The sequence below is a fragment of the Oncorhynchus clarkii genome, unplaced genomic scaffold (genome assembly GCF_045791955.1).
Source record: "Oncorhynchus clarkii lewisi isolate Uvic-CL-2024 unplaced genomic scaffold, UVic_Ocla_1.0 unplaced_contig_13587_pilon_pilon, whole genome shotgun sequence".
NCBI lineage: Eukaryota > Metazoa > Chordata > Actinopteri > Salmoniformes > Salmonidae > Oncorhynchus > Oncorhynchus clarkii.
In genome coordinates this window covers 507-72,595 of record NW_027258359.1, presented here as the reverse complement: position 1 = coordinate 72,595, position 72,089 = coordinate 507, and the positions used below count along the sequence as shown (strand labels likewise).

At 41.8% G+C, this 72,089-nt stretch overlaps 3 protein-coding genes across 3 annotated transcripts in view; 2 read left to right on the top strand and 1 right to left on the bottom strand.

Annotated features, from left to right (window-relative positions):
- Positions 1–3,690, top strand: part of LOC139396800 (transcription factor MafG-like) — a 7,785-nt gene extending 4,095 nt beyond the window's left edge. Inside the window, exon 2 of the mRNA XM_071143718.1 lies at positions 1–3,690. This exon is cut by the window's left edge and continues 3,407 nt beyond it. The gene's annotated coding sequence lies outside the window, so the exon portion shown is untranslated.
- Positions 3,691–14,908: 11,218 nt separating this feature from the next.
- LOC139396798 (ethanolamine-phosphate cytidylyltransferase-like) lies at positions 14,909–49,181 on the top strand. Its single transcript, XM_071143715.1, has 13 exons — positions 14,909–15,213; positions 25,673–25,761; positions 29,797–29,958; positions 33,448–33,514; positions 34,757–34,841; positions 35,762–35,803; positions 36,785–36,923; positions 39,364–39,446; positions 40,655–40,732; positions 40,934–40,999; positions 44,191–44,256; positions 45,084–45,172; positions 46,666–49,181. Exons 1-13 carry the CDS (start codon positions 15,092–15,094, stop codon positions 46,778–46,780), a joined length of 1,203 nt encoding a protein of 400 aa, XP_070999816.1. The 5' UTR covers positions 14,909–15,091; the 3' UTR covers positions 46,781–49,181.
- A 15,920-nt stretch (positions 49,182–65,101) lies between these two features.
- LOC139396799 (heat shock 70 kDa protein 12A-like) lies at positions 65,102–69,162 on the bottom strand. The gene is made up of 4 exons (XM_071143717.1): positions 68,881–69,162; positions 67,277–67,501; positions 66,934–67,105; positions 65,102–66,156 (listed from the first exon to the last, which is right to left on the bottom strand). The coding sequence occupies exons 1-4, from the start codon at positions 69,160–69,162 to the stop codon at positions 65,102–65,104; spliced, it is 1,734 nt and encodes a 577-aa protein (XP_070999818.1).
- Positions 69,163–72,089: the final 2,927 nt, after the last annotated feature.

The window sequence follows — 72,089 nt, the reverse complement described above, 5'->3', positions numbered from 1 at the left end:
TTAGCCTGTAGCTAGAATAGTCCAGGAAGGCAGAAGGAACCCACAGCACTTGAAGTTGTATGGTAGGTAGACCTGAACAGGAGGAACCCACAACACTTGAAGTTGTATGGTAGGTAGACCTGAACAGGAGGAACCCACAGCACTTGAAGTTGTATGGTAGGTAGACCTGAACAGGAGGAACCCACAGCACTTGAAGTTGTATGGTAGGTAGACCTGAACAGGAGAGAATAGGTCTACACTCCAGTGTCTAATATGCTATTCCCCACACCTCTGAGCTCACATCTGATCAGGGGGCATCTGAAATTGACACTTCCCTGCATTACCAAAAGCAGTGCACTATATATGGAATAGGGTGCCATCAGACACAGCCCTAGTATATAGTGTATGTACGCTAAAACATCCTCACTATGTCTTCTGAACACACTTAGATATTTCCATTGACTAGAAGATAATCCATGGATATATATGACTCTTGACATTCCCCAGTTTGGGTGTTGTCGTTCTTGTTGCTGTGGCAGTCTTGTGGAGTGAACCTTATTGTGTCTTCACAATGTTAAAAAGGCATCCTGACCTATGACCTTTCTTGCATATGTACAGTGAGCACCATAATTCATTGGACAGTGACATTTTTTGTTTGTTATTTTGGTTCTGTACTCAAGCACTTTGAGTTTGAAAGGATACAATGACAATGAGGGTGAAGTGCAGACTGTCAGCTTTAATTTGTGGGTATTTTCATATATATTGGATGAACTGTTTAGAAATTATAGAAGCTTTGTACATAGTCAACCCCATTTTCGGGCATCAAAAAACATTGGGCAGTTTAACATGATGTAGAATAAAGTAATCATTGTTAATATTTCATCACATATCCTTTGCATGCAATGACTGCTTGAAGTCTGCGATGCATCGACATCCCCAGACGCTGGGTATCTTCCCTGGTGATGCTCGGCCAGGCCTGTACTGCAGCCATCTTCAGTTCCTGCTTGTTTCGGGGACTTATTGCCGTCAGTCTCCTCTTCTGCATGTTCAATGTGATTCAGATCCGGTGATTGACTCGGCCAGTCAAGGATTTTCCACTTTTTGGCCATCAATACCCCTTCTTTGCTCTAGCAATATGTTTAGGGTGATTGTCTTGTTGCATGATGAAGTGCCGTCCAATGAGTTTGGAGGCATTGGGATTTATCTGAGCAGATAAAATATTTCTGTAGACTTCAGAACTCATTGTTCTAATTCTGTCTGCAGTCACATTGTCGATGAAGCCTGTTCCACTGGCAGCCATACAGGCCCAAGCCATAACGCCCCCTCCACCATGTTTCACGGATGAGGTGGTATGCTTTGGATCATGGGCATGTCTTTTCTCTTCACTTTCCTCTTTCCATCACTCTGGTACATGTTCATCTTTGTCTCATCTGTCCACAATACTTTTTTTCCCCAGAACTCTTGGGGCTCTTTTAGATGCTTTTATTTAGCAAACTGTAATCTGGCCTTTGTGTTCTTCAGACTCATCAGTGGTTTGCATCTTGTAGTCTCTCTGTAGTCCTGCTGGTGTAGTCTTCTACGTATGGTAGACTGACTCATCTACACCTGCATCCAGGAGAATGTTTTTGATCTGTTGGGCTTTTGTCAGGGGGGTTTTCTTCACCATAGAGAGTATTCTCCGGTCATCCACTACAGTGGTCATCCTCAGACAACCGGGTCTTTTGACATAATTTAGTTCACCGGTTAATTTTTTTCTTGTTAATGATGAACCAAACGGTTGACTTGGGCATGCCCAGGGTTTTTGCAATGTTCCTGATTGTTTGATTTTCATTTCTGAGCCTTATGACGGCCAGCCTCATTTGCATGGACACTGCCCTCTTCCTCATGATGTCACACCCCAACAACAACCTCCAAAGGCAATAGCAAAGTCTACAATCAATACTATTCATCAACAGCTCTCCTGCATTCACTAACGACACCAATGAATACACCTGCCTAACGACACATCTGTGAAGCCAATTCAACAAACACTTGTACTACCTTAAAATGGGGGGACCATGTACAAAAGATGCTGTCATTTCTAAACGGTTTATCCGATATGTATGAAAATACCCTCAAATTAAAGCTGACAGTCTGCACTTCACCCTCATTCTATCCTTCCAAACTCAAAGTGCTAGAGTACAGAACCAAAATAACAAAAAAATGGTCACTGTCCAATGTGGTGCTCACTGTACATGTATCTCTTCTGGAGAGGGAGTCTCACACACACACACACACACACACACACACACACACACACACAGGTGTATAGTAGGTAGCTACTGTAGGTAGTGTTGACCGTCGTGAAAAAGTGACCCTTATACATATGCAAACTCAGTGGACAGGCGTGAGAGTAAAGCTAGAAGAGTAGTCTATATTGTTGTAATAGTGACTGTGGTCTAATGATTTTTATACCAACAGCTCTTGTGTTTTGGATTGGAATTCTTGTGGCGTTGTTCTTTTACCCCACACACACACCAAACTGCAGTTGGCCCTTAGTTTATGTTGGTTAAGGAGAATGAAAACCATGGGAACTGCTAGAGGGTACAACTGTTCAGATATAAATACATTGTGTAGAACAGATATGATTACCTGTCATGATAGAATTGGGAATTGTGTCAGATCCATTCGTTTATATTTGTATCTGCAACGTTGTTGAGCGTTCCACCCTCACTGGACACACCCCAGATGTTCACTCACTGTGATGCCCGTCTAAAGGGATTCTAGTCTAGGGGAAGTAGCCCAATGCCTGACTAACCCTTCTCTAACAGTAGACTTCCCCTGACAGAAACCCCTAAACCCGAACACTATGGAGTGATATTAGAACCAGCAGAAACTGAATGTGTTCACAAATTGAATTTCTGTTGTCACAAATATCACTCCATAGATTAGAAGACTGGTATTACCTGTCCTAAAGACTAAACCTACAGATATTATACAGTCTATAGATGTGTGATTATACAATCTGTAAAACAGGGCGGATGTTATGTCCTGAAGTAGAAGAAGTGACCAGGAACACAATCCTGAGTAACATAAGGGCCACTTGCAATTTCTGTTGTCATTTGTGGTTTGATTAGTTTGGTTCCTACCATGCTGCTAATTCAATCATTACTGCTCATTGTCTCCTGAAACTCTATTTGTTTGTCTTTGTTCGTTGAATGTGTATCTGATATTGATCTTAAAAACACTGGAATTAATTTGTTCTGCAGCGGATCTCGTTTTTACTTAGTTATGGCTTTTTGTTTAAAAGCCAGTTGTATTGGAGAGGATGAATAACTTATCAGCACTTGTGTGACGGTTTGCTAGCTCTAGTAGAGATATGTAGGCTTTTTTGAATCAAATTATGCTTGGTGAACATTTGACTGTGCAGGTATTTCTCACTCGAGTATAGGTCTATGTTTCAAAGGTATTTAGTCTGAAAATAAAGCTGTTGGAAGTGTCTGAATGGTATATCAAGTTATTATGAACTGTTTTTGTTATTTTTCTGTATGGGTTGTAATAAGATATTGCAGTACTTTGTATGGAAAACAGAGAATAGTTACAATTAACTATTTGTAAATTATTGTACTTTTTTGCAATCTGTAGATAAGTAATATGATGTATTCATATATAATGACTGTGGTTTTAACCGTGGTTCTCTGAAATGTCTAAGTTATTGATGTGTGTGTGTATATATAGTATGTTTGTTGATACAGCTTACTTTATTTTCTATATGACCAATAAAAAGGTTTTGAAAAGGACTATTAGATGTGACCCTCTCTTCCTGTGGTGGCCCATTCAGACACTGTTGAAATGTTGAAATGAGGTTTCGTCATATTTTTCTGTGGCGTCATTGACCCACTTTGATGCTAGTAAAAATAAACTGACGGGGAAGGCTTTTTGCTGTCCAGGGTGGCTTTTCAGGAGGCGGAGATCATTTAGATGGCACAATTTACTTCTTTTTTTTTGTGATCCAAAAAAAGCCGTCGGGCGGGCGACCCAGTTTGACTAACCTCGGCGGACATATTTTTGGCCCAACACGACTAAAACATGAGAGTCATGAAGGATGTGCGGTGTGCCTAGCTGTCCTAGATTAGGAAGAGTAGTGAGTTAGTCATCCCCTGTCCCTCGGGGCCTCCTGGGTCCCTCAGTGTTAACACATGGTTCATCACATCAGACATCACCCATCACATGAATGTCTATACCTTGACTCACATTCAGAACATATTTTATGTGGGGAACCTGGTTAGCAAAGAACTAATGGTTCTGTCTAGAGTCTAGACTAATACATTTTCCCCACTAGGCTACTGAGCTGAACCAAACTGAGCAGAGCTGTTGGTATTGCGCTGGCCTGGTTACACATCCATCCACTGTAGTTGTGGGAACTGTGATGTAAAGCACAGTGAAAGGTACATATCCACACCAGCACAGTGTGGTTGGGGTCAGGAAGATGGTGCCAACAGGGTGTAACTGTCATGTGTAACCCTGCATTGCTTCTTTGTACAACCATTCCCTCCTATCAGCTCATACAGGTCTCTCTGTCCTCATCAGATGCTTCTCTCCCCCCCTCCCCTGATGGCTGCCCAGACGGTCTCTCTGTCCTCATCAGATGCTTCACCCCCCCCCCCCTCCCCCCTCCCCTGATGGCTGCCCCAGGCGGTCTCTCTGTCCTCATCACCCCCACCCTCCCCCCCTCCCCTGATGGCTGCCCAGACGGTCTCTCTGTCCTCATCACCCCCCCTCCCCTGATGGCTGCCCCAGGCGGTCTCTCTGTCCTCATCACCCCCACCCTCCCCCCCTCCCCTGATGGCTGCCCAGACGGTCTCTCTGTCCTCATCACCCCCCCTCCCCTGATGGCTGCCCCAGACGGTCTCTCTGTCCTCATCACCCCCCCCCCCCCCCCTCCCCTGATGGCTGCCCCAAACGGGCTCTATGGCCTCTGAAGACTTGATTAATTTGACGGGTTGGGTTAAAGTGATCTGGTGGGCAATCTAGGACACTTGTGTAGCAGGTGCACTGTCCTAGATCCTAAACCCGCCTGATGCCCGCTGCCACCAACCACACAATTAATGTTACCATCATCCCCATGAGCCGTGGTGTTAATTTACCACCATGCCCGACTCTGCCAAAGCTTATCATGCCGCTTCCTCCAAATGTCATCGTTTTAGAGGACAAATCTATAAAAAATAGTTATTATCAGAGTTGCCCATAAACAGCAAACTACACGGAACAAAAATATAAACGTAACATGTAACGTGTTGGTCCCATGTTTCATGAGCTGAAATAAAAGATCCCAGAAATGTTCCATGCACACAAAAAGCTTATTTCTCTGAAAAGTTGTGCACACATTTGTTTATATCCCTGTTAGTGAGAATTTATCCTTTGCCAAGATAATTCATCCACTTGATAGGTGTGGCATATCAAGAAACTGATTAAAAAGCATGATCATTACACAGGTGCACCTTGTGCTGGGAACAATAAAAAGCCACAGATGTCTCCAGTCTTGAGGGAGCGTGCAATTGGCACGCTGACAGCAGGAAGGTCCACCAGAGCTGTTGTCAGAGAATTCAAAGTTTATTTCTTTACCATAAGCTGCCTCCAAAGTCATTTTAGAGAATTTGGCAGTATGTCCAACCGGCCTCACAACCTCAGACCACGTGTAACCACGCTAGCCCAGGACCTCCACATCCAGCTGCTTCACCTGTGGCATCGTCCGAGGGGGTGGGGGGTAATAAAGCCCTTTTGTGGGGAAAAACTCATTTGGATTGGCTGGGCCTGGCTCCCCAGTGGGTGAGCCTATGCCCTGCCAGGCCCACCCATGGCTGCACCTCTGCCCAGTCATATGAAATCCATAGATTAGGGCCTAACGCATTTATTTAAATTGACTGATTTCCTTATGTGAACTGTTACTCAGTAAAATGTTTGAAATTGTTGCATGTTGCGTTTATATTTTAGGTTAATATACATTGAATAATACAAGCTCTTTGAATGTTCTTTCACTGGTATCCACTCACTTATTTTGGTAATGTGCTGCATGACTGATAGCTGCACAAAACATCAGCAGTCCAGGCAGTAGACAGTACTTCAAGCCCCATGGTGTCTGGTTCTGCTCTTGGGGGTGGTGGTAGCCTTGAGGTTCGAGTGGGTTGCCGGTGCAAACCGAATGCCAGTGCAATCCAGATTTTTTTTTTAGGGAGGGCTGTGGCTGGAGCTGTGCTACTCCCTAGCTTGTCGTGTTCGGTGTGTAATGTGTTGTGTATTGTGTCAGCAATACCTTTATCATTGCAAATGGATATCATGGAAAATATATAGTCTAATCTATATGCAGCAGTCAAAAACTATGGACAATTTAGGTTTTCATAATGTGTTGTGTTAATAAAGGCAAGGACAAATCGATGTATTATTTAATGTGCTTACTGAACACAATATGTTCAAGTAATCTACATTCTACTCTGAGTACCTACATAGTGTGATAGCATGTGTACAATATACGGTGGAGCTTTGCTCCCTCTGCTGGACATGGATAGGTAGTGCAGAGAGGGAGAGGGAAATTATTGCATGTTGAAGCAGTACCCACTGAGTGGACAACATATTTGGCGCTCTTTCCATGACATAGACTGACCAGGTTAAAGCCTTATTGATGTCACTTGTTAAATCCACTTCAACCAGTGTAGATGGAAGGGAGGAGACAGGTTAAAGGAGTATTTTTAAGCCTTGAGACAATTGAGACATGGATTGTGTATGTGTGCCATTCAGAGGGTGAATGAGCAAGACAAAATATTTAAGTGCCTTTGAACTGGCTATGGTAGTAGGTGCCAGGCACACCAGTTTGTGTCAAGAACTGCAATGCTGCTGCTGTTTTTCACGCTCAACAGTTTCCCATGCGTACCAAGAATTGTTAACTACCCAAAGGACATCCAGTCAACTTGACACAACTGTGAGAGACAGTGGAGTCAACATGGGCCCCGTGGAACGCTTTTAACACCTTGTAGAGTGCTCCGATGAATTGAGGCTGTTCTGAGGGCAAAAGGAGGGGGTTGCAACTCAACATTAGGAAGGTGTTCCCCATGGATTACAGGCAACATTCGCACTGAGCTAAAGGGTGGAGCTGCCACTTTCAAGGTGCGGGACTCTATCCCGGAAACTTACAAGAATTCCTGCTATGCCCTGCGACGAACCATCAAACAGGCAAAGTGTCAATACAGGGCTAAGATTGAACCATACTACACTGGCTCCGATGCTCGTCTTATGTGGCAGGGCTTGCAAACTATTATAGACTACAAAGGGAAACACAGCCTCGAGCTGCCCAGTGACACAAGCCTACCAGACGAGCTAAATCACTTCTATGCTCGCTTCGAGGCAAGCAACACTGAGGCATGCACGAGCGCATCAGCTGTTCCGGACAACTGTGTGATCACACTCACCGTAGCCGACATGAGTAAGAACTTTAAACAGGTCAACATACACAAGGCTGCGGGGCCAGATGGATTACCAGGACGTGTGCTCCGGGCATGGGCTGACCAACTGGCAGGTGTCTTCACTGACATTTTCAACATGTCCCTGATTGAGTCTGTAATACCAACATGTTTCAAGCAGACCACCATAGTCCCTGTGCCCAAGAACACAAAGGCAACCTGCCTAAATGACTACAGACCCATATCACTCATATCATCACCATTATCCCAGAAACCCTAGACCCACTCCAATTTGCATACCACCCCAACAGATCCACAGATGATGCAATCTCTATTGCACTCTACACTGCCCTTTACCACCTGGACAAAAGGAACACTTATGTGAGAATGTTATTCATTGACTACAGCTCAGCGTTCAACACCATAGTACCCTGAAAGCTCATCACTAAGCTAAGGATCATGGGACTAAACACCTCCCTCTGCAACTGGATCCTGGACTTCCTGACGGGCCGCCCCCAGGTGGTGAGGGTAGGTAGCAACACATCTGCCAGGCTGATCCTCAACACTGGGGCTCCCCAGGGGTGCGTGCTCTGTCCCCTCCTGTACTCCCTGTTCACCCACGACTGCATGGCCAGGCACGACTCCAACACCATCATTAAGTTTGCAGACGACACAACAGTGATCAATTTTCATTTGGAAGAGTCAGCTTTTTAAACCAACATGGCTCAGTTTAAAGTGTTTTTACATTGTAGTAAAACAAAATCTCATTGGATATGCGTTTTGACACTGATCACCGACAACGACGAGACAGCCTATAGGGAGGAGGTCAGAGACCTGGCCAGGTGGTGCCAGAATAACAACCTATCCCTCAACGTAACCAAGACTAAGGGGTGGCTTGGGGGTAAGATGATTGTGGACTACAGGAAAAGGAGGACCGAGCACGCCCCCATTCTCATCGACGGGGCTATAGTAGAGCAGGTTGAGAACTTCAAGTTCCTTGGTGTCCACATCAACAACAAACTAGAATGGTCCAAACACACCAAGACAGTCGGGAAGAGGGCACGACAAAGCCTATTCCCCCTCAGGAAACTAAAAAGATTTGGCATGGGTCCTAAGATCCTCAAAAGCTTCTACAGCTGCAACATCGAGAGCATCCTGACTGGTTGCATCACTGCCTGGTACGGCAATTGCTCGGCCTCCGACCGCAAGGCACTACAGAGGGTAGTGTGAACGGCCCAGTACATAATTGGGGCTAAGCTGCCTGCCATCCAGGACCTCTACACCAGGCGGTGTCAGAGGAAGGCCCTAAAAATTGTCAAAGACCCCAGTCACCCCAGTCATAGACTATTCTCTCTACTAATGCATGGCAAGTGGTACCGGAGTGCCAAGTCTAGGACAAAAAGGCTTCTCAACAGTTTTTACCCTCAAGCCATAAGACTCCTGAACAGGTAATCAAATGGCTACCCGGACTATTTGCATTGTGTGCCGCCCCCCACGCTTCTGCTACTCTCTGTTTATAGTATATGCAAAGTCACTTTAACTATACATTTATTTACATACTACCTCAATTGGGCCGACCAACTAGTGCTCCCCCACATTGGCTAACCGGGCTATCTGCATTGTGTCCCGCCACCCACCACCCGCCAACCCCTCTTTTACACTACTGCTACTCTCTGTTCATTATATATGCATAGTTACTTTAACCATATCTACATGTACATACTACCTCAATCAGCCTGACTAACCGGTGTCTGTATATAGCCTCGCTACTTCTATAGCCTCGCTACTGTATATAGCCTGTCTTTTTACTGTTGTTTTATTTCTTTACCTACCTATTGTTCACCTAATACCTTATTTTGCACTATTGGTTAGAGCCTGCAAGTAAGCATTTCACTGTAAGGTTGTATTCGGCGCACGTGACAAATAAACTTTGATTTGATTTAACAGGTTTTTACCCACATGACCCAGCAGGAGGTATGATAGAGGAATCCCCTGCTTGTGACCACATCACCCAGAATGGACTGGGGTGTATTAACTAGAAACACGGTGGTCTGGGCCCTGGGGTGTATTAACTAGAAACACGGTGGGCTGGGCCCTGGGGTGAATTAACTAGAAACACGGTGGGCTGGGCCCTGGGGTGTATTAACTAGAAACACAGTGGGCTGGGCCCTGGGGTGTATTAACTAGAAACACAGTGGGCTGGGCCCTGGGGTGTATTAACTAGAAACACAGTGGGCTGGGCCCTGGGGTGTATTAACTAGAAACACGGTGGGCTGGGCCCTGGGGTGTATTAACTAGAAACACAGTGGGCTGGGCCCTGGGGTGTATTAACTAGAAACACAGTGGGCTGGGCCCTGGGGTGTATTAACTAGAAACACGGTGGGCTGGGCCCTGGGGTGTTTTGGGCTGGGCCCTGGGGTGTATTCACTAGAAACACGGTGGTCTGGGCCCTGGGGTGTTTTAACTAGAAACACAGTGGGCTGGGCCCTGGGGTGTTTTAACTAGAAACACGGTGGTCTGGGCCCTGGGGTGTATTAACTAGAAACACAGTGGGCTGGGCCCTGGGGTGTATTAACTAGAAACACAGTGGGCTGGGCCCTGGGGTGTATTAACTAGAAACACGGTGGGCTGGGCCCTGGGGTGTATTAACTAGAAACACGGTGGGCTGGGCCCTGGGGTGTATTCACTAGAAACATGGTGGGCTGGGCCCTGGGGTGTATTAACTAGAAACACGGTGGGCTGGGCCCTGGGGTGTATTCACTAGAAACACGGTGGGCTGGGCCCTGGGGTGTATTAACTAGAAACACGGTGGGCTGGGCCCTCGTGTGTATTTACTAGAAACACGGTTATAAGGGTTCTCGTCCTCCTCTTCTGAGGAGGAGTAGCGAGAAGGATCGGAGCGTGGTAAGTGTCCATGATGTTTTTTTAATAAAGACAATAGAACACTTGAACAAAACAACAAACGGTGACGTGAATATACAAAACCGACAACAGTACCGTGTGGACCAAACACTCACACGGAAAACAAACACCCACAAACCAGAAGTGAAACCCAGGCTACCTAAGTATGATTCTCAATCAGAGACAACTAACGACACCTGCCTCTGACTGAGAACCATACTAGGCCGAACACAAAAACCAACATAGAAAAACAAACATAGACTGCCCACCCCAACTCACGCCCTGACCATACTAAAACAAAGAATAAAATAACAAAACTATGGTCAGAACGTGACAACGGTGGGCTGGGCCCTGGGGTGTATTCACTAGGTACCAACATTTTTTTTTTTTTGCGGAACAGGGAGGGACTATCTTTAATTTGTCCAATATGACAAGTTTTTACTTTGCAAAAACATTTTGCTACACACTGTAGCAAAATGATCACTTGTTTTGCTGCAAATCCTCACTTGTTTAGTTGTGAATACACCATGGATAAGAAAATGAAAAGCATCCCCATCCGGGCTTAGAAACTAATAGAGAGAAACAGGCTATTGAATCGCCTATTGACCTGTCGTTATGCCCTTGAGCAAGGCACTCACCACTAAACTGCTCTCCAGCCAGGGGCTCTGCTCATTGGCTGACCCTGTGCCTCTCAACATGTGTGTATTTCGAGGTTGTGTTGGGGACATTTAAGTATCCATTCTATATGTGTGTATTGTATTCTATTCTTTGTCTATTCTATTCTACAGGTATATGTGTATATTCTATTGTATATGTGTATATTCTATTGTATATGTGTATATTCTATTGTATATGTGTATATTCTATTGTATATGTGTATATTCTATTCTATATGTGTATATTCTATTCTATATGTGTATATTCTATTCTATATATGTATATTCTATAGGTGTATATTTTATTCTATTCTACAGGTATATGTGTATATTATATTGTATATGTGTATATTCTATTATATATATGTATATTCTATAGGTGTATATTATATTCTATTCTACAGGTATATGTGTATAGTCTATTCTATATGTGTATATTCTATTCTATATTTGTATATTCTATACGTGTATATTCTATTCTATACGTGTATACAATGTTTTATTCTATAAGTGTATATTTTATTCTATATGTGTATATTCTATATGTGTATATTTTGTTCTATACGTGTATATTCTATTCTATATGTGCATATTCTATACGTGTATATTCTATTCTATATGTGCATATTCTATACGTGTATATTCTATTCTATATGTGTATATTCTATACGTGTATATTCTTTTCTGTATGTTTATATTCTATTTCATTATATACGTGTATATTTTATTCTATTCTACAGGTATATGTGTATATTTGATTTGATTCTAAATGTGTATATTTTATATGTGTATATTCCATTCTATATGTGTATATTCTATATGTGTATATTCTTTTCTGTATGTTTATATTCTATTTCATTATATACGTGTATATTTTATTCTATTCTACAGGTATATGTGTATATTTGATTTGATTCTAAATGTGTATATTTTATTCTAAATGTGTATATTCTATTCTGTATGTGTATATTATATATGTGTATATTCTATTATAAATGTGTATATTCTATTCTGTATGTGTATATTCTATATGTGTATATTCTATTCTAAATGTGTATATTCTATTTTATTATATATGTGTATATTCTATTTTATTCTATATGTGCATATTCTATTTTATTCTATATGTGTAAATTGTATTCTATACGTGTACAGTTGAAGTTGGAAGTTTACATGCACCTTTGCCAAATACATTTAAACTCAGTTTTTCACCATTCCTGACATTTAATCCAAGTAAAAATTTCCTGTCTTAGGTCAGTTCGGATCACCACTTTATTTTAAGAATGTGAAATGTCAGAATAATAGTAGAGAGTGATTTATTTCAGCTTTATTTCTTTCATCACATTCCCAGTGGGTCAGAAGTTTACATACACTCAATTCGTATTTGGTAGCATTGCCTTTAAAATGTTTAACTTGGGTCAAATGTTTCGGGTAGCCTTCCACAAGCTTCCCATAATAAATTGGGTGGATTTTGGCCCTTCCTCCTGACAGAGCTGGTGTAACTGAGTCACGTTTGTAGGCCTCCTTGCTCGTACACACTTTTTCAATTCTACCCACAAATGTTCTATAGGATTGAGTTCAGGGCTTTGTGATGGCTGCTCCAATACCTTGACATTGTTGTCCTTAAGCCATTTTGCTTCAACTTTGGAAGTATGCTTGGGGTCATTGTCCATTTGCGGCCAAGCTTTAACTTCCTGACTGATGCCATCTATTTTGTGAAGTGCACCAGTCCCTCCTGCAGCAAATCAACCCCACAACATGATGCTGCCACTCCTGTGCTTCACGGTTGGGATGGTGTTCTTCGGCTTGCAAGCGTCCACCTTTTTTCTCCAAACATAACGATGGTCATTATGACCAAACAGTTCTATTTTTGTTTCATCAGACCAGAGGACATTTCTCCAAAAAGTACGATCTTTGTCCCCATGTGCAGTTGCAAACCGTAGTCTGGCTTTTTTATGGAGGTTTTGGAGCATTGGCTTCTTCTTCGCTGAGCGGCCTTTCAGGTTATGTCGATATAGGACTCGTTTTACTGTGGACATACATTCACCCGTTTCCTCCAGCATCTTCACAAGGTCCTTTGCTGTTGTTCTGGGATTGATTTGCACTTTTCGCACCAAAGTACGTTCATCTCTAGGAGACAGAACACGTCTTCTTCCTGAGCGGTATGATGGCTGCGTGGTCCCATGGTGTTTATACTTGCGTACTATTGTTTGTACAGATGAACATGGTACCTTCAGGCGTTTGACTTGTGGAGGTCTTGGCTGAATTCTTTTGATTTTCCCATGATGTCAAGCAAAAGGGCACTGAGTTTGAAGGTAGGCCTTGAAATACATCCACAGGTACATCTCCAATTGACTCTAATTATGTCAATTAGCCTATCAGAAGCTTCCAAAGCCATGACATAATTTTCTGTAATTTTCCAAGCTGTTTAAAGGCACAGTCAACTTAGTGTATGTAAACTTCTGACCCACTGGAATTGTTATACAGTGAACTACAGCTGTATATGTATATTCTATTTTATTCTAGATGTGTATATTTTATTCTATACGTGTATATTCTATTCTACACGTGTATATTCTATTTTATTCTACATATGTATATTCTATTCTATTTGTGTATATTCTATTCTATACGTGTATATTATATTCTATATGTGTATATTCTATTCTATACGTGTATATTCTATTTTATTCTACATATGTACATGCTATTCTATATGTTTATTCTATTCTATATGTGAATATTCTATTTTCAGCTATATATGTATATTCTATTTTATTCTATATGTGTATATTCTATTCTGAACGTGTATATTATATTCTGTATGTGTATATTCTATTTTATTTTATATCTGTATATTCTATTCTATATGTGTATATTCTATTCTACACGTGTATATTCTATTCTATACGTGTATATTATATTCTATATGTCTATATTCTATTCTATACATTCTATTTTATTATTTACGTATATATTTTCTTCTATTCTACAGGTATATGTGTAGATTCTAGTCTATTCTATATGTGTATATTCGATTCTATACTATACATGTATATTCTATTCTATTCTACAGGCATATGTGTACATTGTATTCTATTCTATAGGCGTATATTGTATTCTATTCTATACGTGTTTATTCTATTCTACAGGAATATGTGTATATTCTATTCTATAGGTGTATATTGTATTCTATTCTATACGTGTTTATTCTATTCTACAGGCATATGTGTACATTCTATTCTATAGGCGTATATTGTATTCTATTCTATACGTGTATATTCTATTCTACAGGCATATGTGTACATTGTATTCTATTCTATAGGCGTATATTGTATTCTATTCTATACGTGTATATTCTATTCTACAGGCATATGTGTACATTGTATTCTATTCTATAGGCGTATATTGTATTCTATTCTATACGTGTATATTCTATTCTACAGGCATATGTGTACATTGTATTCTATTCTATAGGCGTATATTGTATTCTATTCTATACATGTATATTCTGTTCTATTCTATAAGTGTTTATTATATTCTACACGTGTATATTATATTTTATACGTGACTTTTCTATTCGACATGTGTCTATTCTGTTGTATATATGTAGGTTATATTCTATTCTAAGGGACTTGCCGGCTCTGGGACCTGCTATTTGATGGATTATGGATGTAGCCTATTGTAGCCTTTATGTTAAACAATGAATGTGAAGAACAGGGCCTCTTCTATTTCATTTTAATTTCACACTGTAACTATATTCTTAATGTGGTTAGCCTTACATGTAAATCCAGATCTAATCACATGACAGTGGAGCATGCCTCTATTATGTAACAATATGTCGGCTATCCACTAGTAGTCATCGTACGATCCAATGCCATGTGACGCCACTTCCCCGGGATAGGAGGCGTTGTCCCACGGTTCTGCTGCTCAGCCGTCACTTCTATGCAGAAACCGGCTATCCTGCAAAGGGACATACACTAGACAAAGCCTATACATAAAATCGAACGGTGCAGGTATATTTGTGTCTTCGTTCGTGCTATTACTAGGGGTTGCTTGTCCAGGATATAGGCTACGTTGAAATATCATATATAATATCATCGTAGTCTTTTCGTGCACAAAATGATCAAGAACGGACATCACCCAATGAACACAACAGGGAAAGATGCAGGGACGAACCTCGGCGCCACAGCTTGCAGTCCGGAGAAGAGAAGACGAACCATCCGGGTGTGGTGTGACGGGTGGTGAGTGATACAGAATAACATTACAGTGACAGCTAGATATAAGGCCTGTGTGGCTACATTGTTGTCCTGTGCATGCATACAATTAAATGAGGCATGCCCACCTCTATGATACTTACACAAATATAGTATATTTCAAAGATTGTATATTTTAATGTGGGGAAAACGTAGCATTATTTCACCATGTATCTGATGTCCAGTGAACTGTCCATAGCCAATATGCACTTCTTAGAAATACTGCCATAAACATGCTTGTTCCATTCCGTCGGCATCCCGCCTGTCAAAACAGAAAGGTGCCGCATCACATGCCAGGTATGTTTACCTACCAGTCTTACTCTCAGTAATGGCGACATGCCACCAGGGTATTCACTTTGCATCTTATTCGAGCGATAGGGTAGGCTAAGCACGGCGACCGTAGCCTAGGCAAACTGCATTCACGCATAGTGTGCATACAAGTGGAGAAGGGTGCAATTGTGCCCGGCAATTCGGAGGTGTTCCTGCATGTGGACGTTCCTGCATCTGCAGGAACCCCTCTTTATACTTATATTGGTAAATGTTTACGTTTGGGAGAAGCAGGGGGTAGGGAGCTCCAGTACAGTTGGTGGCGTTAATGCACAATAACGTTGGATGCCAGCCACCGATAAACGCCACATAAGGGGTGGGGTGACAACGGTAGCTAGTGTACTTCATCCCTTGCCTGACAGGCACTGTTTTCCCGCAGTTCAGGTAACGACGGCGAGGGCAGGTGTTCAGCAGGTGGGAGAGAAGTACACCGTGTGCTAGCTTAGCCAGCTAGTCCTAAGGAGGACTCCCTTACACAGCAGGCGGACTCTGTTACACAATCAGAATGATGAAACTGAGTACTGAGTACTCCTTAGTTTCATCAGCTGTCTGGGTGGCTGGTCTCAGATGATCCCGCAGGTGAAGAAGCCGGATGTGGAGGTCCTGGGCTGGCATGGTTACACGTGGTCTGTGGTGGTGAGGCCGGTTGGACATACTTCCAAATTCTCTAAAACCCCATTGGAGGCGGCTTATGGTAGAGAAATTGACATTAATTTCTCTGGCAACAACTCTGGTGGACATTACAGCAGTTAGCATGCCAATTGCACGCTCCCTCAAACTTGATACATCTGTGGCATTGTGTTGTGTGACAAAGCTGCACATTTTAGAGTGGCCTTTTATTGTCCCCAGCATAAGGGGACTGTGTAATGATAGGGAACCAATAGGGTGCTCGAAGGGGGCCGTTCATGCAGGAATGAATGGGATGTTCGATGGGGGGATGTTCATGAAGGAACCAATGGGATGCTGTAGATTCATTTACACTGTGCAGGTAATACCACCTAAATACCACCAAAAGTCAGGTAATTCAAGACAGGAAGAGGGACCTCTGAGATAATACCCAGTATCAACAGTCCACATTCCTTCCAACACACTTCAGAGTAGAGTGTCAGCACTCTGAAGTCTTCTACATCTGTCCCTCTTTCCAGGAACAAGGGCGTTTGTTGCATGCTATATTTCTTTGCATGTTTGTATTTTGTTGCACGAAATTCATAGTTTTCACAAAATACAGCATGTTACAAACAGCACCCCATAGACCTGCACTATAACTCACTCCACCTCTCTGACACCCACTGTGTTGTGCTGTAGGCGTGTAAACCACAGCACCCTCTTCCTCAGTGTTGTAACCTGCTTATGAAGCAGCCGAGCGCACGGGCAGCAGAAACACTAACAAGCCTGCCATTGTTCCGTGGTCAGAGTTTGTTTCAAAACGGAGTGGTAGTGTGTGGAAACTAAACACTGACATTGTCGAGTGTTTCTGCCATGAGAAACACCGCCACACACAATCTCCCCCTGGGGCAGAGTCTGCAGCTACAGGACATGAACCTGACCCACGTCAGGAAAGTAGGAAAGAAAACACGCGTTGAATTCCTGCGTGTGAAGATCAGCATTACGGTGGCTTTCTCTGGGAGAATTCCCGTCATTTGGGTGCAGCCACCTAGCCGTGGTTAGATGGAATGTTGCAGAATGTTTCGGATGCCAGAATATTAATCGGTGGGGTGAGTTCCCAAAGCGTGCCTGTGTCAACAGAGCTCATTTCACTAACCCTTCTAACCCCTCGGCCCACACCTGCCATGTCCATGAAAGTTCATGCCCTGCGGACTCACTCGTCTGTCCTCACTAAATACAGTACATTGTTTGGCCATACATTGCAACAGCATCACCATGTTCTTGTTGACATCTAGCACCATCAGCTGTAGCAGGCCCTAGGAGCGGCACTGGGCAGATTGACTCAGGAAAGGAAATATATATTTGTTTGTCAGTGAGACTTTAGGCTAGATTCTGTCAGATCTGCGCTAGCCAAGACCCACATGGCAGTTGTTTTGGCAGTGTTGGAAGTGAGAGCTGTCAAATCCACAAGCGGACATTGCCATTGGCTGCATGGATTCGCATTAAGATAAATCCTAACTGGTTTAGAAGTTTGAGCACTGGAATGTGAGCTGTCATCTGCCCCTCTATTAGGCTGATAGAAATCCTCAATTTTGTTTTGTGATTTTCAATTTGAGTGTAATTTTTTTCAGAAATTGCCTACATTTACTCATTCTGAACTTGTAACGCGAGTGGGAGGGGTGTGGCTGTGTGACAATGACCACACGAGAAGACATTCTGCTCTGACGGCTCTAATGCAGTTACACCTCCGACACCACCAAAACATCAGCTGTGCCGTTAACTAGTTAACGCTTGATCTGATTGAATCCTGCCTTAAATCTGATAAACTATCAATTGTTGGAGTGTCACTTGTCAGTGTAAGTGAGACCTTGTCTGTTTGACTATCTATCCGGACTAGATATTGTAGGGTTGCAAAATTCTGTGAACTTTCAATAAATTCTCTGGTTTTCCCAGAATCCCTGTTGGAGGATTCATGGAATCAAGAGGGAATAAACAGGAAATCCAGAATTCAAACAGGGTTTCTGGAAAACCAGGGAGTTTATTTTGCAACCCTAATCTAGACACTGTCCTGCCTTTAGGGTTAAAGTTTGAGACATTCTGTTCTTAATTGGTTTCCAGTGACAGAAGGTAGCCAGGGTCCAAGTTAGCAACATCATCAACTGAGCTCTAAAGTCCACTGACACTCCTCACTCAGGCTTTCACATAGCTGCTGCCAGGCTGTGTTGTGTTCATTAGGCAACAATCAGAAGGAAAAAAACACATACTGAAACAGGAAGGGACTACCTGGATGCTCATTTTCATTTACCGTTGCAAATAGTGCTCTCTGTTGTCTGTCTACTTCCTCTGATAGTGCTCTCTGTTGTCTGTCTACTTCCTCTGATAGTGCTCTCTGTTGTCTGTCTACTTCCTCTGATAGCGCTCTCTGTTGTCTGTCTACTTCCTCTGATAGTGCTCTCTGTTGTCTGTCTACTTCCTCTGATAGTGCTCTCTGTTGTCTGTCTACTTCCTCTGATAGTGCTCTCTGTTGTCTGTCTACTTCCTCTGATAGCGCTCTCTGTTGTCTGTCTACTTCCTCTGATAGCTCTCTCTGTTGTCTGTCTACTTCCTCTGATAGTGCTCTCTGTTGTCTGTCTACTTCCTCTGATAGTGCTCTCTGTTGTCTGTCTACTTCCTCTGATAGTGCTCTCTGTTGTCTGTCTACTTCCTCTGATAGTGCTCTCTGTTGTCTGTCTACTTCCTCTGATAGTGCTCTCTGTTGTCTGTCTACTTCCTCTGATAGTGCTCTCTGTTGTCTGTCTACTTCCTCTGATAGTGCTCTCTGTCAAAAAACAGTTAAAGGATCCACATAACGACACGATTGCCCCAAAATGGAGTACATGATTGATTTTAGACATTGATGCTCAATCTATCAATTTAAATGTACAGTAAGTGCACAAACACTTAGAGATTGTATATTTGAAAATATGTCAGTTAAAAAAACACACAGTATGGTTACTTTGTAAACACATGTGACATGGTGTAGACTTAAAGATATCTTTACATTATTATAGTTATTCTATTTGACTGTTTTTACCACAGATTTGTTCCGTTTTATCCTGTTTACCTTATTATAGTGATTCTGTATATCTATCGTTTATCTCTTTAGTTGTGCACTCCTTGCTGTGCTATCTCAATACCACTGTGTCATTCTCTACTAGGACCTAGCTGGTGTTATTGTACCACTCTACCATTCTCTACTAGGACCTAGCTGGTGTTATTGTAGCTCTCTACCATTCTCTACTATAACCTAGCTGGTGTTATTGTACCACTCTACCATTCTCTACTAGGACCTAGCTGGTGTTATTGTACCACTCTACCATTCTCTACTAGAACCTAGCTGGTGTTATTGTAGCTCTCTACCATTCTCTACTATAACCTAGCTGGTGTTATTATACCACTCTACCATTCTCTACTAGAACCTAGCTGGTGTTATTGTACCACTCTGCCATTCTCTACTAGAACCTAGCTGGTGTTATTGTAGCTCTCTACCATTCTCTACTATAACCTAGCTGGTGTTATTATACCACTCTACCATTCTCTACTATAACCTAGCTGGTGTTATTGTACCACTCTACCATTCTCTACTATAACCTAGCTGGTGTTATTGTACCACTCTACCATTCTCTACTAGAACCTAGCTGGTGTTATTGTACCACTCTACCATTCTCTACTAGAACCTAGCTGGTGTTATTGTACCACTCTACCATTCTCTACTAGAACCTAGCTGGTGTTATTGTACCACTCTACCATTCTCTACTAGAACCTAGCTGGTGTTATTGTACCACTCTACCATTCTCTACTAGAACCTAGCTGGTGTTATTGTACCACTCTACCATTCTCTACTAGGACCTAGCTGCTGTTATTGTACCACTCTACCATTCTCTACTAGAACCTAGCTGGTGTTATTGTACCACTCTACCATTCTCTACTAGAACCTAGCTGGTGTTATTGTACCACTCTACCATTCTCTACTAGGACCTAGCTGCTGTTATTGTACCACTCTACCATTCTCTACTAGGACCTAGCTGCTGTTATTGTACCACTCTACCATTCTCTACTAGAACCTAGCTGGTGTTATTGTACCACTCTACCATTCTCTACTAGGACCTAGCTGCTGTTATTGTACCACTCTACCATTCTCTACTAGGACCTAGCTGCTGTTATTGTACCACTCTACCATTCTCTACTAGGACCTAGCTGGTGTTATTGTACCACTCTACCATTCTCTACTAGGACCTAGCTGGTGTTATTGTACCACTCTACCATTCTCTACTAGGACCTAGCTGGTGTTATTGTACCACTCTACCATTCTCTACTAGGACCTAGCTGCTGTTATTGTACCACTCTACCATTCTCTACTAGGACCTAGCTGCTGTTATTGTACCACTCTACCATTCTCTACTAGGACCTAGCTGCTGTTATTGTACCACTCTACCATTCTCTACTAGAACCTAGCTGGTGTTATTGTATCACTCTACCATTCTCTACTAGAACCTAGCTGGTGTTATTGTACCACTCTACCATTCTCTACTAGAACCTAGCTGGTGTTATTGTACCACTCTACCATTCTCTACTAGGACCTAGCTGGTGTTATTGTACCACTCTACCATTCTCTACTAGGACCTAGCTGCTGTTATTGTACCACTCTACCATTCTCTACTAGGACCTAGCTGGTGTTATTGTACCACTCTACCATTCTCTACTAGGACCTAGCTGCTGTTATTGTACCACTCTACCATTCTCTACTAGGACCTAGCTGGTGTTATTGTACCACTCTACCATTCTCTACTAGGACCTAGCTGGTGTTATTGTACCACTCTACCATTCTCTACTAGGACCTAGCTGCTGTTATTGTACCACTCTACCATTCTCTACTAGGACCTAGCTGGTGTTATTGTACCACTCTACCATTCTCTACTAGGACCTAGCTGGTGTTATTGTACCACTCTACCATTCTCTACTAGAACCTAGCTGGTGTTATTGTACCACTCTACCATTCTCTACTAGAACCTAGCTGGTGTTATTGTACCACTCTACCATTCTCTACTAGAACCTAGCTGGTGTTATTGTACCACTCTACCATTCTCTACTAGGACCTAGCTGGTGTTATTGTACCACTCTACCATTCTCTACTAGGACCTAGCTGCTGTTATTGTACCACTCTACCATTCTCTACTAGGACCTAGCTGGTGTTATTGTACCACTCTACCATTCTCTACTAGGACCTAGCTGCTGTTATTGTACCACTCTACCATTCTCTACTAGGACCTAGCTGGTGTTATTGTACCACTCTACCATTCTCTACTAGAACCTAGCTGCTGTTATTGTACCACTCTACCATTCTCTACTAGAACCTAGCTGGTGTTATTGTACCACTCTACCATTCTCTACTAGAACCTAGCTGGTGTTATTGTACCACTCTACCATTCTCTACTAGGACCTAGCTGGTGTTATTGTACCACTCTACCATTCTCTACTAGAACCTAGCTGCTGTTATTGTACCACTCTACCATTCTCTACTAGGACCTAGCTGGTGTTATTGTACCACTCTACCATTCTCTACTAGGACCTAGCTGGTGTTATTGTACCACTCTACCATTCTCTACTAGAACCTAGCTGGTGTTATTGTACCACTCTACCATTCTCTACTAGGACCTAGCTGGTGTTATTGTACCACTCTACCATTCTCTACTAGGACCTAGCTGGTGTTATTATACCACTCTACCATTCTCTACTAGGACCTAGCTGGTGTTATTATACCACTCTACCATTCTCTACTAGGACCTAGCTGGTGTTATTGTACCACTCTACCATTCTCTACTAGGACCTAGCTGCTGTTATTGTCAAACAGCTCTGGTGCTATTTGGGTGTCTGTCTGCTAGCTGACCTTGCCACACTACTTAATATTTCATCACGTCCTGTGATCCTCTGGTGATTCCTACCCTGCTAAAAAAAACAACAGGAGCAGCATCACCCCAGGCCAGGCCACCTTTCAAGCCACCTAGCGTTCCTGGGTTACACTGTCCAAGGGCAGACAGGCAGATATACAGGCAGGCAGAGAGACTTGGACACCAAGCCTAGGACTGCAGGGCCTCTCTCACAAGCATAGTCTCTTATGTAACCCTTAGTCCTTTGTCTCAGTCTCCTTACACACACACACACACACACACACACACACACACACACACACACACACACACACACACACACACACACACACACACACACACACACACACACACACACACACACACACACACACACACACACACACACACACACACACACACACACACACACACACACACACACACACACACACACACACACACACACACTTCACTTCTGGCCTGACCAGCCACACTCAGTAGTCACATTAAGCCCCCTATTTAGAACAAGCATGTGGATTCCATTCCTCTAACAGACAGTGTGACCGAAACGTCTGAACGGTCAGGACTGCTTATACTGTTCAGTCATCACACACAAAACAATGTCCTTTTGGTCGCGCCATACAACGTGTTCAGTTAACATTCAATACCGTTGGTAACTGACTTGCCTAGTTAAATAAAGGTTAAATAAATAAACAATAAAAAATGCCTTTAAGAACAGCCACGTGGGAAAGAAAGCTGATAAAAAAGTGATAACATTAAGTGTTCCATCTTGAAAGTTCACTTAAGGGCAGTAGGAAGTAGGAACAAGAGCAGTCTGCAGTGTATAGTGAGTGATATGACCACATCACACCATGGTTCAGGGGTTCACTGTGTCATCACTGCCCTACCCCTTAGACAGGCAGGCTACTTAGCAACATGAGATTCTCTTACTGCTCTGGGCTGGACATCTCTAAATCGTGACAGCTCTATTCCGATGACATTTTATAGCAGCGATAGCAATCAGGTCATGTACAGTAGTTGTAAATGGTTTATGACTGATTTGATCCATTTTTATGATCAGTCAAATTACTACAGTTGATGTACCATTAACACACGTTGTATTGACACAATACACTGGCGATAAGAAATCTCCAGGTTTCAACTTTCTCTCTAATACTTTACTGTAGGCAATGTGCCTTTATGTCAAGTGCCTCTATAACACAGGTTACATGACTACAAATGTGCTCTTCTAGTTTCGCTATAACATGCTACTGAAGAGACTATGATGTCATTTGCCACATAATGGAAGTTATAGCCCTGAAATTCAACTCAACTTGGAAGCCAGTTCCACTGCTTTTTTCCATTTCCCCCCTCTAGCCAGGGACTGATTTAGACCTGGGACACCAGGTGGGTGGAATAAGGATCAGGTAGAACAGAACCAGCAGGCTCCGGACCTCGTAGGGTCAGATGTAACCCTGGTGGGCCTGGGGAATGGAATGGGGAAAGTGATACATCCAAAAGAGGTCACAGGACTAGAGGTCGACCGATTAGTCGGCATGTGCGATTAATTAGGGCCGATTTCAAGTTTTCATAACAATCGGTAATCAGCCTTTTTGGACGCCGATTATGGCCGATTACATTACACTCCACGAGGAAACGGCTTAGCAGGCTGACCACCTGTTACGCGAGTGCAGCGTCAAAAGGACCTTGTGGCTGCAATGAGCCAAGGTAAGTTGCTAGCTAGCATTAAACTTATCTTGTAAAAAAACAATCAATCTTCACATAATCACTAGTTAACTACACATGGTTGATGATATTACTAGGTTAACTAGCTTGTCCTGCGTTGCATATAATCAATGCGGTGCCTGTTAATTTATCATCAAATCACAGCCTACCTTAACCTCGCCAAACGGCTGATGATTTAACAAAAGTGCATTGCCTAAAAAAGCACAATCTTTGCACAAATGTACCTAAACATAAACATCAACGCCTTTCTTAAAATCAATACACAGAATTATATATTTTTAAACCTGCATATTTAGTTAAAAGACATTCATGTTAGCAGGCAATATTAACTAGGGAAATTATGTTACTTCTCTTGCGTTCATTGCACGCAGAGTCAGGGTATGTGCAACAGTTTGGGCCGCCTGGCTCGTTGCGAACTAATTTGCCAGAATTTTACATAATTATGACAGCAATATTTAGACTGATGGATGCCACCTGTTCGATAAAATACGGAACGGTCCGTATTTCACTGAAAGAATAAACGTTTTGTTTTCGAGATGATAGTTTCCAGATTTGACCATATTAATGACCAAAGGCTCGTATTTCTGTGTTTATTATATTATAATTAAGTCTATGATTTGATATTTGATAGAGCAGTCTGACTGAGCCGTGGTAGGCAGCAGCAGGCTCGTAAGCATTCATTCAAACAGCACTTTACTGCGTTTGCCAGCAGCTCTTAGTAATGCTTGAAACACAGCGCTGTTTATAACTTCATTCCTATCTACTCCCGAGATTAGGCTGGCAATACTAAAGTGCCTATAAGAACATCCAATAGTCAAAGGTATATGAAATACAAATGGTATAGAGAGAAATAGTCAATGCTTCATAATTCCTAAAATAACTACAACCTAAAACTACTGGGAATATTGAAGAAGTGGGAATATTGAACCACCAGCTTTCATATGTTCTGAACAAGGAACTGAAACGTTAGCTTTTTTACATGGCACATATTGCACTTTTACTTTCTTCTCCAACACTTTGTTTTTGCATTATTTAAACCAAATTGAACGTGTCATTTTTTATTTGAGACTAAATAGATTTTATTTATGTATTATTTTAAGTTAAAAAAGAAGTGTTCAGTGTTAATTGTCATTATTACAAATATATATATATATATATATATATATATAAAAAATTGGACGAATAATCGGTATCAGCTTTTTTTGGTCCTCCATCAATCGGTATTGGTATCGGCGTTAAAAAAATCATAATTGGTCGACCTCTACACGGGACAACAGCGTCCTGTCATCTATAGTACCCATTATGACAAGCTTCATTGTATCTAATACCATGGTTCATCATGTTTATGACTGACTATGACAGATGGTATGTCTTATGTAGCTGTTATAAAGGCTTTATGAATCCATACATCAGGGGGCCTACAATATAACATTACCACTTGCTGTGCTAATTCTCACTGTACCTGTACCTCAACCACCACTGAGTGAGGAGCCGGAACAGACACCAAACCACTGCAGGGCCTGTCATGTCAGCAGTTTGAGTGATAGCAGGCTAATGCTAATGTCCACCTGTTAGTCATCACCGTGCTAGATTACTCTGTACCAACCTGAGTCCCAATCTGGGCTAATCATCTAATCAGCAACAGATGGAGTGCTCAGTGCTCGTCTCCATGGCTACTGTGGATGTAGTGACTCTGTTTCTCTGACTGTTAGTTTGGTGGTACTAGATGTACATTATAGACAGGTTTCCCAGAACCAGATTAAGCCTACTCCGCCTACTCAGTCCAGGAATAGGCTTAATCTGTGTCTGTGTATGAATGCTCCCTAGTATTAACTGTGGCTTTGTTATCCTTCCTCTAGCTATGACATGGTCCATTATGGTCACTCCAACCAGCTGCGGCAGGCCAAGGCCATGGGAGATTACCTCATCGTTGGAGTACACACAGACGGTAAGAGCTTCAGGGTTGGGGTTCCAGTCCCAGCATGCAACAGGGGAGCCTCCATCACACCAGGGCTGGGGTTCAAGTCCCAGCATGCAACAGAGGAGCCTCCATCACACCAGGGCTGGGGTTCAAGTCCCAGCATGCAACAGAGGAGCCTCCATCACACCAGGGCTGGGGTTCAAGTCCCAGCATGCAAAAGGAGAGCCTCCATCACACCAGGGTTGGGGTTCCAGTTCCAGCATGCAACAGGAGAGCCTCCATCACACCAGGGTTGGGGTTCAAGTCCCAGCATGCAACAGGAGAGCCTCCATCACACCAGGGTTGGGTTCCAGTCCCAACATGCAACAGGAGAGTCTCCATCATACCAGGGGTTGTATTCATTAAGCACAACGTAAGAAAATGGATGGAAACAGGGAAGAGTTACCTGGACCAATACCAGGCGTTACCTTGTCCAATAAGAATTGTTCATTTCCGTTGTGGGCCCTAATGAATGTGGCCCTGACCTCCATGGAATAACCACCACCTCCCAATCCCCTCAGATGCCCAGACCCAGCATAGTGACCTCATCTTTCAGCCCTCAACTGCCAATACCAGTCCCCCATTACATCTCCTACCCCAACCAAGACCCCAACCAGACCTGACCTGCATCACCTCAACGCAGAGCCAACACCCCATAAACACACACACACACCAAAGCATCTCCCACCAGACCCCATCTCTCTCCTCCTTCTCTCCCAAACCCTTCAGCCTGACATGGGGAGGTGTCGTGCGGCCAGCCTCCCACTGCTTTAATAACTCATCACCATCAGACACCAGAGTTGTGTCCATTAGGCACTAAATTAAATAAAAACAGATTGAAACAAGGATGGACTACCTGGATGGACTACCTGTTTTTCATTGCGTTTCCTAATGAACACGAGCCACTTGTGTGCTGTAAGATCTTGTGACAGTAGTAACACAGGGGCCCAAACAGTGGCTGGGACACAACAACATATCACAGACTCCCATGGCACACTAGGGCACTCTGACACTGGGACCGACAGACACACTGTGCGACGGGCGCCATGTAGGTGTTTACCATAACCCAGAACTACATGGCTTAACTCAAACAATAGAGCCTCACACACTGTGGTCTGTCAGGGACAAAGGAGCACATATATAGTAGGCTATAACCTCTCTATCACAGAGAGAGATAGGGGGGGGAGAGAGGCGAGAGGCGTGATAATGGATTATCTCTGCTATAGTGTGGATAATGTACTGTACAGTCAGTGTAAAACTATTATACAGCTGGTCATGTATTTCTCTCTACCCCCCTTAGGTTTATAACAGACAAGATCATTGTCACATCCAGTTTTGATGACTTTGCTAAAAGATATACACAGACTGTAAAGCCCTTGTCTTACCCACATTTATCATTTATAGCCTGGGCCTAGATCTATTTGTGCTGTCTTGCCAACTTCTATGGCAAGGCATGCCGATGAGCACAGGGGTTAATTTGGCAGACAACACAAACAGTTCTGGGACCTGGCTGGATTATTTCACTTTATTGAAATAAGTTCACAGTCAACCAAGTGTTGGCGGTCATTCAGTATATCCACCCCTATGTTGTTGTACACACTTTGTTATTGTTTGAGTCCATCACACTATCTACTGTAGCAGCCTGGTGGTCCAGTCTTTTCATGCTCTAGCCTACTATTTTCTTTCTTCGTTGTCATGCCAATGGTTGACAAAAACATGACAGTTGGCTACAGCTCATGCAGTATAGCAGGGTTTCCTAAACTCGGTCCTGGGTCCCCCCTGGGTGCACTTTTTTGCCCTAGCACTACACAGCTGATTCAGATAATAATGTGTGTGGGGGGGGGGGGGGGGGGGGCAGGACCATTGTGAAGCACACAAAGACTGTGTGAGAGCAAAGTCTAGCGTTGCGTTTGTCTTAATATCTGTGGTGCTGTTGGTTGCAACGTCTTGCTGAGTGTACCTTATCCTGTCAAGACGTTCAGGACACTATCTGTTTATGACTAGTCTATTTAAAAATATATATATTTCACCTTTATTTAACCAGGTAGGACAGTTGAGAACAAGTTCTCATTTACAACTGCGACCTGGCCAAGATAAAGCAAAGCAGTTCGACACAACCAACAACACATATGGAATAAACAAACATGCAGTCAATAATACAGTAGAAAAATAAGTCTATATACAATGTGAGCAAATGAGGTGAGATAAGGGAGGTAAAGGCAATAAATAGGCCATGGTGGCGAAGTAAATACAATATAGCAATTAAAACACTGGAAGGGTAGATTTCACAGTAGATGAGTGTGCAAAGTAGAAATACTGGGGTGCAAAGGAGCACAATAAAATAAAAAATACAGTAGGGGGAAGAGGTAGTTGTTTGGGCTATTTATAGATAGTCTATAGTAAACATGGTCATCATGACTCGTCTATAGTAAACATGGTCATCATGACTCGTCTATAGTAAACATGGTCATCATGACTCGTCTATAGTAAACATGGTCATTATGACTCGTCTATAGTAAACATGGTCATCATGACTCGTCTATAGTAAACATGGTCATCATGACTCGTCTATAGTAAACATGGTCATCATGACTCGTCTATAGTAAACATGGTCATCATGACTCGTCTATAGTAAACATGGTCATCATGACTCGTCTATAGTAAACATGGTCATCATGACTCGTCTATAGTAAACATGGTCATCATGACTCGTCTATAGTAAACATGGTCATCATGACTCGTCTATAGTAAACATGGTCATCATGACTCGTCTATAGTAAACATGGTCATCATGACTCGTCTATAGTAAACATGGTCATCATGACTCGTCTATAGTAAACATGGTCATCATGACTCGTCTATAGTAAACATGGCCATCATGACTCGTCTACAGTAAACATGGTCATTATGACTCGTCTATAGTAAACATGGTCATTATGACTCGTCTATAGTAAACATGGTCATTATGACTCGTCTATAGTAAACATGGTCATCATGACTCGTCTATAGTAAACATGGTCATCATGACTCGTCTATAGTAAACATGGTCATCATGACTCGTCTATAGTAAACATGGTCATCATGACTCGTCTATAGTAAACATGGTCATCATGACTCGTCTATAGTAAACATGGTCATCATGACTCGTCTATAGTAAACATGGTCATCATGACTCGTCTATAGTAAACATGGTCATTATGACTCGTCTATAGTAAACATGGTCATCATGACTCGTCTATAGTAAACATGGTCATCATGACTCGTCTATAGTAAACATGGTCATCATGACTCGTCTATAGTAAACATGGTCATCATGACTCGTCTATAGTAAACATGGTCATCATGACTCGTCTATAGTAAACATGGCCATCATGACTCGTCTATAGTAAACATGGTCATTATGACTCGTCTATAGTAAACATGGTCATTATGACTCGTCTATAGTAAACATGGTCATCATGACTCGTCTATAGTAAACATGGTCATTATGACTCGTCTATAGTAAACATGGTCATCATGACTCGTCTATAGTAAACATGGTCATCATGACTCGTCTATAGTAAACATGGCCATCATGACTCGTCTATAGTAAACATGGTCATTATGACTCGTCTATAGTAAACATGGTCATCATGACTCGTCTATAGTAAACATGGTCATCATGACTCGTCTATAGTAAACATGGTCATCATGACTCGTCTATAGTAAACATGGTCATAAAATGTGTCTCTTACCGTCAGCTGATTACAGGACACTTGTTAAAGGGATAGTTCACTCAACTAATTTCATCATCATCACAGCTTTTTCTCTGTACTGAAAGTGCTCTATCTTGAAAACTTAACTGCTGATATGGACACTTTTTGGGGGATCATGTTAACAGTGTTCTAATGAACAAAATACTAAAAGATGAAGTCTCCCTTTAATGCCAGGTGAAAACACTCTCTACAGCTATTAGCTTCTGGTGGTCGGTGTGTTTTGATGGATATCAGTGACCATTAGTAATAATACCTCCTCACCCTGTAGGTGAGATCTCACAGCACAAGGGTCCCCCGGTCTTCACCCAGGATGAACGATACAAGATGGTGAGAGCCATCAAGTGGGTGGATGAGATAGTGGAGGGAGCGCCCTACGTCACCACGCTGGAGACCCTGGACAAGTACACCAGTGACTTCTGTGTGCACGGAGGTGAGTTTGCTGAGATACTTGAATGGGTGGGCCGGTTCTGAATATTCAGTTAATCTTTATTTAACCAGGATAGGCCACTCAGCAACTGTTTGTGTAGAGAGAGAGAGGAACATCCCCCCCCCCATGTCTTTGATAGGTTTGCTGAAAATCTGAAACAGAACATTTTAATTGACTGTAACACCACATAGTGTAGACTCAAAAATAGTAGAGTAGAACTTATTTTCATTGTATTGTTTTAATGTGAAGTGTAACATAGTAACACAAAAACATAGTAACAGTAGTAACACAGTAACATAGTAACACAGTAACATAGTAACATAGTAACATAGTAACATAGTAACACAAAAACATAGTAACAGTAGTAACATAGTAACATAGTAACATAGTAACATAGTAACACAAAAACATAGTAACAGTAGTAACACAGTAACATAGTAACACAGTAACATAGCAACATAGTAACAGTAGTAACATAGTAACATAGTAACACAGTAACATAGTAACATAGTAACATAGTAACACAGTAACACAGTAACATAGTAACACAGTAACATAGTAACATAGTAACAGTAGTAACTTAGTAACATAGTAACACAGTAACATAGTAACATAGTAACACAGTAACATAGTAACATAGTAACAGTAGTAACACAGTAACATATTAACATAGTAACATAGTAACACAGTAACATAGTAACATAGTAACACAAAAACATAGTAACATAGTAACACAGTAACAGTAGTAACACAGTAACATAGTAACATAGTAACAGTAGTAACATAGTAACACAGTAACATAGTAACAGTAGTAACATAGTGGCATAGTGACACAGTCACATAGTAACACAGTAACATAGTAACATAGTAACACAAAAACATAGTAACAGTAGTAACACAGTAACATAGTAACACAGTAACATAGTAACACAGTAACATAGTAACAGTAGTAACACAATAACATAGTAACATAGTAACACAGTAACATAGTAACAGTAGTAACATAGTGGCATAGTGACACAGTCACATAGTAACACAGTAACATAGTACCATAGTAGCAGTAGTAACATAGTAACACAGTAACATAGTAACATAGTAGCAGTAGTAACATAGTGGCATAGTGACACAGTAACATAGTAACACAGTAACATAGTAACAGTAGTAACATAGTGGCATAGTGACATAGTAACATAGTAACATAGTAACACAGTAACAGTAGTAACATAGCGGCATAGTGACACAGTAACATAGTAACACAGTAACATAGTAACACAGTAACAGTAGTAACATAGCGGCATAGTGACACAGTAACATAGTAACACAGTAACATAGTAACATAGTGGCATAGTGACACAGTAACAGTAGTAACACGGTAGCATAGTAACACAGTAACATAGTATTAGTAGTAACACAGTAACACAGTAACATAGTAACACAGTAACATAGTAACATAGTAACACAGTAACAGTAGTAACACAGTAATATAGTAACAGTAGTAACACAGTAACATAGTAACATAGTGGCATAGTGACATAGTAACATAGTAACATAGTAACACAGTAACAGTAGTAACACAGTAACACAGTAACAGTAGTAACATAGTGACATAGTAACATAGTAGCAGTAGTAACATAGTGGCATAGTGTCACAGTAACATAGTAACACAGTAACAGTAGTGGCATAGTGACATAGTAACATAGTAACATAGTAACACAGTAACATAGTAACACAGTAACAGTAGTAACATAGTGGCATAGTGACACAGTAACATAGTAACATAGTAACACAGTAACATAGTAACATAGTGGCATAGTGACACAGTAACAGTAGTAACACAGTAACATAGTAACACAGTAACAGTAGTAACACAGTAACATAGTAACACAGTAACGCAGTAACAGTAGTAACACAGTAACATAGTAACATAGTAACACAGTAACATAGTAACATAGTGGCATAGTGACATAGTAACATAGTAACACAGTAACATAGTAACACGGTAACACAGTAACAGTAGTAACATAGTGACATAGTAGCATAGTAACACAGTAACATAGTAACACAGTAACAGTAGAAACATAGTAACACTGTAACAGTGGTAACATAGTAACACAGTAACATAGTAGTGTATTAATACAATAACATTAGTAACATAGTATCACAGTAACACAGTAACAGTAGTAACATAGTATCACAGTAACACAGTAACAGTAGTAACATAGTAACATAGTGGCATTGTGACACAGTAACAGTGGTAACATAGTAACACAGTAACACAGTAACATAGTAACACAGTAGCAGTAGTAACACAGTAACATAGTAACAGTAGTAACACAATAACATAGTAACATAGTAACACTGTAACATAGTAACAGTAGTAACACAATAACATAGTAACATAGTAACAGTAGTAACACAATAACATAGTAACAGTAGTAACACAGTAACATAGTAACATAGTAACACAGTAGCAGTAGTAACACAGTAACATAGTAACAGTAGTAACACAGTAACATAGTAACATAGTAACATAGTGGCATAGTGTCACAGTAACATAGTAACACAGTAACACAGTAACATAGTAACACAGTAACATAGTAACACAGTAACATAGTGGCGTATTAACACAATAACACAGTAACAGTAGTAACATAGTAACACAGTAACATAGTAACACAGTAACATAGTAACACAGTTACAGTAGTAACACAGTAAAATAGTAACATTAGTAACATAGTAACACAGTAACATAGAAACATATTAACACTCTAACACTACTATACTATAGTAACACAGTAACATAGTAGCATATTAACACAATAACACAGTAACAGTAGTACCACAGTAACTTATTAACACAGTAACATAGTAACACAGTAACATAGTAACACAGTAACATATTAGCACAGTGACACAGTAACATACTAACACAGTAACATAGTAACATAGTAACACAGTAACATAGTAACACAGTAACATATTAGCACAGTGACATAGTAACATACTAACACAGCAACATAGTAACACAGTAGCATAGTAACATACTAACACAGTAACATAGTAACATAGTAACATACTAACACAGTAACATAGTAACACAGTTACATAGTAACATACTAACACAGTAACATAGTAACATATCAACTTATTAATCCATTAACATATTATATTAACATAGTGGCATTATTAAACCATTAACATATTATATTAACATAGTGGCATTATTAAACCATTAACATATTATATTAACATAGTAACACTGTGAGGAACTAGTAACACAAGCATTTCACTGCATCCGCTTTAACATCTGCTAAACTGTTTACGCGACCAATACACTTATTTGATTTAGTTTTAATATTTTTGGGGGGAATATCCTGTTTTGTGTTTTCCCAGTATCTAATTGTTCTATCTTGCCTCTTGACCTCCTATAAAGTATCTCATGTCTGTCAACTTGATCAGAATATAGCAGACATGTTGAATGTGTCATTTCAGATGACATCACACTAACAGTGGATGGGAAGGACACATACGAAGAGGTGAAGAGGTCAGGGAGGTACAGGTGAGAGTTACTCAAGCTGGAATGAACCTTGAACTAAAGCTGTCGTTAATAATATACACTGAACAAAAATATAAAGGCAACATGTAAAGTGTTGGTCCCATGTTTCATGAGCTGAAATAAAAAATCCCAGAAATGTTCCATATGCACAAAAAGCTTATTTCTCTCAAATCTTGAGCTCCAATTTGTTTATATCCTGTTAGTGAGCATTTCTCCTTTGCCAAGATAATCCATCAACCTGACAGGTATGGCATATGAAGAAGCTGATTACACAGCATGATCATTACACAGGTGCACCTTGTGCTAGGGACAATAAAAGGCCACTCTAAAATGTGCAGTTTTGTCACACAACACAATGCCACAGATGCCTCAAGTTTAGAGGGAGTGTGCAATTGGCATGGTAACGGCAGGAATGTCCACCAGAGCTGTTGCCAGAGAATTTAATGTTCATTTCTGTTACCATAAGCCACGTCGTTTTAGAGAATTTGGCAGTGCGTCTGTGAACGGAGTGCCCCATGGTGGGGTTATGGTATGGGCAGGCATAAGCTGCAGACAATGAACACAATTGCATTTTATCGATGGCAATTTGAATGAACAGATATACCGTGACGAGATCATGAGGCCCATTGTCCTGCCATTCATCCGACGCCATCACCTCATGTGTCAGCATGATAGTGCACAGCGCCATGTTGCAAGGATCTGTTACACAATTCCTGGATGCTGAAAATGTCCCATTTCTTCCATGGCCTGCATACTCACCAGACATGTCACCCATTGAGCATGTTTGGGATGCTCTGGATCGACATATACGACGTGTTCTAGTTCCAGACAATCTCCAGCAACTTCACACAGCCATTGAAGAGGAGTGGGACAACATTCCACAGGCCACAATCAACAACCTAATTAACTCTATGTGAAGGAGATGTGTCGTGCTGCATGAGGCAAATGGTGGTCACACCAGATACTGACAGGTTTTCTGATTCACGACCCTACTTTTTTAAAAACGTATCTGTGACCAACAGATGCATATCTGTATTCCCAGTCATGTCATATGCATAGATTAGGGCCTAATGAATGTATTTCAATATGAATTGTAGCTGCAAAATCTTAGAAATTGTTGCATTTTTCGTTTATATTTTCTATAGTATATTTTCTATTATTTTATATATTATCATATTATTATTGCTGTTGTTATGCTCTGTTTACAATTGTACAATTTTATATCATGGCCTGGTGTGGTTCCAGGGAGTGCAAGCGAACCCAGGGAGTTTCTACCACAGACCTGGTCGGTCGCATGCTACTGATGACCAAAACCCACCACAGCAACATAGTGAGTATAGAAACCCCTCATAGGTTACCATGGTGAGTATAGAAACCCCTCATAGGTTACCATAGTGAGTATAGAAACCCCTCATAGGTTACCATGGTGAGCATAGAAACCCCTCATAGGTTACCATGGTGAGTATAGAAACCCCTCATAGGTTACCATGGTGCGTATAGAAACCCCTCATAGGTTACCATGGTGAGTATAGAAACCCCTCGTAGGTTACCATAGTGAGTATAGAAACCCCTCATAGGTTACCATGGTGAGTATAGAAACCCCTCATAGGTTACCATGGTGAGTATAGAAACCCCTCATAGGTTACCATGGTGAGTATAGAAACCCCTCATAGGTTACCATGGTGAGTATAGAAACCCCTCATAGGTTACCATGGTGAGTATAGAAACCCCTCATAGGTTACCATAGTGAGTATAGAAACCCCTCATAGGTTACCATGGTGAGTATAGAAACCCCTCATAGGTTACCATGGTGAGTATAGAAACCCCTCATAGGTTACCATGGTGAGTATAGAAACCCCTCATAGGTTACCATAGTGAGTATAGAAACCCCTCATAGGTTACCATGGTGAGTATAGAAACCCCTCATAGGTTACCATGGTGAGTATAGAAACCCCTCATAGGTTACCATGGTGAGTATAGAAACCCCTCATAGGTTACCATGGTGAGTATAGAAACCCCTCATAGGTTACCATGGTGAGTATAGAAACCCCTCATAGGTTACCATGGTGAGTATAGAAACCCCTCATAAGTTAGGAGTTCTTCCACTTCAGTTGAATTTCCACAGTCTCCTGTTGACATCAAAAATGTAGAAGTCATGATATGCTCCTATCTGTCATGTCTCCGAGCTCCTATTGTTACAGTTGAATAATAGATCAACTGAAGCCTGTTTCCTCTCCTATGTCCCCTCAGGGCCATTCAGACTATCAACAGCACACAGACAACTTTGGCAAGGTAGGTCCCATGTCTACTCTCATACAAGTACACCTTTAAGAAAAGTAATTTTTTAAAATCCCACAAAGGCTCACTCTGTGAAATGCACAGCTGTCTGTTTTTGATCATTTAAATAAAGAAGTGCCCTTTAAAAAAGAGTGCACTTGACCATAGCAACTGCTTTGTCATGGTCTACTATTTGTGTCCAAATCCTGGGTAGACTTTCTCTGCTACAGCTTTAGTACCCCCCCAACTCTCGCCAACTCTCTCTCTGAAACAAAGGGTGTTATTGTGGTGCCCAGTTGATAATCAAAACTGTGGGCCTGGCCAGGTGGTAATGAATACCACCTCTGTTCCCTCTGAATGCAGAAACTGACCAGAGGATCTACATTTGAACAACGTTTAGATTCCAAATGGGGGTGGGAAAGAGAACGGAATGATCACCGTTACGTAACAAATGTTCTCTTTTTCAAACGTTGAAAGAGAGAGAAAAAATATATTTGGCCAGTGTTGAATAAATGTGTTGGGGGCTCTGACGGACATTGAGATATACCTCACAGTGCTGACGGACTGGCTACTGGATGTTCAAGAAGAGGGATCTCCGATGGTGTTTTACTCATTTGGCCACTGGGTGGCGCAGTGTGATCATTTTCTCCTATGAGAAAAGACCATAGTGAATATTGAATACCAACTTTGAATACCAAATGCTATAGGATTTTAATAAGTCAAGCTGCCACATACTGGCATGGTGTGTTGTTCCCCTTTCTGCCCAATGAACACATTTATGGACAATACTTCATTCCATTTAGGGGACTTTAAATCTTTTGGCACAATAACTCCCTCAGAGGTTCCACCTGTATAGCCTCTGTAAGGAATATCATACAGCATCATCTATTACTCAGTGTAATGATATCATTCCTTTGCTGGCTTGGAATGAACATTTAGTCGTGGTTTGTCAAGTGCTACACTGTATTTATACTTTGTGCATTATGGGTGTTGCAGGGTCCTAAGGGCCACAGTCCGTGGACGGGGGTGTCCCAGTTCCTCCAGACGTCCCAGAAGATTATCCAGTTTGCCTCAGGACAGGAGCCTCAGCCTGGGGACACCATCATCTATGTGGCTGGAGCCTTCGACCTCTTCCGTATCCTCTGTCCGGTGGCTCCATGAACGCACTACTTTCAATTGCATGTGTTTGATACCATTCCATTCGTTGCATTCCAGCCAATACAATGGCTGGAATCCTGCATGGTGATGTCTCCCTCCACCAGCCTCCTCATATTTACCATGTCTGGTGCCAGGACATTTTCCTGACCATGTCTATAATATGAAGTGTGTTGATACAGGTAACTGACAAAATAAAGGAAACACTAACATAAAATGTCTTAATAGGGTGTTGGGCCACCACCAGCCAGAACAGCTTAATTCCCCCTTGGCATACATTCTACAAGTGTCTGGAACTCTATTTGAGGGATTAGACACCATTTTTCCACCAAAAATCCATCATTTGGTGTTTTGTTGATAGTGGTGGAAAACGCTGTCTCAGACGTCGCTCCAGAATGTCCCATAAGTGTTCAATTGTGTTGAGATCTGGTGACTGAGACAGCCATGGCATATGGTTTACATCGTTTCCCTGCTCATTCAGCGACCACTTGTGCCCTGTAGATGGGGACATTGTCATCCTATGGTGGCATTGCCATGGTAGCCAAAAATAATGGCTTACCCAGCATTTTTTTCATCACCCTAGGCATGATGGGATGTTAATTGCTGAATGAACTCAGGAACCAAACCTTTGTGGAAGTACCTGCTTTCAATATACTTTGTATCCCTCATTTAGTCAAGTGTTTCCTTTATTTTGGCAGTTACATGTACATAAGAACAGTTTGACTTGTTACTAAGGCCTTCTCTGACAGCTGTGAAGGCCCTGATGGTAGGATACTTCAATGGCAGGTGACTCTATACAATCATACCTACCATGTTAGAGCAAAGAGTTGTTATTTTCTGACCATGTGACCTGATCAAGAAAAACTGGGCCATAGAAAGACAAACACCCCTCATGCTAGTGTAACCGATGTGAAATGGCTAGCTAGAACTGGGCCATAGAAAGACAAACACCCCTCATGCTAGTGTAACCGATGTGAAATGGCTAGCTAGAACTGGGCCATAGAAAGACAAACACCCCTCATGCTAGTGTAACCGATGTGAAATGGCTAGCTAGAACTGGGCCATAGAAAGACAAACACCCCTCATGCTAGTGTAACCGATGTGAAATGGCTAGCTAGAACTGGGCCATAGAAAGACAAACACCCCTCATGCTAGTGTAACCGATGTGAAATGGCTAGCTAGAACTGGGCCATAGAAAGACAAACACCCCTCATGCTAGTGTAACCGATGTGAAATGGCTAGCTAGAACTGGGCCATAGAAAGACAAACACCCCTCATGCTAGTGTAACTGATGTGAAATGGCTAGCTAGAACTGGGCCATAGAAAGACAAACACCCCTCATGCTAGTGTAACTGATGTGAAATGGCTAGCTAGAACTGGGCCATAGAAAGACAAACACCCCTCATGCTAGTGTAACTGATGTGAAATGGCTAGCTAGAACTGGGCCATAGAAAGACAAACACCCCTCATGCTAGTGTAACCGATGTGAAATGGCTAGCTAGAACTGGGCCATAGAAAGACAAACACCCCTCATGCTAGTGCTAGTGTAACCGATGTGAAATGGCTAGCTAGAACTGGGCCATAGAAAGACAAACACCCCTCATGCTAGTGTAACCGATGTGAAATGGCTAGCTAGAACTGGGCCATAGAAAGACAAACACCCCTCATGCTAGTGTAACCGATGTGAAATGGCTAGCTAGAACTGGGCCATAGAAAGACAAACACCCCTCATGCTAGTGTAACCGATGTGAAATGGCTAGCTAGAACTGGGCCATAGAAAGACAAACACCCCTCATGCTAGTGTAACCGATGTGAAATGGCTAGCTAGAACTGGGCCATAGAAAGACAAACACCCCTCATGCTAGTGTAACTGATGTGAAATGGCTAGCTAGAACTGGGCCATAGAAAGACAAACACCCCTCATGCTAGTGTAACTGATGTGAAATGGCTAGCTAGAACTGGGCCATAGAAAGACAAACACCCCTCATGCTAGTGTAACCGATGTGAAATGGCTAGCTAGTTAGCGGGGTGCGCTCTAATAGCGTTTCAATCGGTGACGTCACTCGCTCTGAGACCTTGAAGTAGTTGTTCCCCTTGCTCTGCAAGGGCCGCGGCTTTTGTGGAGCGATGGGTAACGATGCTTTGTGAGAGGCAGTTGTTGATGTGTGCAGAGGGTCCCTGCTTCAAGCCCAGGTAGGGGTGAGGGACGGAAGCTATACTGTTACACTACCTAGCTGCACTACACTTATGTGACGTAGATGTTCTATATTTCTATAACTGGCTAGTCCTGTGGTCAGCCAAAACACCTGGGCCCAGTCATCTACAGTGTGTGGAGAGGTTTGAGATTATAGACTGGACTCAGAGGCCGAGTTTGTAGATACTATAGTTGTTGTTGTCGGCCTTGACCAATGTCTTCTCAGATATTGGCCATGTGGACTTCCTGGAGGCGGTTTCCAGGCTTTCAGACAAGCCATATGTTATAGTGGGGTTACACTTTGACCAGGTGAGTCTGACAAGTCATATGTAATAGTGGGGTTACTCTTTGACCAGGTGAGTCTGACAAGCCATATGTTATAGTGGGGTTACACTTTGACCAGGTGAGTCTGACAAGCCATATGTTATAGTGGGGTTACACTTTGACCAGGTGAGTCTGACAAGTCATATGTTATAGTGGGGTTACACTTTGACCAGGTGAGTCTGACAAGCCATATGTTATAGTGGGGTTACACTTTGACCAGGTGAGTCTGACAAGCCATATGTTATAGTGGGGTTACACTTTGACCAGGTGAGTCTGACAAGTCATATGTTATAGTGGGGTTACACTTTGACCAGGTGAGTCTGACAAGTCATATGTTATAGTGGGGTTACTCTTTGACCAGGTGAGTCTGACAAGTCATATGTAATAGTGGGGTTACTCTTTGACCAGGTGAGTCTGACAAGTCATATGTAATAGTGGGGCTACACTTTGACCAGGTGAGTCTGACAAGCCATATGTTATAGTGGGGTTACACTTTGACCAGGTGAGTCTGACAAGTCATATGTTATAGTGGGGTTACACTTTGACCAGGTGAGTCTGACAAGCCATATGTTATAGTGGGGTTACACTTTGACCAGGTGAGTCTGACAAGCCATATGTTATAGTGGGGTTACACTTTGACCAGGTGAGTCCGACAAGCCATATGTTATAGTGGGGTTACACTTTGACACAATCTGGTCTATTGTCTCCTCAGTTGAGCTGTAAAACAGATAATTTAGACTGGGATTTGTAGGTCTAATACAGCCATTTATATATCAATAAGTATAAATTCTGGGTAACAATTACTGTAATAATTGTGCATTAAAATGGACAAAAATGGCTTTTTAGCAAAAAACTATTTCTCAAGCAAGAAGTTTGCAAGGACTGTCTAGGAGTGGTCTCAGTGGGGAGAGGATCATGTAAACGTAGCTGTTATTGACAGAGAGGTTTGGAACTCTTTGTTATTGGTCTATTGACCAATTTACCGCCTGGTGATGGCTTTCAGAGGCAATGTTCCCTCAAGGTTCTCGGTGATCCCATTCACGGTAAACGCTGCATATTTCAACTCAATCAGAAATGGCCTTTTAAAACCCACAATGCCTATAACCAACCCACTGTCAAATTACATCCTGACACTGATAGTGGACATTTGCATCATCTTATTCTTACTTTTGGGTTTTGTGTGAATTTTTCAGGAGGTGAACCGCTACAAAGGGAAGAATTACCCCATTATGAACGTCCATGAGAGAACACTCAGTGTGCTGGCCTGTCGGGTAAGTTCTCTCTCCTTCTCTTCCATAAAAGATACTGTACATCTCTTTTGTAAGAGTTATTTTGTAAATTGTGTGTATGCAGGGCTCCCTTGTGAAAGAGACCTTGGTCTCAATGGGACTGTTAAAATAAAGGTCAAGTAAAATAATGAGAAGTGATGAGTATATTAATCTAATGTGCTTCTGTTCTGTTTCTGTCTGCAGTATGTCTCTGAGGTGGTGATTGGTGCGCCTTATGCAGTCACGAGAGAGTTACTAGACCACTTCAAGGTAAGGGCTCAAGACACTACACTTGTTCTGCAGAGCCATTTGAACCAGGCTGAACATGCTAACATTTGTGGAAACTCCCAAGGTTAGTTTTGGGTCTCATCCTGCATGGTATCTACAGTTGGGTCTCATCCTGCATGGTATCTACAGTGGGTTAGTGTTGGGTCTCACCCTGCATGGTATCTACAGTGGGTTAGTGTTGGGTCTCACCCTGCATGGTATCTACAGTGGTTTAGTTTTGGGTCTCACCCTGCATGGTATCTACAGTGGGTTAGTTTTGGGTCTCATCCTGCATGGTATCTACTATCTACAGTGGGTTAGTGTTGGGTCTCACCCTGCAAGGTATCTACTATCTACAGTGGGTTAGTTTTGGGTCTCACCCTGCATGGTATCTACAGTGGGTTAGTGTTGGGTCTCAACCTGCATGGTATCTACTATCTACAGTGGGTTAGTTTTGGGTCTCACCCTGCATGGTATCTACAATGGGTTAGTGTTGGGTCTCACCCTGCATGGTATCTACAGTGGGATAGTGTTGGGTCTCATCCTGCATGGTATCTACAGTGGGTTAGTTTTGGGTCTCAACCTGCATGGTATCTACTATCTACAGTGGATTAGTTTTGGGTCTCATCCTGCATGGTATTTATTTATTTATCCCATATTTTACCAGGTAAGTTGACTGAGAACACATTCTCATTTGCAGCAACGACCTGGGGAATAGTTACAGGAGAGAGGAGGGGGATGAATGAGCCAATTGTAAACTGGGGTTTATTAGGTGACCGTGATGGTTTGAGGGCCAGGTTGGGAATTTAGCCAGGACACCAGGGTTAACACCCCTACTCTTACGATAAGTGCCATGGGATCTTTAATGACATCAGAGAGTCAGGACACCCGTTTAACGTCCCATCCGAAAGACGGCACCCTACACAGGGCAATGTCCCCAATCACTGCGCTGGGGCATTGAGATATTTTTTTTTAGACCAGAGGAAAGAGTGCCTCCTACTGGCCCTCCAACACCACTTCCAGCAGCATCTGGTCTCCCATCCAGGAACTGACCAGGACCAACCCTGCTTAGCTTCAGAAGCAAGCCAGCAGTGGTATGCAGGGTGGTATGCTGCTGGCTACAGTGGGTTAGTGTTGGGTCTCACCCTGCATGGTATCTACAGTGGGTTAGTGTTGGGTCTCACCCTGCATGGTATCTACAGTGGGTTAGCATTGGGTCTCACCCTCATGGTATCTACAATGGGTTAGCATTGGGTCTCACCCTGCATGGTATCTACAGTGGGTTAGTGTTGGGTCTCAACCTGCATGGTATCTACTATCTACAGTGGGTTAGTTTTGGGTCTCACCCTGCATGGTATCTACAATGGGTTAGTGTTGGGTCTCACCCTGCATGGTATCTACAGTGGGATAGTGTTGGGTCTCATCCTGCATGGTATCTACAGTGGGTTAGTTTTGGGTCTCAACCTGCATGGTATCTACTATCTACAGTGGATTAGTTTTGGGTCTCATCCTGCATGGTATTTATTTATTTATCCCATATTTTACCAGGTAAGTTGACTGAGAACACATTCTCATTTGCAGCAACGACCTGGGGAATAGTTACAGGGGAGAGGAGGGGGATGAATGAGCCAATTGTAAACTGGGGTTTATTAGGTGACCGTGATGGTTTGAGGGCCAGGTTGGGAATTTAGCCAGGACACCAGGGTTAACACCCCTACTCTTACGATAAGTGCCATGGGATCTTTAATGACATCAGAGAGTCAGGACACCCGTTTAACGTCCCATCCGAAAGACGGCACCCTACACAGGGCAATGTCCCCAATCACTGCGCTGGGGCATTGAGATATTTTTTTTTAGACCAGAGGAAAGAGTGCCTCCTACTGGCCCTCCAACACCACTTCCAGCAGCATCTGGTCTCCCATCCAGGAACTGACCAGGACCAACCCTGCTTAGCTTCAGAAGCAAGCCAGCAGTGGTATGCAGGGTGGTATGCTGCTGGCTACAGTGGGTTAGTGTTGGGTCTCACCCTGCATGGTATCTACAGTGGGTTAGTGTTGGGTCTCACCCTGCATGGTATCTACAGTGGGTTAGCATTGGGTCTCACCCTCATGGTATCTACAATGGGTTAGCATTGGGTCTCACCCTCATGGTATCTACAGTGGGTTAGTGTTGGTTCTCACCCTGCATGGTATCTACAGTGGGTTCGTTTTTTGGTCTCACCCTGCATGGCATCTATAGTGGGTTAGTGTTGGGTCACCCTGCATGGTATCTACAGTGGGTTAGTGTTGGGTCTCACCCTGCATGCTATCTACAGTGGGTTAGTGTTGGGTCTCATCATGCATGGTATCTACAGTGGGTTAGTGTTGGGTCTCACCCTGCATGGTATCTACAATGGGTAAGTGTTGGGTCTCATCATGCATGGTATCTACTATCTACAGTGGATTAGTTTTGGGTCTCATCCTGCATGGTATTTACAGTGGGTTAGTGTTGAGGTCTCATCATGCATGGTATTTACAGTGGGTTAGTGTTGGGTCTCAACCTGCATGGTATTTACAGTGGGTTAGTGTTGGTTCCCATCATGCATGGTATCTACTGTGGGTTAGTGTTGGGTCTCATCATGCATGGTATCTACAGTGGGTTAGTGTTGGGTCTCATCATGCATGGCATCTACCGTGGGTTAGTGTTGAGGTCTCATCATGCATGGTATTTACAGTGGGTTAGTGTTGGGTCTCATCATGCATGGTATCTACAGTGGGTTAGTGTTGGGTCTCACCCTGCATGGTATCTACAGTGGGTTAGTTAGTGTTGGGTCTCATCATGCATGGTATCTACAGTGGGTTAGTGTTGGGTCTCATCATGCATGGTATCTACAGTGGGTTAGTGTTGGGTCTCATCATGCATGGTATCTACAGTGGGTTAGTGTTGGGTCTCATCATGCATGGTATCTACCGTGGGTTAGTGTTGAGGTCTCATCATGCATGGTATCTACAGTGGGTTAGTGTTGGGTCTCACCCTGCATGGTATCTACAGTGGGTTAGTTAGTGTTGGGTCTCATCATGCATGGTATCTACAGTGGGTTAGTGTTGGGTCTCATCCTGCATGGTATCTACAGTGGGTTAGTGTTGGGTCTCATCATGCATGGTATCTACAGTGGGTTAGTGTTGGGTCTCATCATGCATGGTCTACTTCTGCAGGTGGACCTTGTGTGCCATGGGAAGACAGAGGTGCATCCTGACAAAGACGGGTCGGACCCCTATGCTGTGAGTACCCTGTGCCTTTTTCTGACACAACTCTGTTACTAAAGAACAATGTGCTTGTGCACTCCAATTGATACAAACTACAAGGCCATGGGGACTTGGTATAAGGTGCTCTTTGAAAGGGTAGTCTATGACTGGCAGAAAACTACAAGGCCATGGGGACTTGGTATGTTTTACATTCACGTACAGTGGGGGGGGAAAGTATTTAGTCAGCCACCAATTGTGCAAGTTCTCCCACTTAAAAAGATGAGAGAGGCCTGTAATTTTCATCATAGGTACACTTCAACTATGAAAGACAAAATTAGAAAAAAAATCCAGAAAATCACATTGTAGGATTTCTGATGAATTAATTAGCAAATTATCCAGAGCAATTAGGGTAAAGTGACTTGCTCAAAGGCACATCAACAGATTTTTCACCTAGTCAGCTCAGAGATTCGAACCAGCAACCTTTCGATTACTGGCCCATGCACTTCACCGCTAGACTACCTGCCACCGTATAAGATGCTTTTTGAAAGAGTAGTGTATGACTATCAGAAAACCAAAGGGGATAATAGCCACCACTTTACTAAACGAGAACTGTTGAACAATTTATCATGGGGTTTACAGTACTTTTCCCATCAAGGCAATCTCACAGAAAAATGTAGGGATGAACTTCTCCATTTAAAAAGCCTTTGTTACTTGGTTACTAAGTGGTTACAATGTATTTGGAAGACTGATATAATATACAGTATTGTATATTATAACATATGCCGTTTTTTTGCAAACTTTTATCCTAAGCGTGCAATGTCTAAGTGCATGTTTAAGTGTGGACTGTGTTTCTCTAAATGCAGGAGCCCAGGAAGAAAGGAATACTGCACACTGTGGACAGTATGAACAGCCTCACCACTGATAGTATTGTTCAGAGGATCATCAAAAACAGGTGAGGGCAGGAAGGAGTGAGATAACCTGGTATGTCACATCATCATGATAATATCTCTGTAGTTTTAATGATGCTAAGGTCACGTCATTATGATAATATCTCTGTAGTTGTAAGGTCACGTCATCATGATAATATCTCTGTAGTTTAAATGATGCTAAGGTCACATCATCATGATAATATCTCTGCAGTTTTAATGATGCTAAGGTCACGTCATCATGATAATATCTCTGTAGTTGTAAGGTCACGTCATCATGATAATATCTCTGTAGTTTAAATGATGCTAAGGTCACATCATCATGATAATATCTCTGTAGTTGTAAGGTCACGTCATCATGATAATATCTCTGTAGTTTAAATGATGCTAAGGTCACATCATCATGATAATATCTATGTAGTTTTAATGATGCTAAGGTCACATCATCATGATAATATCTCTGTAGTTTAAATGATGCTAAGGTCACATCATCATGATAATATCTCTGTAGTTTCAATGATGCTACGGTCACATCATCATGATAATATCTCTGTAGTTTTAATGATGCTAAGGTCACATCATTATGATAATATCTCTGTAGTTTTAATGATGCTAAGGTCACATCATCATGATAATATATCTGTAGTTTTAATGATGCTAAGGTCACATCATCATGATAATATCTCTGTAGTTTTAATGATGCTAAGGTCACGTCATTATGATAATATCTCTGTAGTTTTAATGATGCTAAGGTCACATCATCATGATAATATCTCTGTAGTTTTAATGATGCTAAGGTCACGTCATTATGATAATATCTCTGTAGTTTTAATGATGCTAAGGTCACGTCATCATGATAATATCTCTGTAGTTGTAAGGTCACGTCATTATGATAATATCTCTGTAGTTTCAATGATGCTAAGGTCACATCATTATGATAATATCTCTGTAGTTTCAATGATGCTAAGGTCACGTCATCATGATAATATCTCTGTAGTTTCAATGATGCTAAGGTCACGTCATCATGATAATATCTCTGTAGTTTCAATGATGCTAAGGTCACATCATCATGATAATATCTCTGTAGTTTCAATGATGCCAAGGTCACATCATCATGATAATATTGGGGAAAAGTAAAGAAAATCACACACTATATTACTCCCAGTAACCTTTCTCTACTTTGTAAGTGTATGAACCATTTGTCTGAACCTGCACAGCATTTTGGGTATGCGTTTTCAGCTCCCACTATAAAATGATATAATAACACTATCTGCCATTTAGCAGATTGTTTTATCCAAAGCGAATTACAGTCATGCACGCATACATTTTACGTACAGGTAGTCCCGGGAATCGAACCCACTATCCTAGCGTTGCAAGCATCATGCGCTACCAAGACATTCCAATGATACTATACTCTAAATCACAGAAGGGTAAATATTCCATGCGTTACCATGATGGTTTTAACCAATAGCCCTCTGCACACTATTGAAACCTCCCCTCTGTGTCCCCTGCGATGTAGGCTGCTGTTCGAGGCCAGGAACCAGAAGAAAGAGGCCAAAGAGATGGCTGTGATCCAGGCCATGAAGAGAAGAGAGGAGGAGAAGGGCAAGGAGAGAGCCCAGGCTGTGCTCTAGGACGACAGGCCCGAAGGAGCACTCCCACCACGAGGAACCATTGACCACCCTTAGGGTCAATCTGAGACGGACTAAACCCAATACATCTGTACACCCCACCACCAATGCAGCGCAGTCAATCCACCTCATCTGGGTTCCAATTCCCAACCAACACCCTCCAGGTCACACAGTCTCCTTACCGACAGCCAGACAGCGAGCCTTTGTTTTCAACATGCAGTATTCTTACAATGGGAGTTCTGTTGTAGGTTTGACATGGTAACATGTTAGGTGAGGCTGTTTTCTTTGTCTTAATATCTTAATACAGGCTGTATGCATTTACATGTTCTTTATTTCTTATGGTTTGACAAACCACCTTAACAGTATAGACCTCTCACTGTCTCCCTTCCTCACTGAGTTAGAACCAGACAAGGAACCAGAAGGCCCAACGTAGTTACGGAGTTATAACCAGACAGGGAACCAGAAGGCCCAACATAGTCGCTGAGTAATAACCAATCAGGGAACCAGAAGGCCCAACATAGTTACTGAGTTATAACCAGACAGGGGACCAGAAGGCCCAACATAGTTACTGAGTTATAACCAGACAAGGAACCAGAAGGCCCAACATAGTCACTGAGTTATAACCAGACAAGGAACCAGAAGGCCCAACATAGTCACTGAGTTATAACCAGACAAGGAACCAGAAGGCCCAACATAGTCACTGAGTTATAACCAGACAGGGAACCAGAAGTCACTGGGTTATAGCCAGCCAGACAGGGAACCAGAAGTCCCAGCCTTGTCTTGTGGAACCAGACAGGTGTGTCTCTAAACAAATCTGTCCGTGCAAGTTAACTCCAGACTAATATTTGTTTTCTAAATAATTATCATAACGCAAGTTATTTTTCTTGGGGTTGATTGAGCTTTATTTAAACAGGAGAATTATGAATGATTCATTTCTGGGAGAAATAGTGTGGTTAGGTTGAAGTCTGTCAGGCGAGGCTTGGGATTGTTGCTTTGGAGACCCATCAAACCACTGCTGCTCCTCGCACAGCGATTATTGAACAACCAACACATTGGATGCATCCAACATGGCACCGTTTTTCCTATAGAGTGCACTATGTTTAACACGGACCTGATGGTCAACAGTAATGCATTAAATAGGGAATAGGGCTTCATTTCAGATGCAGCCGTTGTCATTCTCCAAGGGACTGTTGCTGCTGTCATCGTGGCAATAGGCTGATCCCCTCACAACTTACAGTCCTATCTTATCTATCTCTGTATATATGTACTGTATGTATGTATTATAAATTAATATTAACCAGGAGAACTCTCTGGAAGATGTTGAAACCACTAGAGGTGTTCAGGGGTGGGTTTGAAAATGTACCATCTCTGTGAGAGCCTATTGGTCGATTTTACCTTGGGAAAAGCTGAGGTTATTAATGATTCAAGCTTTCTAGCAGAGACTACCCTCAGCTTTCGGACAGTTTTAATCAGTTTCTAGAAGAGAAACGGAACTGAATATTACACTATTAGAAAAAAGGGTTCCAAAAGGCTTATTTGGCTGTGCCCATAGGAGAACCCTTTTGGGTTCCAAGTAGAACCCATTTTGGTTCCATTTTGAATCCAGGTAGAACCGTTTTGGCAACCCAAAAAGTTTCTACCTGGAACCAAAAAGGGTACTTCAAAGGGTTATCCTATGGGGACAGCTGAAGAACCCTTTTCGGTTCTATATAGCACCTTTTGTGTAGATGGGCCAACCTATGGGACCTCATGTAGATAATACTACCAGAACGTACTGACTGGAAAGCCTTGGAACTGTTCTATGTTATAGAATGAATCTATAATATAGATAGAATGGTTCTCCACTACAACAAATGCAAACTATTATTCCAGGACCCATTGTCCAACCTTTGAGCGCAGTTCTAGTTTTAACCACAGCAGGTCCCTCTTCCTCTGTAAAAGACACTACTTATCCTTGTACATTCTGGTAGAGCACTGAACTGAGTTTTAACCAGATGCTTTTAATGGCAAATTATTTTAAACGATAGGAGATTATGAAATATGTACGGTGCTGTTAACTTAGATAAACTAATGACCTTTTACTGTCATATGATCAAAAGTCTTAATCAAACCTCTGGAGAAGAAATCACCATTTCAAAACATTAATCGGATTAAATACTATATTTTTCATAAATGTATATTTTTCAGTCAGACCACCTCGACATAAACTCTGGTTGGTTTCATATGTTTTAAAAGCATATAAAATATTGTCTGTCTATAAAGTTGGAATGTATTCAATGTACTGTATAGGCTACAGTGATCTCCTATGTATGTTATTGACAACTCTGATCTTCTAAATGACAAACGCTGTGGAATTTGGTACAGTATATTATCATTGTCAATAATAACAACTCCATCTGAAAAACTGTGTTGGTCATCTTGACTTTGTTTCCTTCTTTACCACAAGACCAGACTCAGGACAGGATTCATTCTGAGGGTTCAGGGTTCAACTGGAAAACATAGTATAAGTAGTAAAATTGTATGTTTCATAAAAATCTGCTTCTTTCCCTTGCAGTACATTTATTCAAACACACAAGTGTACTACTCAGCTATACCGAACTACAGTGTCTTTTACATTTTTTGTCTTTTATTTTTTTGGGTGGGAAACAAAGTTCTACTCTCTCAAAACAAATGTCAAAACTTTTTTGTGCAAAATTATTAACATTGTTTTCACACACATTAAAACACCTAAAACCCAATTTTGCTAAAACATTCACGCAAACCCTTTCATGAAAATTTAACTTTCAGGTGAGTAATTCTGTAACATGTACTCATTATGTTCTTAATGTGTAAAATTAATAATATACTGTACACTGGCCTGATAGAAATGGTGTCACGCCCTGACCTTAGTATTCTTTGTTTTCTTTATTATTTTGGTTAGGTCAGGGTGTGACATGGGTAATGTATGTGTTTTTGTCTTACTCTAGGTTGTTTGTACTGTCTAGGGTTTTTTGTAGATTTATGGGGTTGTTTTCATCTAGGTGTTTATGTTGGTCTATGGTTGCCTAGATTGGTTCTCAATTAGAGGCAGGTGTTTATCGTTGTCTCTGATTGGGAACCATATTTAGGCAGTCATCATCTTTGGGTATTTCGTGGGTTATTGTCTATGTTATGTTGCACATCGTTTATATAGCGGTCACGGTCGTCTTAATCGTTTTGTTGTTTTTTGTTTAAGTGTTTTTCGTGTTCTTCATTCAATAATGAAGAATGTATTCACACCACGCTGCGCTTTGGTCCCCTCCATACGACGATCGTGACAAATGGAGAGTCATTGTTCACTAAATGTTTGGCGGTGTCTATACATGTGTAAACAAATATGTATGTGTTGCATAAGGGAATACAGGTAAATACACACAAATGGATTGATTGTTCTGAACAGCGATAGGTATCCAGAGTTTAGACTCATTTGACTTCATTCTCTACAGGGCTAGGTTTCTATATACCCCCAAAAACATTTTTATAGTTTGTTTACTTCACCTTTGTGGAAAAGGCTGAAGATTTGAGCTAAATTACACATATGAATAGTTTCCCTGGATACGCATCTTTGAACGCCAGAGCCATTCCTCAACAAAACTGAACATTAAATCTGTCACATTGAGATTGACCCTATAATTGAAATCTAATCTATAACCTCACCCATCCCTTTATGTATTACTGCCCTCCAGTTGCAAAAAGTGACATCCAAAAAACCACTTAAGAAACCTATACAACATTCTATTCACGCTATTCCAGCCATTATTATGAGCCGTCCTCCCCACTGCAGCCTCCTGTATAGGCAGATTTAGAACTCTTTTGGGTTCCATGTAGAACCCTTTCGCAGAGGGTACTCCATGGAACTCAAAAGGGTTCTAACTGGAACTGGTGATAGTGATAGCTATTTAACAGTCTGATGGCCTTGAGATAGAAGCTGTTTTTCAGTCTCTCGGTCCCAGCTTTGATGCACCTGTACTGACCTCGCCTTCTGGATGATAGTTATTACTACTCGGGTCCAATCCAGGTCATAAAAAATCTAATCAAACTTTATTTGTCACGTGCGCTGAATTCAACAGTGAAATGGTTACTTTTTTTTTTTCTTCTAACCAATAGCGCAAAAAAAGTTAGGGGAACAATAGGTAAGTAAAGAGAGTAAAAGACAGTGGAAAAAAAACAGTAGCGAAGCTTTATACAGACACTGGTTAGTCCGGCTGATTGAGGTAGTATGTACATGTACGTAAATATGGTTAAAGTGACTATGCATATATAATGAACAGAGAGTAGCAGTAGTGTAAAAGAGGGGTTGGCGGGTGGTGGGTGGCGGGACACAATGCAGAAAGCCCAGTTAGCCAATGTGGGGGAGCACTAGTTGGTCGGGCCAATTGAGGTAGTATGTACATGAATGTATAATTAAAGTGACTATGCACATATGATAAACAGAGAGTAGCAGCAGCGTAAAAGAGGGGTTTTAGGGGGCACACAATGCAAATAGTCCAATACTTGTTCAGGAGTCTTATGGCTTGGGGGTAAAAACTGTTGAGAAGCCTTTTTGTCCTAGACTTGGCACACCAGTACCGCTTGCCATGTGGTAGTAGAGAGAACAGTCTATGACTGGGGTGGCTGGGGTCTTTGACAATTTTTTGGGCCTACCTCTGACACCGCCTGGTGTAGAGGTCCTGGATGGCAGGCAGCTTAGCCATAGTGATGTGCTGGGCCGTACGCACTGCCCCCTGTAGTGCCTGGCGGTCAGAGGCTGAGCAATTGCCGTACCAGGCAGTGATGCAACCAGTGCTCTCAATGTTGCAGCTGTAGAACCTTTTGAGGATCTCAGAACCCATGCCAAATTTTTTTAGTTTCCTGAGGGGGAATAGGCTTTTAGTCGTGCCCTCTTCACGACCGTCTTGGTGTGTTTGGATTCTAGTTTGTTGGTGATGTGGACACCAAGAACTTGAAACTCTCAACCTGCTCCACTACAGCCCCGTCGATGAGAATGGGGATGTGCTCTGTCCTCCTATTCCTGTAGTCCACAATCAAATCTAATTTTTATTTGTCACATACACATGGTTAGCAGATGTTAATGCGAGTGTAGCGAAAGGCTTGTGCTTCTAGTTCCGACAATGCAGTAATAAAGTATAAAGAAGGTCCATGAGTTACTCATTGAAAGTACAAATTCTGGGTCCATATTTACTGTATATAGAGTACTGTAGGAGTGATGATCTAGGATTGGATCATCCTTGACCGTGTAATCTTATTCATTGGTCCAAATTAAATTAAATGTAAAATAATATACAATTGAATTAATTTAAGATCAATTAAATTACTTAGTGTTCACCGACCTACCAGGTGACGTGCTCGTCAACGTGATCCTGGGCATCATTTTGAGAGTACTATTATACTTTGTTATTATTATTATTGTATTGTTATTATTATAAGGTGTGCTTTCGGAAAGAAAGAACATATTTAGAAATCAAATGTACTTCCTATTATTCTCTTTCCGATGCCACCTGTAGCGCCAAAACCCAACACCAACGTCCCTTCTGATGGCTTATAAGGTTGATTTGCTGCTGGAAATGGGCTGGCTAGCGGTTCCCAAACTAGCGTTCGCAACACCGTGTGGGATCGCCTGATATCAAAATGGGATCACTGGAGAATTTCCAAAATCCTGAGGGAAAAAAATGTATAGACAGAAAAATACATATATTTTAACATTGTTTTTGTATCTCAAAATCATTGAAATGTGGTTAACCTTAAAAATCTAAATTCAAATGATTCATATCTAAAAGATTACATTCAACCAGGGAGCGCCCTTAGATCATGGGAAAATGCACTTGAATCATTACCACGGTGAATGGCTAGGCCTGCAACACTATGAAACCACACACTATTGCAGAGACTTAGATATTACAGGACGCAATTGATATGGTGAAACAATGTGTGGGGAGGCAGAGGCACAGAAACTCACATCAATACCTTTGTCAGATATCACTGTTCCATTAAGAATTAATGCAATTGCTAGCAGTCAAGAGGAACCTGACTGAAACACTCAAACTCCCCAGCTTATGTGCTCCAAAGGGTTAGCTGAGAGGGCCGAGATGCTCATGAATTTACTTTTGTTTGCTATACATGTCGGTGAAATATTGAGATATTGAGATATTCTTTCACAATTCCAGACCATGAAAGGCACAGGGCATGTTCAGTGTGCTGCGTGGCTATATTGACAAAAACAGATTCCATGGGATCGAATGGTGGGCTTTTGCACAGAAGGGGCTCCATCTATGGGGGGACGGCAGGCAAGTCTCTGCACTCTAGTTATGAATGTGTCTCCCTCTGCCATATGGACACATTGTATGATACACCCAGAACAGCTGGCGGTAAAAGAGCTGAGCACGGAACTCGTAGACATACAGTGCCTTGCGAAAGTATTCAGCCCCCTTGAACTTTGCGACCTTTTGCCACATTTCAGGCTTCAAACATAAAGATATAAAACTGTATTTTTTTGTGAAGAATCAACAACAAGTGGGACACAATCATGAAGTGGAACGACATTTATTGGATATTTCAAACTTTTTTAACAAATCAAAAACTGAAAAATTGGGCATGCAAAATTATTCAGCCCCTTTACTTTCAGTGCAGCAAACTCTCTCCAGAAGTTCAGTGAGGATCTCTGAATGATCCAATGTTGACCTAAATGACTAATGATGATAAATACAATCCACCTGTGTGTAATCAAGTCTCCGTATAAATGCACCTGCACTGTGATAGTCTCAGAGGTCCGTTAAAAGCGCAGAGAGCATCATGAAGAACAAGGAACACACCAGGCAGGTCCGAGATACTGTTGTAAAGAAGTTTAAAGCCGGATTTGGATACAAAAATATTTCCCAAGCTTTAAACATCCTAAGGAGCACTGTGCAAGCGATAATATTGAAATGGAAGGAGTATCAGACCACTGCAAATCTACCAAGACCTGGCCGTCCCTCTAAACTTTCAGCTCATACAAGGAGAAGACTGATCAGAGATGCAGCCAAGAGGCCCATGATCACTCTGGATGAACTGCAGAGATCTACAGCTGAGGTGGGAGACTCTGTCCATAGGACAACAATCAGTCGTATACAGCACAAATCTGGCCTTTATGGAAGAGTGGCAAGAAGAAAGCCATTTCTTAAAGATATCCATAAAAAGTGTTGTTTAAAGTTTGCCACAAGCCACCTGGGAGACACACCAAACATGTGGAAGAAGGTGCTCTGGTCAGATGAAACCAAAATTGAACTTTTTGGCAACAATGCAAAACGTTATGTTTGGCGTAAAAGCAACACACCATCCCCACTGTCAAACATGGTGGTGGCAGCATCATGGTTTGGGCCTGCTTTTCTTCAGCAGGGACAGGGAAGATGGTTAAAATTGATGGGAAGATGGATGGAGCCAAATACAGGACCATTCTGGAAGAACCTGATGGAGTCTGCAAAAGACCTGAGACTGGGACGGAGATTTGTCTTCCAACAAGACAATGATCCAAAACATAAAGCAACATCTACAATGGAATGGTTCAAAAATAAACATATCCAGGTGTTAGAATGGCCAAGTCAAAGTCCAGACCTGAATCCAATCGATAATCTGTGGAAAGAACTGAAAACTGCTGTTCACAAATGCTCTCCATCCAACCTCACTGAGCTCGAGCTGTTTTGCAAGGAGGAATGGGAAAAAATGCCAGTCTCTCGATGTGCAAAACTGATAGAGACATACCCCAAGCGACTTACAGCTGTAATCGCAGCAAAAGGTGGCGCTACAAAATATTAACTTAAGGGGGCTGAATAATTTTGCACTCCCAATTTTTCAGTTTTTGATTTGTTAAAAAAGTTAGAAATATCCAATAAATGTCGTTCCACTTCATGATTGTGTCCCACTTGTTGATTCTTCACAAAAAAATACAGTTTTATATCTTTTTGTTTGAAGCCTGAAATGTGGCAAAAGGTCGCAAAGTTCAAGGGGGCCGAATACTTTCGCAAGGCACTGTAATGCAGCAGGTAACTTCGATTGTAAACTACATCAAACCACATCCACTGCACCGCCTGTTGCAAAACTATGTGGAGGTATGAGATCCGAGCATGACAATGTTCTATTTCACACCGAGGCTTGGTGGTTATCGAAGGGAAATGTTGGAAAGATTTTTCGCATTGAGTGAGGAACTGTTGTCATTCACAATGGGTGTAAAAAAACAGACTTTGACTACTGTGTAATGAAAATAAAATGTAACATACATATCTGGGAAACTGAACGAACTGAATGCAAGCATGCAGGGGAAATACATGACACCATAGACACTGTATATTTGATAAGCAATGACTTGAAAAACTACAAACCTCAGATTTCCCACTTTCTGGTTGGATTTTTTTCTCAGGTTTTTGTCTGCCATATGAGTTCTGTTATACTCACAGACATCATCAAACAGTTTTAGAAACTTCAGAGTGTTTTCTATCCAATACTACTAAGTCTACTAATTATATGTATATTCTAGCTTTTGGGCCTGAGTAGCAGGCAGTTTACTCTGGGCACCTTATTATCCAAGCTACTCAATACTGCCCCTTAGTCCCAAAGCAGTTAAACAATTTAAAGGCAATGCTACCAAATACTAATTGAGTGTATGTACACTTCTGACCCACTGGGAATGTGATGAAAGAAATAGAAGCTGAAATAAAACATTATCTCTACTATTATTCTGACATTTCACATTCTTGAAATAAAGTGGTGATCCTTTCTGACCTAAGACAGGGAATTTTTATTTGGATTAAATGTCAGAAATTGTGAAAAACTGTTTTTAAATGTATTTGTTTCAAGTTATATCAACATGACATAGATTTTTCATTTTAATACATTGATAAGACATTTGTTTAATATGTTCTTGCACTATTATCTCTTTGTTACAGAGAGTTGTCTATTTCAACACACATCTCTTTGGCTTTCAAAAGTCTGGCTTGTGATTTCCCCAGTAACCCAGGCAGATCACAAGGCTGATTTGACTCTTCAACCTCAGGAGGCTGAAGAGATTTGGCTTGGCACCTAAAACCCTCACAAACTTTTACAGATGCACAATTGAGAGCACGCTGTCGGGATGTTTCACCGCATGCAACGGCAACTGCACTGCTCGGAACCGGTCTGTTCAACGCATCACTGGGGACAAACTACCTGCCCTCCAGGACACCTACAGCACCCGATGTCACAGGAAGGCCAAAAAGATAATCAAGGACAACAACCACCAAAGCCACAGCTTGTTCAACCAGCTATCATTCAGAAGGCAAGATCAGTACAGGTGGTACTCGGTCCCAGCTGACTGAAAAACAACTTTTATCTCAAGGCCATCATACTGTTAAATAGCCATCATTAGGCGGTTTCCACCCTCTTACGTAACCCTGCACCTTAGAGGCTGCTGCCCTATACACATAGACTTGAAACCACTGGCCACTTTAATAATGGAACACTTATCACTTTAATAATGTTTACATATTTTTTGCTTTGCTCATCTCATATGTATATACCTTATTCTATTCTACTGTATTTTAGTGTATGCTGCTCCAACATCGCTAATCCTAATATTTATATAAAGATGTGTATGTGACCGATAAAGTTTGATTTGATTTGTCTGTCTTCTATCTCCTGACCTCCTTAGCGTCATTCAGAGTCATAAAGAAAGGTGGGGGGAACAGATTAACTATTGTCCCAGGTGGCCTTTATGGCCCCACAACATCATGGAGCTGACATTCCAGAACTTGCAACCAACTCATGGACAGGAATGGTGACGCTGGTCTCCAATACCGGAAGATCTTCCCCAGTCTTTATTATTTTTGTTGGTCCTAGAGTCATGAAATGTTCAGATAACATTGAGGAGAGTTACTGATGTCAGTACATGGAAAGAAAAGAGAATTGACAAAAATTTAGATTTCATCAGACAGTAACTTTTTGCTACAATTCATATTTTATAAACTATAGAGCTTGTTCATTTCAATTGAGGAATGCAAACTTCAACATTCTAAACTGAAATAACTGCGAAAGAACTTTCAGAATGTTCAACCTATGTCTGTCTGTCTGTCTGTCTGTCTGCCTGTGAGGTCCCCGTTAGTATGACTAGGGTCAAACATGGTGCAAAGTACATCACCAGGTTATGCTGAATCACAGGTGAGAGTACATGTGGATATTAACTGTACACACGTGTTGAACCTATACTGTACTGTTCATACTTTTGATATCTACAGTATATTTTCATTATTTAGTCAACCAAGCGTAGCCTGGTCCCAGATCTGTTTGTTTGTAATGATTCCGATTCCGATTTTGATTCAGTGTTTAATAGTCACATGTAAAGGGTTTCAGGTGTTATTGCAAGGTACAGTGAAAATCTTGGGCTCTGAGCTTCAACATGCAGGACTAAGTGAAATAAAATAATGAAAATGGTAATTAAACATCAACAATATGAATAGAAATTGTACTATATACGTTATAACTGTAGCAGTGATGAATAAATAAATGTCCATTGGGGTGGAGGCAGAGTAAAGACTGTTGAGGGGTTGTGGGGGTATGACCATAGGGGGAGCAGCATGACCATTGAGGGGGTGTGGGGACCAAGTGAAATTAAAAACAAAAAAATATATGATTAAAAAAAGTAACAATATACTGTACATATTAACAACTGCAACAGTGATGCTCTACAGACCTGACCACTAGAACTTCCCTCTTGAGTCTTTATTTGAGTCATGGTCGGATTTGCCAAAAGGAGGACGGGAGAGGGCCTTATGTTCGTGTCGAAAGGTTGGTAGCAGTGGTCAAGAGTAGAATTTCTGCGAGTTTCACTGCCTGGTATGGCAACTGCACCGCCTGAGGATGGTGTGGTCTGCCCAATGCATCACCGGGGGCAAACTACCTGCCCTCCAGGACACCTACAGCACCCAATGTCACAGGAAGGCCAAAAAGATCATCAAGGACAAAAACCTATTCACCCTGCTATCATCCAGAAGGCAAGGTCAGTTTAACATTTTTTTAATTTATTTTATTTAACCTTTATTTAACCAGGTAAGCTAGTTGATAACAAGTTCTCATTTACAACTGCGACCTGGCCAAGATAAAGCATAGCAGTGTGAACAGGCAACAACACAGAGTTACACATGGAGTAAACAATAAACAAGTCAATAACACAGTAGAAAGAAAAAAAAATAGTCTATATACATTGTGTGCAAAAGGCATGAGGAGGTAGGCGAATAATTACAATTTAGCAGATTAACACTGGAGTGATAAATGATCAGATGGTCATGTGCTGGTAGAGACACTGGTTTGCAAAAGAGCAGATAAATAAATAAAAACAGTATGGGGATGAGGTAGGTAAATTGGGTGGGATATTTACAGATGGACTGTGTACAGCTGCAGCGATCGGTTAGCTGCTCAGATAGCAGATGTTTAAAGTTGGTGAGGGAGATAAAAGTCTCCAACTTCAGCGATTTTTGCAATTCGTTCCAGTCACAGGCAGCAAAGAACTGGAAGGAAAGGCGGCCAAATGAGGTGTTGGCTTTAGGGATGATCAGTGAGATACACCTGCTGGAGCGCGTGCTACGGGTGGGTGTTGCCATCGTGACCAGTGAACTGAGATAAGGCGGAGCTTTACCTAGCATGGACTTGTAGATGACCTGGAGCCAGTGGGTCTGGCGACGAATATGTAGCGAGGGCCAGCCGACTAGAGCATACAGGTCGCAGTGGTGGGTGGTATGAGGTGCTTTAGTAACAAAACGGATGGCACTGTGATAAACTGCATCCAGTTTGCTGAGTAGAGTATTGGAAGCTATTTTGTAGATGACATCGCCGAAGTCGAGGATCGGTAGGATAGTCAGTTTTACTAGGGTAAGTTTGGCGGCGTGAGTGACGGAGGCTTTGTTGCGGAATAGAAAGCCGACTCTAGATTTGATTGTCGATTGGAGATGTTTGATATGAGTCTGGAAGGAGAGTTTACAGTCTAGCCAGACACCTAGGTACTTATAGATGTCCACATATTCAAGGTCGGAACCATCCAGGGTGGTGGTGCTAGTCGGGCGTGCGGGTGCAGGCAGCGAACGGTCGAAAAGCATGCATTTGGTTTTACTAGCGTTTAAGAGCAGTTGGAGGCCACGGAAGGAGTGTTGTATGGCATTGAAGCTCGTTTGGAGGTTAGATAGCACAGTGTCCAAGGAAGGGCCAGAAGTATACAGAATGGTGTAATCTGCGTAGAGGTGGATCAGGGAATCGTCCGCAGCAAGAGGAACATCATTGATATATACAGAGAAAAGAGTCGGCCCGAGAATTGAACCCTGTGGCACCCCCATAGAGACTGCCAGAGGACCGGACAACATGCCCTCCGATTTGACACACTGAACTCTGTCTGCAAAGTAGTTGGTGAACCAGGTAAGGCAGTCATTAGAAAAACCGAGGCTACTGAGTCTGCCGATAAGAATATGGGGATTGACAGAGTCGAAAGCCTTGGCCAGGTCGAGGAAGACGGCTGCACAGTACTGTCTTTTATCGATGGCGGTTATGATATCGTTTAGTACCTTGAGCGTGGCAGAGGTTCACCCGTGACAGGCTCGGAAACCAGATTGCACAGCGGAGAAGGTACGTGGGATTCTAAATGGTCGGTAATCTGTTTGTTAACTTGGCTTTGAAAGACCTTAGAAAGGCAGGGTAGAGTAGATATAGGTCTGTAGCAGTTTGGGTCTAGAGTGTCTCCCCCTTTGAAGAGGGGGATGACCACGGCAGCTTTCCAATCTTTGGGAATCTCAGGCGATACGAATGAGCGGTTGAACAGGCTAGTAATAGGAGTTGCAACAATTTTGGCAGATAATTTTAGAAAGAGAGGGTCCAGATTGTCTAGCCCGGCTAATTTGTAGGGGTCCAGATCACCTATCTGGATTTGGGTGAAGGAGAAATGGGGAGGCTTGGGCGAGTGCAGGGCTGTTGACCGGGGTAGGGGTAGCCAGGTGGAAAGCATGGCCAGCCGTAGAAAAATGCTTCTTGAAATTCTCAATTATTGTGGATTTATCAGTGGTGACAGTGTTTCCTAGCCTCAGTGCAGTGGGCAGCTGGGAAGAGGTGCTCTTAATCTCCATGGACTTTACAGTGTCCCCGAACTTTTTTCAGTTTGTGCTAAAGGATGCAAATTTCTGCTTGAAAAAGCTAGCCCTAGCTTTCCTAACCTACTAACCTCCTGTTGGTTCCTAACTTCCCTGAAAAGTTGCATGTCACGGGGGCTATTAGATGCTAATGCAGAATGCCACAGGATGTTTTTGTGCTGGTCAAGGTCTGGAGAGAACCAAGGGCTATATCTGTTCCTGGTTCAAAAATTTTTTGAAAGGGGCATGCTTATTGAAGATGGTGAGAAAGGCACTTTTAACCAGGCATCCTCTACTGACGGGATGAGGTCAATATCCTTCCAGGATACCCGGGCCAGCTCGATTAGAAAGGCCTGCTCGCTAAAGTGTTTTAGGGAGCGTTTGACAGTGATGAGGGGTGGTCGTTTGACTGCAGACCTTTTACAGATGCAGGCAATGAGGCAGTGATTGCTGAGATCTTGGGTGAAAACAACAGAGGTGTATTTGGAGGGCAAGTTGGTTAGGATGATATCTATGAGGGTGCCTGTGTTTACGGATTTGGGGTTGTACCTGGTGGGTTCATTGTTAATTTGTGTGAGATTGAGGGCATCAAGCTTAGATTGTAGGATGGCCGGGGTGTTAAGCATGTCCCAGTTTACGTCACCTAGCAGCACGAGCTCTGAAGCTAGATGGAGGGGCAATCAGTTCACATATGGTGTCTAGGGCACAGCTGGGGGCAGAGGGTGGTCTATTGCAAGCGGCAACGGTGAGAGATTTGTTTCTGGAAAGGTTGATTTTTAAAAATAGAAGCTTGAATTGTTTGGGTACAGACCTGGATAGTAAGACTGAACTCTGCAGGCTCTCTCTGCAGTAGATTGCAACACCGCCCCCTTTGGCAGTTCTATCTTTTTGGAATGTTAGGGATGGAAATTTCTGGGTTTTTGGTGATCTTCCTGAGCCAGGATTCGGACACGGCTAGGACATACGGGTTGGCCGAGTGTGCTAGGGCAGTGAATAAAACAAACTTAGGGAGGAGGCTTCTAATGTTAACATGCATGAAACCAAGGCTTTCACGGTTACAAAAGTCAACAAATGATAGCGCCTGGGGAATGGGAGTGGAGCTAGTCACTGCAGGGCCTGGATTAACCTTCACATCACCAGAGGAACAGAGGAGGAGTAGGATAAGGGTACGGCTAAAGGCTAAAGCAACTGGTCGTCTAGTACGTTCAGAACGGAGAGTAAAAGGAGCAGATTTCTGGGCACGGTAGAATAGATTCAAGGCATAATGTACAGACAAAGGTATGGTAGGATGTGAATACAGTGGGTGTAAACCTGTGCATAGAGTGACGATGAAATATATATATTGTCTCTAGAAATATAATTTAAACTAGGTGATGTCACCACGTGTGGTAGGTGGAACTAAAGTGTTAAATAAGGCGTATTGAGCAGGGCTAGAGGCCTGCTCAATAATTACTAACCAAAACAGAAATGGACAAGGCATTTTGACATTAACGTGTGGCATGCGTAGCCGAGTAATCATGGCAGTCCAGTGATTGGCTTCAGGCAGCTAGCAAGCCAGGGCTAGCAAGCTAGCAGAAGGGCCTTGAAGGGACGTCGTGGCAGAAGAAAGTCTGTTGTGGCCCCCTCGTGCTATTTCGTCGACAGATGGATCAGCAGGGCTCCGTGTGGTAAACCAGGCCTATTGGCAAAATAGGTATAGTGGCCAAAGAATTTACAGGAGTTTCCCCTTGAAATTAGACATGTCCGTGGTAAGGACAACTTGATTGACTTTCAAGGGTGGGCAGTTCATACCTTTTGTGTTTAGCCAGTATGTATCTGTCACAGCTGGCTAGGTGTGTAGAGAGGAATCAGGCGCAGAGAGCAGAGAGGTCCAGGGGAAAGATGCACTTTAATGAGGCACCAAAATGAAATGCCCAAACACGCAGGGCGCAAAACACTGACCAACCCAAAACAACGGGTAACAAGGTCCAGAGCACTAACAACACCAACGACGCAACGTGAACATCAAAATAACAAAGTGAATGAAAGAAACGAAACAGTTCTGTCAGGTGAGACACACAAAACAGAAAACAACTACCCACCAATCCTAGTGGGAAAACAGGCTGCCTAAGTATGGTTCTCAATCAGAGACAACAATCGACAGCTGCCTCTGATTGGGAACCATACCAGGCCAAACACAGAAATACCAAACCTAGAACAAAAACATACAATGCCCACCCCAACTCACGCCCTGACCAAACTAAAACAGAGACATAAAAAAAGCAACTAAGGTCAGGACGTGACAGTATCCCTGGCTCACAATTTAATTTGACTGCACGTTTCAACGTTTTGGAGATGGCTATTGTTTTGGTTGGGCTCGTTCTAAGGGGACAAGATTAGACGTTGCTTCACGTTGCTTACGTGACTTTTTTGGGGGGAAAATGAAATAAAAGAGAAAAAATATATTATATTATATATTTAAGTAAGGGTTTTGTCTTGTATTTAATTGTTGACAGCCAGTAGACACCAGTTTATATTGGAGAAGGCGATGTATTTAAGATTATGTTGTGAGATGGAAGTTGTTTTCTGTTGGTGGTGAGCCAACTTGTTCAATAAAAATATAGGATATATTGTTGCCTTAAGTGGGAAGGTGTCACAGGCATTGGTTTTTCCATTCATGTTTGGAGGTTGGACGTTAGCACGTGGTGTCGTTAGTCAGTATGTGTTCTACCTGTGCTGGTTTGCCATTAGTGGGTAGGTGTTTCAACTGTGCTGGCCCAGGTGCTATTTAAGAGTGGCTGGCCCACTGTTCCAGTTGTCTTGATAGTTGGTTCTCCCTATTGATTTCCAGAAAGACAATCCTTTATCTGATTTTGTTTTGCGACAACTTTTTGGTTTGCCTCCTGTCTTTAAGTTTGTTGTGGGTTTTCATTTTGTTTGCTTCTTAGTGGGCGCTCATGGTGGGTGTCTTTTAGGTCAAGGTTGTTGTTGCGATGCAATTTTCAGTTGACAGCCCCATGAGTGTTTTTCAGAACCCCTCCTAAAACCCCACCTGTTTTGTTTTGGTTGTCATTGACTCTTTGTTAGTTCCTCTTTCTGTTTTGAGCAACATTTTTTGGTTTTCTTGTTGGGGAATGTTACACGCACCAAAAAGTTACTTTTTCCAATGCTCCTACAAAGTCACATGCAGGTGAGACGTTTGATTTCTATATAGTATCAGAAAGAGCAGATTCTGAGGTTTCCAAAACATTTACCGTTGCCAAACAACTGAAGATATGAGTTCTATTTCAAAATGTAACTTTTTCCTATGTCATGACGTTGCCCTCTTTGGGTACAGCAAGCCCCATCCCCCTCTCTCTGTCTCCCACACTCAGGCTGCTGCGACCTCAGGTTGTAAATTCCTGGAGGAGATTATCTCCTCATGGCCACAGTATAGAACCAGTGAGTTTTCATAGAGAGAACAAAGGAATTTCTTCCACCTCACAGAACTTGAGGTCCGAACAACATTTATGTTCTGGAGAAGGTATAAAAATCGGTGAAGAATCCAGCTACGAACTGGTCCGTTTGGTACAAATTTGTAAAACTCATGGGAGACGGTATGGCCACATTACCATAACGCTGTTTATATAATAGCCTCAGTTATGAGGCTTGCATCGAATTGCTGTACAGGATGAATGAGGAAAGATTAAACTATTTGTGAAATTATGGGATGCTATGTAATGATGTAATGTGAGAGAATTGTATTTCTGTGTAAAGTTTCACTTAAGTCACTGGCATGCCCCATGAACACAGCCAGGACTTGGCGTCATGAGACAGCCTTTTTCTGCTCTTCCGAATAAAACCCCCACCTTGAGAATTTCTCAACAGACCATGTTTCTTTCAATTACGAGAGGACAAAGGTTGCAGACCAGCTTACCTTGATAAGGAGAGGGCCAAGGTTTGAGACGATTGCTGAATCGTTTAACCATCCCACGTGGTTAAACTCTTAGACTATCGATACCGACAGAATAAGAACACGTCTTTGATATTAATTACTAGTCTGCAGCTAGGAATTCGGTATCATTGAACGCGATTCAAATATCTGAAAGTTATATTAGGAAAATTATAACTTTTTTATCTGAATAGTTTCCTTGGTGCCCCGACATCCTAGTTAATTACAGTTACATGATTAATCAGTTTAATTGCATAATAATAATTATTTGTTATTTGTTATAGTTATTTGATAAATCAGTCTTCAGTTTAATGATGCCAAAGACACGACACCTAGAGTAACTGCTGTTCATTTTGTGCTCTACCAGCTCTACACATGAGCAGGCGGAAGCAAATCGTTTACAGTAACATACTAATGAAAATGTTATTGTGTTCCTTGAAATAAAAATGTTTTTGTATTCTGTTAACCAACACCTTCATAAACACAACCAAAGTACTTTTCCATAGCATGTATTAAATGTATGTGTTAGAATGTTGCAGTCAAAATGGCTAGTAAGGGTGGTAGCGAGGCCCAGCAGTTTAGGTGTTAAAAAAAATAATATTTTATTTAAACAATTTCTAGAAACATGTTTGCATCAGAACCTAAGTAATCTTGCTAGCTTTTGCTGCTAGTTACTTTGTTATCTTGTTATAAATGGCATAAATACACCACAGAAATTCACTTACTAGATGCTGTATTTCTAGATACAAAATACAGATAAATATAAATGTTAACAAATTATTATTATATTAACACTAATAAATGTATTGGTCAGAAACTACATACATTATATGGCTTAGAAGGAAGTACAGAAACGTTTAATATTAAGCATGGAACACATGTTTATTTATCTTTTGACATGCCAGATACATCTCAACATATTTTTAGAGTGCAGGACAAACACAGCATTCCTTAGTCTAAACACTTATAATTTCCTGTATGCAAATTACTTCTATATTTTGTGCATAGTTAACACATACAGTATTTGCATAATGATAAAGTGACGATTTGTCTATACTGAACTTGTATTAGATGTTAAAATGGGTTGAATCCTGTGGATAGGAGACACTGGCATAACAAGAACATTACTAATAATAAGAGCTGAATATAACAATAACTCACATTCCAGTTTCCAGTTTTTGAAGTGTCTGTATTGTATTGACTATGCATCTAGTCTCTTGATGTATTTCTGTAATGCATTGCTGTAATGTATAGCTCAATTTGCAAAACGTTTTGCATCGTATGTTTTTAATTCCTCAAAAAGTCCAGTTTGATTGATTGAGTTTGTTTTGATTCTATGTCAGTAGCGGTGGCTTGCATTTCTGTGAAACCAAACTTGATTTCTAACCTGATGCTGCGGTCCAGACCCTTTGTGGTGTCAGGACTTTGAACAGTGAAAGATCCAATCTGATCCATTCCCCACTCATCAACATATTTGGCATTCAGTCTCTCTGTGCTGAAAAAACTGAAAGATATTTCCATCTGATCACTTGATACGGGATTGAAGATGTGTTCCCTGACTTCATCACAACCCACTGACTCACCCTTCTCCACCAGTTTATGGAAAACATCACAGCAGTACTCAGTTCCCTCATTAGTTGTGAATTTCTTCTCAGGTTTGTGCTTTGACTCATCAAACCTCTGATATACAGTGATTCCATAAGTCAGGGCACTGACTCGTGACGACACTACCTTGGGGTTTTTCCCAAACAGAACAGCCCCCTTGATAATGACCTCCTGGGGATCAGTTGGAAAGAGCACTTTGCATTGACCACTAAACTGCTGTTTAATGTGACTCCGCAGTGTGTTACATGAGGCATAACCTCCCACTAAGAGAATGAAGTCAATGCTGAGGCCTTCAGGATTGTCCTTACTTTTACTTTTCAAGATTTGTCTGATGCTCTCAGTAATCCCTTTAAAACTATCATCAAAGAAGGACCGCATTCTTTCTTTTGTGATTTTGATTGACCCCTCCTCCCAGGAAGCTCCCTGACTTGTCTTGAAGAAGTCTGACATTTCTGAGTGGTATTTCTTTGCTAATTCTCCCAAGTTGTAAGGGCAGGATATGTCTATGTCATCATCTGTACCCTTAAGTAGAGAAAAGCCATACATCATCTTTTGCAGCTCAGGGGCATAACATTTCTCATAGTCATCCCATAGTTCATCAGAGAATATTTCTCTTAGGAACATTTTCAAATTCTTGTCAACAGTCCCCCCTCCCATGTCATTTCCAGAGGCCTTGTGCAGCTCCTTCAGTGTTCCACCTTTTAGCACCTCATGCACTGTTATGTCAATAGTTCTACCTGAAAAAGCACAATATCAGACCTGTTAAGTATACTACAAGCCATATGTTCTTCCTGTAATGCAGCTCTTTTTGTAAAGTATACCAAAATAATAATTTGAAATACAGCTTATAACTATTTATACACTGCAAACTGACAACTAAGCCCAGACTGACAAGTAGCCAACATTTCAAAGACACAGGAGAGGAGCGTTTCTTTGGTTATAAATGTAAACCATGAGGTGGTCTTTGATCATTGGAATAAATACTATACAATAAAAATAAGTTGATGCTGTATAGTAAACAATGCCGAAAAAAACTGACTGCCTTAATTACTTCTGGAAGTTATTTGTGCACATATGCTTTTTATGAATTTGAGTATCCAGCATCAACTTATTTTGTTCTATAGTCTACAATTTATTTGATAATAACACAATCATTTCATACCTTCGTTACATTGAGCCATGATCATATGACATTTATTTGTGGGAATAATTGGGAACAGAATTCCCAAAGTCAAGTTATTTTGAAGTAAATTCCTGGCATTGTTTGTGTTTTTATTCCTTAATTAACAATGAATATTTTAAAAACAGACGAGTTTGCAGAGCCAAATAAAATCAGCAGATTTGGATTTGGTCTGAAGGCCACCTATTGCCTTTCCCTGCTCTATGGCTGCTGGGCTGATGACCTACTGAGGCTGACAGTCTATTTGGGATTGGAATGACCATGCATATAGTAAACACTTGTTTGAAATAGATAAATAAATTGTGAATTGTTTGAGATGCTCTTATCACCATACCGCCACAGTCCACAACCATGTACTTGGTTCCAGGGGTTTTCTCCAATGTGTCTTCGTTAATCTCTTCTGCTATAAAACCATCGGATGGAAGCTTCTTACACCAGACTGATGCTGCCTCTGGTTCCAAAGCCAGTATTAAGCTGTCTGAGTTTAGATCTGTCACAAGACCAGCCTGGAAATGAGTTAAAACACAATTATATGTAGTTATTGGAAGGAACAACTGTATTGTGATTGGTAAAGCTGACAAATGTACTGAACTGAATAAAATCATACTTCCAAATGATGGCTAAATGTTTACATGTAAAATAAGACAATCACAACACATACATGTCCCATAGCTCACCGCTGTTGCTGCCTCTCTCATGAACTGCTTGGCTGCAGCATCCCATATGGCTGGAACAGTCAGGACCCAGGTAACATCTGAGGCAATGAACTGCCTGCCACTTGTGTGATCACCAATCGTTTTCAGTGCATGGTCCTTCAGATACCGCAGGGTTTCTGCTATTATCTTCAAAGCACTCATCGATTTCCCATTGTGTGCTTTAATCATCAAGTTCTTATTGATTGTCTGAAAAAGAGTATACAACATAAATCCAAAATAACATATTGAAACAAGTGACACCTTTTACATTACTTTTTACAGCAGGTCGGGTATTGTAATGATGTGCACCACCACATCCAAGTACATTTTGTCCCATGCGAATCTGCCATTTCAGTCATTTTTAAACGGCAGGAGAGTAAAGCCCTGTTCGGATGGAACTAGTATTACTAGAGATGTTGGTTATGCCATTATTATTCCAGCATGTGCTCCAGACAATTTGTACGGGTTTAGTGTGAAACTGCCCCTTAATTATTATAATTGTTTTTATTCAATTGACTCATGGACGTTTTTATTCTAGGCTTGAAGATATTTAAACATAATGTCAAGACGATAATAGGCTACACTGATTACTCTTATTTGGCTACCAAATGTATAGGTGTACCATGATATTTAAATTGAGGAAGTATAATTATTTTAGCGATATGTCCATCCTAATATACTGTAAGTGCCAGCCATCCTGCTGATTTAAGCTGCTGGACATTAGTTACACCTGAGAAGCATTTATGGATGAGAAAGTGAACGTACCATTTCCAAAAAGTTTGGCTCAGTGGGGGAATCTGGGATTCCCTTCTTTAAATATATTGGCTACTACACCAACAGCCAGGGTTTCATTAAATAAGCCTATAGGAACAATTATTTTGTATTGCACATTTATGACATTCATTTCATTCATTTCATTAGCCGAACTCCCACAGTAAAACAAAATGCATCCGTTTAAATAAACTAATCCCATTGAATAGGGTTTAACATTTAACACCAGAAAAAAAGGGTTTTCGGGTAACTCCACCGTCCTCTGATAATACTATTTCCGTGCATATATACTGGCATCCGTATGTTTTGCGCGACATTAGAGTTGACTCTTAAAACAAAGTGCAGCACATGTATTCAACCCTGACTGTAAGAAATAGATCGCAAAGCAGAGCGTCCTCGATTCCCTACTGAGCTACACTTTTTGGAAATGGCAAGTTCACTTTCTCATCTGTCATCTGTTTAGCTCACATCAACAGGATTGGGGGATTTCCATTAGGATGGGACAGACGTCTACTGTGGATCGCTAAAATAATGAGTATGGATTACCTGTATAGATTATGATCGTCTAGCCATGATGTTAAAATATTTTCACGCCTAGAATAAAAATGTACAGGCTTCCGTCATAATAATTACAAAAACGTATCCCCTATGAATCACCCTCAGGAATAACGCACATGCTGGGGTACTAATTACATAACCGATGCCTTTAGTAGGCCCCTCTACTAGTACCAAGTCACATTTTGTATTAATACAATGGCAGTTCAATCATTAGGTTGTTTGTCATTTCATTAGTAAGTAACCTACTAAGTACTTACTTTGCTATAAAGTTCCATTTTTGAGTTTTCAAAAAGATAATGTTTCTGTGCGTCAGCTCCATGCATTTTTGTGTACGCCATTTTAGCGTCAAAGCCAAACATTTTAAATTCTTCATGTTCATCAAACAAAATGCAGGTGGGAGTCTTTGGGGAGTTGAATCCATGTTCCTGTCCCCACTTCGGAACCCTGGGTCTTGGTTCGGAATTTCCAGATGACACACAGAAGGCATAGCCACTGTATGCTGTGCCAAAGTCAATGGCGATAAGAAACCATCCACCCATTTTAGAACCAAGCCTTATGTTTTAACAATGACTTATTTCCAGCTTCTCTAAACCTTAGTTTGACAAGCGGTTGAATTTATAGCTAAAAGTTCGGCTTTCACTTTCAACACTTGAGAAGCCCAACCCTTGTGTGAAGGGGTATATTAGCAGGAACACAACAGTATCACTACTAAACACAGCAAAGGTGGACAGTGAAAACGTGCCAAACATGAGCTATCAGCACTGTCCATGTTTGGAATCGACAAAAAAGGACTTGGAGGGAATTAAAAATCAGTTTGAGACCTTGATTGCCAACATGTAAGTAGTATCTCCATCTACCCGCAGTTTTTTTTTCTCAATACATTTATTTACATTCAAGTAGTAAATGTCAAAACATTTGAATTGCTTTTTTACTAATTTCACATGTCTGTGGTCTATTTTCAAAACTCTTCACACAAAACAAACATTGCTGACATTCAAGTAAAACGACTACTAACGACTACAATTTGCAGCGTTGTATGTGTCCATTTTAATGAGCCAACCTGAACACTATTCAAATACAAAATATCAAAGTGAAACAAACGAAACGGTCCCGTGTGGTAACAAACACGAACATGGAAAATAATCACCCACAACTCAAAAGTGAAACCAGGCTACCTACATATGGTTCTCAATCAGGGACAACGATAAACAGCTGCCTCTGATTCAGAACCATACCAGGCCAAACACAGAAATCCCAAAACATAGAAAAAGGAACATAGACAACCCACCCAACTCAGTGCACACAGATGGAAGATGGTGGCGGGGAAATTCAGCTAGCTAGAAATATTGTATGCTGATTTCACAAACAGGATCCAGTTGCAGAGGGAGGTGTTTAGTCCCAGGGTCCTTAGCTTAGTGATGAGCTTTGTGGGCACTATGCTGTTCAACACTGATGGTGTTGATGTGAGCCATGACCAGCCTTTCAAAGCACTACATGACTTCCAACGTGAGTGCTTAGGGCGATAGTAATTTAGGTAGGTTACCTTCACTTTCTTGGGCACAGGGACAATGGTGGTCTGCTTGAAACATGTAGGTATTACAGACTCGGTCAGGGAGAGGTTGAAAATGTCTGAAAAGGTCAACATTCACTTGCCAGTTGGTCTGTGCATGCTCTGAGAACATGTCCTGGTAATCCGTATGGCCCTGCGGCCTTGTGAATGTTGACCTGTTTATAGGTCCTGCTCACATCGGCTACAGAGAGCGTGATCACACAGTCGTCTGAAACAGCTGGTGCTCTCATGCATGCTTCGGTGTTGCTTGCCTCGACGCGAGCATTCAAATTGCCATCAATAAAATGCAATTGTGTTCATTGTCCGTAGGTTATGCCTGTCCATACCATAACCTCACTGCTACCATGGGGCACTCTGTTCACAACGTTGACATCCGCAAACCGCTCACCCACACACCATATACGCTGTCTGCTATCTGCCCACTACAGTTGAAACCGGGATTCATCTGTGAAGAGCACACTTCTCCAGCGTGCCAGTGGCCATTGGAGGTGAACATTTTACCACTGATGTCGGTTATGACACCAAACTGCAGTCAGGTCAAGACCCTGGTGAGGACGACAAGCACGCAGATGAGCTTCCCTGAGACGGTTTCTGACAGTGGTGCAGAAATTCTTTGGTTGTGCAAACACAGTTTCATCAGCTGTTCAGGTGGCTGGTCTCAAACAATCCCGCAGGTGAAGAAGCCGGATGTGGAGGTCTTGGGCTGGCGTGGGTGCACGTGGTCTGTGGTTGTGAGACTGGTTGGACATACTGCCAAATTCTCTAAAATGACTTTGGAGGCGGCTTATGGTAGAGAAATGAACATTCAATTCTCTGGCAACAGCACTGCGTTTATATTTTTGTTCAGTGTAGTTATACAGACTTTAGAGAATTTGAAGTTAAGATAACCTGAACATGTGAACGTCGGTTTGGTGTCTCTAGCTTGAACTGTTCAACAGTTACGGTTGGTGAGTTATTTTATGCAACTTTTTATTGGTAATTCTTTAAAATCTGTAGGAACTATAACTATAAAAATGTGCATAAAATAACTCCACAGAATCGTCTACAAAGTCATTGTAGGCTGTAACGTTAAGATATCCCTTCACTGGAACTAAGGGGTCTATCCCGAACCATGAAAAACAGAGTTTACAGTTGGCACTATGCATGCTGGCAGGTAGCGTTCTCCTGGCACCCACCAAAACTATATTTGTCCGTCGGACTGCCAGATGGTGAAGCGCGATTCATCACTCCAGAAAACACATTTCCACTGCTCCAGAGTCCAATTGCGGCGAGTTTTACAGCTCTCCAGTCTATGCTTGGCATTGCGCATGGTGATCTTAGGCTTGTGTGCGGCTGCTTGCCCATGGAAACCCATTTCATGAAGGGCGGCAGGTATCCTAGCGGTTAAAAGCGTTGGGTCAGTAACCAAAAGGTCGCTGCTTCGCATCCCCGAGCCGACTAGGTGAAAAATCTGTCTATGCCATTAAACAAGGCACTTAACCATAATTGCTCTTGTAAGTCCTAATTGCTCCGTTGCTTCCAGAGGCAGTTTGGAACTCGGTAGTGAGTGTTGCAACCGAGCACAGACAATTTTTATGAGCTACATGCTTCAGCACTCGACGGTCTCATTGTCCACTTTCTTGGCCACCGTTGTTGCTCCTAGATGTTTCCACTTCACAATAACAACACTTACAGTTGACCGAGGTAGCTCTAGCAGGGTAAAAATATGACTTGTTGGAAAGGTTGCATCCTATGACGGTGCCACGTTGAAAGTCACTAAGCTCTTTAGTAAGGCCATGCTACTGCCAGTGTTTGTCTATTGAGATTGCACGGATGCGTGATCGATTTTATACACCTGTCAGCTATGGGTGTGGCTGGAATAGCCGAATCCACTAATTTAAAAGGGTGTCCACAAAC

Coding starts and splice junctions, on each gene's coding strand:
- LOC139396799 (XM_071143717.1), bottom strand. CDS start 69,162: ATGGGTGGATGGTTTCTTATCGCCATTGACTTTGGCACAGCATACAGT. Junction 67,502..68,880: donor AAATGGAACTTTATAGCAAA/GTAAGTACTTAG, acceptor ACTCTTTTTCAG/ACAATCAATAAGAACTTGAT. Junction 66,157..66,933: donor CATGGTTGTGGACTGTGGCG/GTATGGTGATAA, acceptor GTGCTTTTTCAG/GTAGAACTATTGACATAACA.
- LOC139396798 (XM_071143715.1), top strand. CDS start 15,092: ATGATCAAGAACGGACATCACCCAATGAACACAACAGGGAAAGATGCA. Junction 34,842..35,761: donor AAACCCACCACAGCAACATA/GTGAGTATAGAA, acceptor ATGTCCCCTCAG/GGCCATTCAGACTATCAACA. Junction 45,173..46,665: donor CAGAGGATCATCAAAAACAG/GTGAGGGCAGGA, acceptor CCTGCGATGTAG/GCTGCTGTTCGAGGCCAGGA.